Here is a 72,089-nt window from a genome sequence, read left to right as displayed (position 1 = left end):
GTGGTCATGTCTTGGTGGTGTTGCCAGTGTCAGGTAGTTGGCTGGGCAGCAGGTGGTGGTGGTTGTGTCGGGTTGGGCATGGTGTCATGAGGTTAAAGCGTGCTTGGGGAGTCTTGCACGGTTCTTTTATGTGGGGTAACAGCTCGTAGTGGTTGCGGTTGTCTTACTTGTATGGGTAGTGTAATACCTGATCTATATTGGTAATTGAATGGGCAATGTAGTGATACTTTGTTTAATACTCTGTATGCACAAATCCTAGTATTATAGTAGTACTAATTAATACCCCATATAGTAGGTTACGTACCGTCAGAGTATATGATTATTTTATCGTCATCGTACTATGAATTACCAGTTTAATAAATGACTAATTTTAGCGTAATACAATTAAATTAATAAAAGCGATACTTGGGGGATTTAGACTATATTCGCTATTGTATACTCATCGTAGGAATTATAAGATGTTAAATAATTATTGTAGGCTCAAAGTTCGTTGAGGAGCGATTTTAGTTGATTGCTTACCTCTTTGTTGCGGAGTTATTGCTGCAAATGTAGGAATTACCTACTCAACTCGTATTTTATTATTATGTGAATGTATGTTAAATTATGATGGATGACGAGGTTAATGTTAATATTATGAATGAGTATTGGAGACGGAGTATATCTATATGCTAAGTTGTTTACGGAGCCGTATGACTGGACTGTTATTGTTCATAATTGTTGATTATATACGGTGTGGTGCGATGGTTGTTCAGTTGAGCATAACACGGAGTGTATTACTGCAAGTTGTGCATAACAAGTGATTGTTACTGCCAGTTGCGCATAGCAAGTGATTGCTACTGCCAAATAGTTGTGCATAGTAAGTGATTACTACTGCCAGATGTGCATAGTATGGAGGGTACTACTGCCAGTTGAGCATGGTATGAGAGTACCACTGCCAGTTGAGTTGAGCATGGCATGGTGTTAAGGGGGTTGTGCTACTGCCAGTGAAATCTTTGAGTTAGTTACGGTATGGTTGGATGAGTTGGAAATGACTGGATATTGGCTGGTTGTGTTTTACATTAAATAATTATTGTTGTTTAGTTTATTCCTACTCAACCTCGTGGTTGACAGTGTATTCATGAACACCTGTGATGAACCGTAACTGGGGACCAGACTTGGCAGGTACTTGAGACTAGCTGGCTAGGAGCTTGGGAGGCGTGTGAGGATATGGACTGGACGACTTAGTTTTAGCTCACTATTTAGTTATTTATCACCACTAGTTGTCTTTTAATTCCGCTGCAACATTGTATTGTTCTTATTTTGAGAAGGAAAGAATATGTAAAAGACATTTGAGTTTAATTTATTTAATTTGCCTTGGTTTGCTAAACTCTTTTATTCACTACTTCGGTCGTTCCGAGATGGTAACAGTCTCACTTATCTAGGAATACCTAGTTAAAGCTCTTAGATAAATGGGGGTGTTACAAAGTGGTATTAGAGCGAACGATCCTCAGGCCTAAACCAATGAAAAATAGTGAACATAGGTTGTGTCTAATAAAATGAACCCCGTGATAGGAACTGATAGGAGCCCCATCTTAGGCTTGGGATGAGTAGGGTCCCTCACTCCCAACCATTGGCCCTCTCAGTTTCGAACCGGGAACCCTGAGAGAAAATTTGAGAATATGGGGTTGGTAAAAGGAAGTATATCCGATTTAGGGAGATGTTTGTATGCTTGATATGAATTGTACTAACTCTGTTGGAGGATGGGAGTAAGTTAAGTATAAAGATTGATTGATGGCTTGGCCATATGGTGTTTATAATAAGAATTGGTATTGTGTATTGGGTGAAAGGAGGATTGATAATAAATGTATGTTGAATTGATTGTGAGCATGAAAGTGGTTGTAAATTAATATTGTTCGATGATTGGATGTTGTGTGATAGTTGTATCATGTCTAGTGATATACGGCTATCTGAATCCCGAAGCCATGCTATTTATAATATTATGAAATGATTTAACGTGTGATAGGAATGCTTTAGAGTAGATACTAGTCTTGTGTGAAGTATAATGACCACGTTGCCCTAATACAAGTATAGGAGAGTGTTAATGAAGCTTATGACCTAGTAAAAAGGAACCTAGGACTGGACCTTATTTTGTCAGATTTTTACCCCTATTTGATCTAGTTGCCGTTTGATCTCTCTTTATCGTCTAAGGTCGAAATTTTTATGACTGATAACCTAGTGCGTTATATTTCCAATGTCGTTGGTCTCATGTTTAAAAGGTTCATGGTTTGGGAGAAATAAATATTTTAGTGGACAGTGGTCAGAATGTTCCTGTACAATTAAGTATTCGACAAACGATTTTGTAAAATTCTCATTTAATTTGCACGTAATATTTTTGACTAATTCCAACTCCACTGTTTAAAAGATTCAGATATGTTTTCAAATTGATAAGCCACCTTGCAAGATAATTTTTTAGACAATTATAGTGATTTTTACAAGTTGACCCAAGTTTTTGACAAATTGCTGATCAATTTCTGTTTCGAACCACTGAATTGTAAAAATCTTTATAAAATGATTATTTTAGATTTGGGCTTAATCTTTGTTCTCATGTTTTTAAAACTTTTTATATTTTCTATAAAGTATAAAATCTCAAAGAGGAATGTAACGGTTATTTAATGGTGATTTTGGAAAGATACAGCTTGACTTTGACTTCTGAAAACGCGAGTTTTACAAAAGTTCCAATATAATTGCTTTATCATTTCCTAAGACATGATAGTTCTGAGATAGAAATGACGATAGAAGACCAAAGGGAGATTAATTAGTATTTAATAGATGGATTGGAGTTTATCATTTATAAGCATTTACTTTATTAATAGTTTTAGTAGGTAGTAGTTCCGAAACTTCGGGACGAAGTTTATTTTTAGGAGGGTAGAATGTGACACCTCATATTTTGACTTTATTTTAAGATACATTTTCGTGTTTTCACTTTATTTTGTGATGCATTAAGATAAGTTGAAATAGCTTGACAATAATAGATGGTTAATCATGTTACAATGATCAGAAGCTGAAATGGTTAATTGTTTATAGAAGATTTTGTAGTATTCCTGGGTGAACTTTGGGACGAAGTTCATTTTAAGGGGGGAAGATTGTAATACCCCGTAATTTGATAAGTATTTATAGGAATAATTTATGTAATTCGAATAATTAATTAATAGACATTTATATTAATAAAATGTGAATAAGACGGAATAATATAATAAAATAATAATTTAAGTCGGGAATGTGTTATGGGCCATGTGGACCTAGGGACGTGTGCTCGGAATTTCCGAGTAGTGCTAATAATAGTGCTAATAAAAACAATAGTAATAATAATATGATAATTATATAGTTTCCTAATTGTTTCCTTATACCTTATGACCTAACTATATAAATAGACCTTATTCATCATAAAACACAAATAATTCACATTCACCTAAGAGAAAAGAGAACAAGAAATAATTCACATAAAGAGAAAAGAGAAAGAGAACTAGCTAAGAGATTGTCACAAGGTAATTTTCTAATCGTCTCATAACATACTCACCATAAGTCTAATATAACTCGTTAAATAGACAACCATTAACTGACCCGAGACCATGACCTTGACTGTGGGACACCAGAGGCTGACCAGACCAACCGTTGACCACTTATGAGCGACTGTAAGGGGGTGTTTGAAGAGGTTTTTATCGGGTGGTTAGGATATAGGATTTACTTGTTTTACTCGGCTTTTGAACCCTTAAACGGACTCAACTTGACCTGGGTATGGTGGGTTTGAGACCTGGTGGTTGGGTCAACCTTGGTGGTTAAGTTGGGGTGGTCCAAGGTGGTGTTTGGTACGGTGGTGGCCGGATTTCGCGAGAAATAGAGGAAAACAGGGGAGTCATTGGTTGTTGTTGATGTTGTAGGTGTTGTCGAGGGTTGTGCTTGCTAGGGCGTGGTCTGGTGGCTAGGATGTGGTTCTGTCGTGGGTTGTGAGGGGTGATCAGTGGTGGTGCGTGGTGGCGTGTGTTGGCTGTCTTGTGTAGGGACTTGTTTACAGTTTATTGTTAATTGAAAGGTGTTGGCTCGTTGTTGTGGGTCGTAGGTAGGGCAAGGGTGGGTGGTCGTGTCTTGGTCGTGTTACCAGTGTCAGGTGGTTGGCTGGGCAGCAGGTGGTAGTGGCAGACGATAGGGATGGTGGTGGTTGTGTCGGGTTGGGCATGGTGTCATGAGGTTAAAGGGTGCTTAGGGAGTCTTACACGGTTCTTTTATGTGGGGTAGCAGCTCGTAGTGGCTGCGGTTGTATTACTTGTATGGGTAGTTTAATGCCTGATCTATATGGGTAATTGAATTGGAATGTAGTGATACTTTGTTTAATACTCCAGATGCACTAATCCTAGTATTATAGTAGTACTAATTAATACTCCATATTTTAGGGTACGTACCATCGGACTATATGATTATTTTATCGTCATCGTACTATGAATTACCAGTTTAATAGTTGACTAATTTTAGCGTAATACAATTAAATTAATCAAAGCGATACATGGGGGATTTAGACTATATTCGTTATTGTATGCTCATCGTAGTAATTATAAGATGTTAAATAATTATTGTAGGGTCAAAGTTCGTTGAGGAGCGATTTTAGCTGATTGCTTACCTCGTTGATGCGGAGTTATTTCTAAAAAGGTAGGAATTACCTACTCAACTCGTATTTTATTATTATGTGAATGTATGTTAAATTATGATGGATGACGAGGTTAATGTTAATGTTACGATTGAGTATTGGAGACAGAGTATATGTACATGCTAAGTTGTTGACGGAGCCGTATGACTGGACTGTTATTGTTCATTATTGTATTGGTTATATATGGTGTGGTGCGATGGTTGTTCAGTTGAGCATAGCACGGAGTGTGTTACTGCTAGTTGTGCATAACAAGTGATTGTTACTGCCAGTTGCGCATAGCAAGTGATTGCTACTGCCAAATAGTTGTGCATAGTAAGTAATTACTACTTCCAGATGTGTAAAGTACATAGGGTACTACTACCAGTTGAGCATGGTATGAGAGTACCACTGCCAGTTGAGTTGAGCATGGCACGGTGTTAAGGGGGTTGTGCTACTGTCAGTGACATCGTTGAGTTAGTTACGGTATGGTTGGATGAGTTGGAAATGACTGGATATTGGCTGGTTGTGTTTTACATTAAATAATTATTGTTGTTTAGTTTATTCCTACTCAACCTCGTGGTTGACAGTGTCTTCATGAACACCTGTGATGAACCGTAACTGGGGAGCAGACTTGGCATGTACTTGAGACTAGCTGGCTAGGAGTTTGGGAGGCGTGTGAGGATATGGACTGGACGACTTAGCTTTAGCTCACTATTTAGTTATTTATCACAACTAGTTGTCTTTTAATTACGCTGCAATATTGTATTGTTCTTATTTTGAGAAGGAAAGAATATGTAAAAGACATTTGAGTTTAATTTATTTAATTTGCCTTAGTTTGCTAAAATCTTTTATTGACTACCTTGGTCATTCCGAGATGGTAACAGTCTCACTTATCTAGGAAGACCTAGTTAAGGCTCTTAGATAAATGGGGGTGTTACATCCTACTATGCCTAGATCTTTTGTGAATGTGTCTCGGGAAGACCATCTCGCTAAATCTAAGAGATCCTTATCTTTGGAAGAAAGGGATGCCTAAACTAGTGGGAGTCCTAGCAAGCAAGCTCATGCAACTTAAGGAAAGTGGTTCAAAAGGAAGGGAAAGAAAGGTAGAAGATTCAACAATGGAAACAAGATGGCTAGTGGGACTACCAAAGGAGCCAAAGTTGATGATGAATGCCATTTGTAGATACCCAGTATCTGCACCTTCCGAAAACCATTCGATGATGATCGGACTATAACGTGTTTTTGATATATGTGCATGGATTGGCTCTACATGAGACGGTTTAATGCTCTACTCGAATATGAAAAATGCTTTCAAAAGTTTTCTAACTTCATTTGCATTAAAATAACACTATTTAGAGTCAAAACCGACACCGAGCCAAAAACCGACTCGAAATTCAAATCCCAGCTCACATGGGTCAAACCCGAGTCAAAGACACAAAATACCTACCCTAAATATCACCCAAGAGGAAGCTTACATGGCAAAGCAACTATCAAAGACCATAAATCACAACCAACAAAGCATTGGTTAGAACAAATGCAAAATCCAAATTTGCGAAAGGGACAATACATCCACTTGTATCACAAGGTAGCTCGCGCCTCTTTAGGTTATTTGCTTAGCCTCTAAGCAAACACAACCGACATACCACCCCACGATTCTCTATAAATACCAACCTTCACACCCCATAATCTACACGCGAGCGTCCCCCCCCCCTTCCACATCTCCTTTAAACTTCTAGACTCGACTTCGTAAGTCAAAAAATCGACACGTGTTTACGACCTACCGATCGTAAACACTAGCCTTACACATTTTGTTTGGTACCGTCGCCGTGCATTCGACCGACCCATTTGACCAACTCAATTCATCAATCAATATGTTTTAATTAACATATTTTCAACTCATTTTCAAAACTAAATCATTTTTAAAGGCACCTTTTTAAACTTCTTTGATCGCGATTAGTCACAACGAGAAAACCGTCTCTAAAGTCATCTACTTCGCAAACATCAATACACGTAAGTTTGAGGGTGTAAATATCTCATTTATTTCAGGTCTCTATTGTTTTTACGAGTTTATGTGCATGAACAATGCATAACACAATTCAAATATAGGTTAGACGAGCCAAAACCGAGTTTTGGCTTGAGACAAGAGCTCCTTGCTATGCAGGGAGCCTCGCGCCTCTTGTAGGTGTCCAGGTCAGACTCATCCATGTTTGTTCTCGTCTTTCCTCTTTATTTCATCTTTTATTTGTAATCAGTTTTTACCATTTCAAATGTTTCAAATCGTTTTTATGACAAAGTTTTTAGCCATAAATTATAATCACCCTTGGTTCCATGTACCATGACGGTTTAATCCGTGACTCAGTGATATTAATTGGTTAATTACATTTTAAAAGAGATTCTTTTCTTTTATTTACCATTTTAATTCATTTTATGATAAACATATTTTGACCATTACAAAAATCATCCTTGGTTCTTTATACCATGACGGTTTATTCCGTGACTCGATGATATTATTGGTTAATTACATTTTAAAGGGTATTTTAAACACCTTTTATTTTATTTACCATTTTTCTCATTTGCTTACATTTGTAAATATATTAGTGATAATTCATAATCATCCTTGGTTCTTCATACCATGTCGGTTTAAACCGAGTACGATGATTAACTTGACTAATTACAAAGAAATGAACTTAACATGATTAGTTCAAATCAAATATTTTACATTTTTGTTTGTAAACTATACTTTTGAAACATGCAAATCCGACAACGAATGTTACTAACACAATAGTAATTATTCTGAGTCATGCAAACAACATTTACAAATCTTTCATCATAAATACGGTTTTAAACAACCTTTTCAAGAACCAGGAGACGACCCCTTAGGTCGGCCCATGGCTCGCGCCCCAAGCAGCCGTCTGTTTCCATCTTTCAAAACTAGGGCAGAGCCCTTTATCTCGCCGATAGGCTCGCGCCTTAACAGGGCTGCCTGGCACTGTTCTATCCCATTTTGGTACTTGTCAAGGACGATACCGATTAAGGTTTATCCGAATACGTGACGGATCAGATTGACAAGTTTACGTTTTTCACACTTTGTCATTTGACACGCTTTTTCAATAAATGGATCGTGTTAAGCATCATAATCCGAATTTGGTAAATGGATGTTTAATTTCCGTTTTCACATGCAAATCAATCTAAATCCAACTTTGACACCAATTTCTTGGTACATGCATAAACAAACCGACTTAGCAAACTTTCACATGTTAGGTTAAACTTTTGGATGTGAATTCATGCATTTACACCGTTTTATCAACTTTTGCACTTAAACAACCACGATCGATCAGTAGAGGCCGCTAACGCGAGCGGGATTGAGTGTCCGATTAAAGGGCTTCCCAATACGTTCCCTCACCCCTTACTCAGAATCTTTGGATAGTGGATGGCCTTAACCAGGGCACACGAGAGTCATTTTAGGCATAGAATGCTAAAAGGGGGACGAGTCCTTATCTCTAGTACCTATGTCAAGCACCGCCTTTTGCCTTGATTGACCTAGGTATAAAGTGGATTCGAACGGGTTCCAGGCATCCCACAAATGCTTGGTGACGACTCCGAACATCTCTAATCGTTTCGAGACCTTTGACGAGATGAAACCGACCGATCTAAAACGATCCGGTCGAAAGCATTTTTACGCCGCCGAGCGTGGCTTTCAAAAAGACCGCTGCATGTCCACCGATTGACTTGACATGCAGGTGGCCCGTGACCGCAGATTGGTAGGTGGCCCTAATCCACAGACCGGCCGTGGTTAAAGTGCATTAATTGATATTACGGTCATAAGTCGGGTTCCTTGTTCGGGCCCACAACCTAACCCTTTTCGACCAATTGGCTCCTCTCGTCGGCGTGAGTTTTCTCATCCCCGCGTTTTGAATCCTGATTGACTCAAGCTTACCGTTGACGTTACACATTTCTGTTTCGTCAAAGAGCTTTCATCACCTTTGAGCACGAGGCTAGGGCACCCTCCTTACACATTTTGTTTGGATTAGTATCCCTCTCGCAAATCGGGGTTTGATCGCTTGGTGTGTAACCACCCTTATTAAGCCAAAACCCGTTTGAGCATTATGCATAATATAATGAACTGTGAGTGCTTATGTGTTTTGTGATCATAAGTCCTTCCGTGTCATTTCAAACTTTCAAAAACACCCATTCTGCGCCGTTATAATGGCCGTTTCAAACCTTGGTCTTTCCCCGACCGTTGGAACCTTTTTATGCCGTCGTAATGACGAATTTCAAAGCCGGTTTTTCACAACCGTTTCAAACCTCGGTCCTTCGCCGACCGTTGCATTTCAAACAACACGCCTTTCTAGGCCGTCATAATGACGATTTTAAAACCCGGTTTTCTACAACCATTTCAACACGCCTTTCCAGGCCGTCGTAATGATGATTTTCAAATCCGGTTTTCTATAACCATTTCAACACGCCTTTCTAGGCCGTCTTAATGAGGACTTTCAAAACCGGGTTTCACAACCGTTTCAAGAAACACCTTTTTAGGCCGTCGTAATGACGATTTTCAAACTCGTTTTTTCACAACCGTTTCAAACCTCGGTCTTTCGCCGACCGTTGCGCCTTTTTGTGCCATTGTAATGACGACTTCGAACCTTGGTTTTCACAAGCCAATTCGAAATACCCTTTTGCGTCGTCAAAATGGCCATTTCAAACCTCGGTCTGTCGCGGACCGTTGTATTCTCAAACCGCCATTTTACACCGTCGTAATGACGAATTCTACCATCGAATTTTCAAAATTCGAAATCAATATTCAAACAAAAATGTTTTTTTAAAACCGTCGTAATAACGATTTCAACCCGTGCAACTTTCAAATTTCAAATCTCATTTTCGAAATCAAATTTGGCATTTCTAAGCGTCGTAATGACGATTTCAATTCCCACACTTTTCGATTTGCATACCGTCTTTCAAAGGTTAAAACGGTTTTCTAACCCGTCGTAATGACGAATTCAATCCTCACAATTTCCAATTTCAAATCATTTGAAAACAAATTTAACCGTTTTCAAATCCTCCAATTTCAAAATCGAATCATTTGAAAACAAATTTAATCGTTTTCAAATTTCAAATTCAAAATCAACCATTTGAAAACAACTTTAACCGTTTTCAAAATTCAAATTCCAAATCAAATCTTTGAAAACAAACTTAACCGTTTTCAAATTTCAAATCATTTAAAAACAATTCAAATTTCAAACCCAATTTCAAATCTTTGAAAAAAAATTTAACCGTTTTCAAATTTCAAATTCAAAATCAAATCTTTGAAAACAAATTTAACCGTTTTCAAATTTCAATTTAAAATCAAATATTTGAAAACGAATTTAACCGTTTTCAAATTTCAATTCAAAATCAAATATTTGAAAACAAATTTAACCGTTTTCAAATTTCAATTCAAAATCAAATATTTGAAAACAAATTTAACCGTTTTCAGATTTCAAATCAAAACTCAATCTTTGAAAACAAATTTAACTGTTTTCAAATTTGAAATCCAATTTTAAATCATTTGAAAACTAATTTAACCGTTTTCAAATTTCAATTCAAAATCAAATCTTTGAAAACAAATTTAACGGTTTTCAAATTTCAAATCCAATTCCAAATCATTTGAAAACAAATTTAACAGTTTTCAAATTTCAATTCAAAATCAAATCTTTGAAAACCAATTTAACCGTTTTCAAATTTCAAATCCAATTTCAAATCCTTGAAAACCAATTTAATCGTTTTCAATTTTCAATTCAAAATCAAATCTTTGAAAACAAACTTAACCGTTTTCAAATTTCAAATCCAATTTCAAATCTTTGAAAACAAATTTAACCGTTTTCAAATTTCAATTCGAAATCAAATCTGTTGAAAACAAATTTAACCGTTTTAATGGCCATTGTGATGACGATTCCAAATTATTCGATTCTCGATTTTCAAATCCGTGATTCGGAATTTCAAAAACCGTCTTCGGAAATAACACATTGTTTTCAGTGCCGCCGCAATCTTAAACCGTCTTTTGAAAACAAACCTAAGACAACCCTTTCAGCAGGCCGACGTTTTGAAGATCCATACTCTTTGGAAGCCATCCATAAAACGACAAATGAATCTTTTTGAAAATTTCTATTTTTCGAAAACTTCAGTCCATCTTTTTGATTCAGCCTCGAGTCAATTAGAGTCCAGTCGATTTCAAGTCAAGTCGTTTAGATAACGTTGGGTCTCCGCCGAAGTTAGTACCTACCCTCTGGTCTAGGTCATGTCGCTTAATTGTCGAGACGTCTTCAATGGCATTAGCAGAGTCAAAACCTCTTGGTTATTAAACCTGTCTTTCCCCTACATTACGGGTCAAAGGTTAAGTTGTGTAAATGTCTTGTGCAACAGCGTCACGCCACCAACAAACCTCCAAATATCGTCAGAAGTCGTCTATCTAGGCATCACTATGCCAAAGTCGACCCTCGAGTCTAAGTTCAACGTCCTACACCCGTAGTTCAAACACAAGAGGTCATTCACGATCTGTAATGAACTCATAAACTAGTCACAATGTCGCGTCTTCATGACAACACTGCCTTTTGTACATATGTGTCGTACTTTCCTTTGTTTGTGCAATCCCTTGCCAAGACAAGTTATAACGTCTATCGTTATGTCAAATAGGAATCCCTTGGGTGCCATCGATCGTCAACCAGAAGCTCAAGAAGCTGATCAACCTGCACCCGCTATGACTTCTGCTGAAACCAACAATATGGTCCTTCAACTCATAGCTACCATGGAAAACTTGAGCACTCGTCTCTCCCAAGTTGAGGACAAAATGATAACCGGGAATTTTCCCTCTTCTGATATTTAGCAAAGGGTTAAGCTTCTTGAAAGCCGGCTACTGGCCAACGACCAAACTAAAACAAGAGGACCTCATAGGTCCTTCCCTGATTTGGGTATGCCTTATGCCACAGCCTTGGAAAGGCTAATCTCCAAAGGGAAGCTCAAACCAATTGGTCCAACTCCAGACCCTCTACCAAACAAGCGAGGACATAGATGGGATAGAAAACTGTTTTGTCAATATCACCAAGGTCGCGGACATGACATCGAGATGTGTCTCCCTCTAAAAGGCGCCATCCTTGATATGATCGAAAATGTTGAATTACCACTACCTCCCTCAACAAACAACAAGAAAACCCCTCCAGAAAATCCCATTGAACACAGTCAGGAGTCTTCCCTAGACTACTCTCACCTCATCTCTCCTGATGATGAGAAAATTCATGCAATTGACGAAGATGGTGATGTGAACATTATTTGCACACATTTAGTCCCCTAATTGAGCCTATTTTACATACTATTATAACATTTTATGGCCATTTTATCCGTCAAAACCTTCCTATTTGCTTTTCTAGCGCATTTCATATGTTTTGTAGAAAAGGAGATAAATGAGGCGAAATTTCCCCCTCTTGCATGCATATTTGGAAGATTTTTGATGATATTGGATGGACTAGTATGAATAGGAGGCAAGAATAATGACCAAGGATGTAGGAATAAAGAGTATATAGAAGGATCATAGGGTTAAAAGTAAGAATGACGAGAAGGAAGACATTGCAAGAAGAAATTTATCGAAAACCTAACCAATGATTGCTTCTTTGGCTCTGAAAGTATTCTAGATGGAACGGCGTCAAAAACACAAGTTATCTAGGCTTTTGAATCACTCCAATAGGAGTCCGGATGAGAAAATGTCGTCTGTTTTACAATCTGAGGTCAAACAAAGAAGCTGTCCGCCAATCCGCTCGTCCCCGAGACCCAATCCGCTCGTCTGCTACAGGAATCCGCTCGTCCACCCACCAAATCCGCTCGTCTTCCCGTCTTTTTATCCGAGCGTCCCGTGCTTGAATCCGCTCGTCCTCTACTCCAACAATCCGAGCGTCCCGACCCCTTGGCCGCTCGGATTCCCTTACAGCAACTTTCGTTTTCTTCTTTCTCCATGAAAGATGCGCATATTTTTGAAAGACTAGCAAAAAGGAGACTAGCATCTTTCTTTGAGAGGAGCATTTCCCTACTCAACAATTAGCATTATTAATTACTATTTTACCATTGCTTAACCTAATGAATCCCTACTATATATACCCCATTTGTAATAATCAAAGGATCAAGTTTTCATTAGGTTAAATCAATCCTTCTTTAGATTAGATTAGGAGTAGATTAGAATAGATTACTCTTTAATATTTCCACAAATTACACATTAATCTTTCCTTAATTATTGTTCAAGTTTATTATTCAAGTTTATTATTGGGTAATTGAAGAATATTGGGTTATTATTGGAGAATTGACAACTCTTCATCAATCAATCAAGCTTCTTCTATTATTCTTTGCTTTATTATTTGGATCATCTTAAAATGGTATAATTCTTTTACCCTTTACTCTTTATTGATTATTTCCTCATTCTCTTATCATATTTACACTTGTTCTGATGATTGACACCATTAATGACATGTTTACCATGATAATAAGTGAGTAGTCTCTTAACTAGGATTAGTGAGTAATTAGGGGAAACCAACATGGGATTAATCATGCTTAATCTAATATATTTTAATAATTAAATTGCTTGCTTGTTGTGATGTCAACTTTATGCACATGTTATGTTTGATGAAATGCTAAGCCTATGAATCCTTGCATTTTACCCATCTCTTACCTTTTTAACATGACTTGTAAGACATAAACCAACTCGAGTCTTGTTAGACCATGCATAGAAGTTGAATAGGAGGAAATTAAGTCGACTTGTAGGTGTTGTACAATCTAATCGATTCGGCTCCGGGACCCAACTCTTCCTATGAACCGTAAGACATAAACCAACTCGGTTCCTTTACAACAATAATTGCTTGCAACATTGTAAACATGTTTGTATGATCAATACCATGAATCCCCTATGACCCCATGACATCCTAGTGCTTTTAGTCATTTGTTTACATTTCTTAGTTCATTGTTTGCTTTACTTTATTGCTTGCATTAGTCTATGACACAACTACAAACCCGAACAAATTGTGACACTAGCATAAATTGAGATAGATAGACTTAGAACCCAAAGCACACAGTCCCATGGATCGACCTCGACTTACCATTAACTAGTTGTTTGTTGAGTTTTATAAATGTGTTTGATTGGGAGACCCGACGACATCACCCACATCAAAATGGCGCCGTTGTCGGGGATGGTGCTATATGATTAAGTTCTTACTTGTTTGTCTATTTTGATTTTGTTTTCACCTGAGGAACTTGTTCCTCAAGGATTGTTCTTACCGTTTTTGTGTAGTTTTCATGCTTGTAGTTGTTTTCTTGTCTTAGCTATGATGGCTCAAGACTTGACATATGGAGTATGTAGTAGATTCTTTGAGTATGACTATGGGTATGGGGAGTTTGAGGAGCAAGTCAACACAAACCTACCTTATTATTCATACAATGAAAATCCTAACTACTACCCCAATTTTTCCCACCATAATCACCACATCCAATATCCACAACAACCACCCACCCAATACCCACTTTACAATGAATTTCAATTACCACAATACAACCATTTTCACACCCACCCACAACAAGAAGATGAACCCATTCAAAATGTGATTCTCCAAATGATGGGAGATCAACAAAACTTCTTCAAACAAATGATGGAGGAGAGCCAAAAGAGGGACAATGTTCTTCAAGGCATTGTTACCCAAGGTGAGTAATTGGAGATTCAAATTGCCCAAATGAATGAATCCCAAGCAATCACTCCCACCATTCTTTGGACATTGATCATGAATGTGAATTTGAAGTAGCGGCCTTTGACAAGGAAAATGAAGAGTGGGAAGAACCGACCTCCTTGAGCTCTTGTGAGTATGAAAGTGTGATGTTTGATGAGGAAGATATGAGGTTGAGTAAGCCAAATACTCTTAGACTTTGTGAGTATGTGGGTGTGTCTTTTGATGTGAACATTGGGATGTTGGAGAGAGGATTGCATGAAGCGCCCACTTATGATTCATATGAAGATAGCGATGATGACAAGACCATAAAAGAGGCCAACGAAGAATACGTGTCTTACAAGGACCTTTGGAATAGGGGAGAGGAATGGACTTGTGATATCACCTTGCTTAAGGAGCCTATCCTTGAGGTATTTGAGATATCTTATCATGAAGATGAATGTCTTTTCCCTATCCCCCATGAAGATTACTCGGCACCTACCATGGAGCCAATGATTGTTGGAGAGGATATGGTGGACCTTCTTCAAAAGGTCAAAGCATTATACAAAGGGTACTTGGTGGAAAAGCTCAAAGAGAAACTTGCATGTGAAGCTTCTTATGGAAATTTGGCACCCACAATGTCAACTTCTAAGGAACTCGGTCATCAATGTTATGAGAATTCTCCTTCTACTCTTGAAGGATTGACAAATTCAAACGATATCATCATCACCGAAATTGAAGGAGAAGTTGGTGAGTGGAAGTCTTCGGGCGAATATGAACCATACTTCATACCTAGTGTTGACGAGAATCATGAGCTTATTGGTTTGAAGCATTGGGAAAGCTCTAATGCCAAGGACAAGGTAAAAGAAAGGATATATGACAAACTTCCTTGGCCAAATTTCATGTTCAAATCGAGCAACCCATACTTATGCTTATTTGGAGCTTATTCACAAGCTTTTGATCTTCTTCTAAGAGCCTTGAGCTCTATGGACAAAGCAAAAGAACTTTAACAATTAAAACTAGTTTGGTGGAGTCCTATCTCAAACCACCATCTGTAAGATACCCTGTGCTTTAACTTTGCATTTACACTTGCATTTAGTTATATACATATACATTTAGCTTGCATTTGTATTATATTTCATATTACATTTACATTAGTTAGTTCATATAGTATGGTTGCATTGTAATATATCTCACATGATTCATGTAGTTAGTTGCATATAGACTAGAATTCATGGATAGTCACTAATGACCAATCCTATTCTTTTCTACACTAGAAATAGTGTTTAAATCGGTTTGGGAAGTTTGATCATAAGTGACCATAGCATTAACACTACTACAGATACAGGCTATAACAACGGTTAAAAACCGTTGTTATATAAAAAAGCGGACGTTGTTAAAGCGTCCGTTGTAAAAGGTTTTAACAACGGTTGGTTTTCTTAAAGCAACCGTTGTTAAAAATATTAACAACGGTTTTAAGTATAAAAACCCGTTGTGGAAAGTGTGACTCAATTTTGGGGGGAAAGTTATAACAACGGGTTGTAATATACAAAACCGTTGTTATAACTAAAGACAACGGGTTGTTTGTAAATAACCGTTGTTGTTTGTTCTTAAAAAATAAAAAAAAAATTAAATTAAATATTACTAGATGCATGTATAATTACGGCCCGTTAGAATTCGATGCATGCGAGAATATCCCTTAAATTAATTACCAACGGTTTTGAAAAAACTTATAAATGTGACTAGCTATAAATATTAAAGCATCCTTTAGTATCTAACATTCATTAATTGAAACAACATGGCAATGAACCCTAATTTTATCAACAACGAAGAATGGCTTACACAAACGATTGAAGATGATGGGAAGGTTCTCGCCAAGCTTCCCGCGATCAACACCCATTAATCAAAGCATCCCTTGAACATCAACGGAATTATTGGATTAAGAGGCGTGAAGCGATCCGACTTGTCAACAAAGCCTCATCATCATCATCATCTTCATACCCTCGTCGGCACTGTTACTCAAACTTCGCTGCAGACCAGAGATATGTTGAGTTGTACTCTTCCAACCTTATCTCCACATGCAAGTCGTGTCCTTGCATATATTCAATCTGTTATTGCAAAATATGAAGCCAATGACCCGGAAGTTAGCGGTATACCCGAGTGGCGTGATTGGTGGCAGGTTGAGAAGCGCTTTTTACGCTTAACCGGGGTTGTTCCGGCTTATTATACATCTTTTGATTTCTGATAATTGCTGTAATGTATTTGGTTTAAAATTAAATGAAATGATCATTTTGAAAGTGTTGAGTTATGCTTGTTTGATTTGCTTCCATTTTTTCAACTCCATAGATCAGTCATCATCAAGATCCAGATTATTACGCCCATTACTTGTCCAATAAGATTTGAAGCAAAGATTGAGAGATATGATGATGCTGATTATGGCACAACTTACTAACATATATATTAATTAAAAAACAACTCAACCCACACATTGCTTAGTATAAATACATTGCATTATCTCAACTAACATGCATTTCCATTATTTCAATATATTCTCCAAACCCTAATCAAGTAAAACAAACTCCAAATAAATTAACCATCTCCTTAATCTTTCAAAATAAACTCCAAACTCCAACAAAATGAATGATATCATCCTTAAGACTATTACTATGCTCGATCCGTCATCAAGGACGCCAAAGAAGATGGAAATGAAATAATTAGCAGATGCTGAACGGAACCTAATGGTCGATAAAAACACATACATGGAAATGAAATAATTAGAAAAATAAAATAATGACGATGAAACAAACCTGATAATTACAGAACGTACGTAAAGAGACGATGAAATCAACAGTGACGGCGAGAAGATAAAGCGACGATGAGAAAGAGAGAAAGAGACGATGAGAAAGTGTGTGTTTTGTGTTTGTGTTTGGTCTTCTTTGGGTTTGTGTTTGTGTATGTATTAAGGTTTGTGTTTTGTGGCTGCAGCAGACTTGTGTTTGTGTGGTTTAGAGTATGGAAGGTATTGACAACGGTTATTAAACAACAATCGTTGTGAAATATGTTTTAACAACGGTTGTAAAAAACACCCGTTGTTAAATAAGTTTTAACAACGGGTTTCAAAAATAACCGTTGTGATTACTTTTCACTAACTTTGCGCCAATTTTGCGCCAAATTATTAACAACGGTTGTTCATGTGTGACCCGTTGTTAAAACGAATAACAACGGTTTTTATAACCATACCCGTTGTAATTGATTTTAGTAAAATTCGCGCCATACATTCTACAACGTCTATTGTGATTTTCGTGAATAATCGTTGTTAAAGGGGCGTTGTAGTTGCCTGGATTTGTAGTAGTGTAAGCATGCATCCTATAAAATAGTTTAGATTATATTCATTTGTTATATATGTCATATAGAATTGCATTTAGTTAGAGCATGCATTCATTCATATCATATTGCATTTGTACTTTATTTCAAAAAATCAAAAAAATTCAAAAACAAGTATTTACTATTTATTCCTACTCCTACATGTACATTGAGGACAATGTCCAAAATAAAGTGGGGGATGGGAATTTATAATCCAAAAATGATAAAAATTAAAAAAATTTTGAAAAATACAAAAACATGTCTTTTTATTTCATAAATCATAAAAACCATAAAAATTTGAAAAATTCAAAAATCAAAAACATGTTCATTTCCTTTTTAGTGTAGTCTTGTATATATTGTGTTTGTTCATCCTTGTTCACAATGATTGACTACGCCACATCCGAGACATGAGGATATTGAAGACCGCATGGTATGATCTTCCCAATCTCCTTTTTCCTCTTTATGTTAATGACTATGTGGCTTTATTTTAATTGATGCGGTATAAACAATGTGAATTTAGGATTGCATTTAGTTTATATGACATACTAGTTGGTAGAAGCATATACATTAGGATGTATAAATATTAGTTGCATCATGGCATGTAGTTTGCATGGTTAGAAAAATTTTGCGAAACCGTCTACTTGGGAAGCTTGACAAGTGTATATAGGCCCTAGTAGATGCTTTCTATTCTTAAGACTTTGCTTGTTAGAATACTTGTAAAACACCCTAGGATGTGTCATGCTAGTATCCTTTGACCCATGGATTAAGGCCTAGTAAAGAGTACATTGTGGTGTGATGACTCTTTGGCTACCGTTTATTCCAAGGTGACCCTTGAAACCATGCAACCATCATTCATCCATGTTCTACCATACATTTTGTCATCAAAGGGAATGGGCACGAAAAGAAATTGATTTGAGTTCAAGAAACGAAATGAAAAGTGAAAGAAAGTTTGCAAAATGCATCAAATGAAAAGTGGAACAAAAATAGACTCCTATGCTTCAAATATAAGGCACCCTCACTACATATTGGGTGACTTTGAAAATGTTCAAAAGAAATTGCAAAAATTTGAAAAGTTGTCAAGTATTGAAATGCCAAACATCAAAAAGAAATGGCAAAAGAAAGTGTTCTCAAATGTCAAATGCCACAAATTGGGGGGAAAAACAACAACAAAGCAAACTCCCAAATGAAACTCAAATACTATCGATCCCTTTATCCATCGTATCCATTTTTGTGCATGGTAGAGAGGGGACGACCCTTCTTCTTGTCTAGGCAAGAGGGGGAATTCCGCGATCCTCCAGTGTTTCTAACACCATAGGGAGTCTATTCTTGACAAAAGCATTAAACGATTGAGGACAAAGGTACCCTAGCTTGACACAACTTGGAGGTGATTTATTGGTATCCTTCTAGGCTTAGTAGTTTGAAGAAATTGTATCTATGAAGGAGTGTGTACCCTTGAATTGCTTCCCCTTTAGATAATTTTCGCCACTTAGATGAGGAAAGTGGCTATTCTTTTGTAGATGCATCCATTACTTGTTTTGTGTGCTTTAATGATTGGATGTGTCGCCATTTTGGCATGACCCACCTTGCCTTGCAAGAAGGCATCCTACCTCATGGTTGTCTTGTTGTGTGTTGAAGGGGCGGAGTGAGACCCGCTAATTATCTCATATCGGTTATATTAGTAGGTTAGTTTAAATAAAGGTCTAGTTTTTGTCACCTCTTTACTCGGGACGAGTAAAGGTTCGGTTTGGGGATATTTGTTGTGAACATTATTTGCACACATTTAGTCCCGTAATTGAGCCTATTTTACATACTATTATAACATTTTATGGCCATTTTATCCGTCAAAACCTTCCTATTTGCTTTTCTAGCGCATTTCATATGTTTTGTAGAAAAGGAGATAAATGAGGCGGAATTTCCCCCTCTTGCATGCATATTTGGAAGATTTTTGATGATATTGGATGGACTAGTATGAAGAGGAGGCAAGAATGATGACCAAGGATGTAGGAATAAAGAGTGTATAGAAGGATCATAGGGTTAAAAGTAAGAATGACGAGAAGGAAGACATTATAAGAAGAAATTGCACGAAAACCAAACCAAGGATTGCTCCTTTGGCTCTGAAAGTATGCTAGATGGAAAGGCGTCGAAAAAACAAGTGATCTAGGCTTTTAAATCACTAAAATAGGAGTCCGGATGAGAAAATGACGTCCGTTTTACAATCCGAGGTCAAACAAAGAAGCTGTCCGCCAATCCGCTCGTCCCGAGACCCAATCCGCTCGTCTGCTATAGGAATCCGCTCGTCCACCAACCAAATCCGCTCGTCTTCCCTTCCTTTTATCCGAGCGTCCTGTGCTTGAAACCGCTCGTCCTCTGCTCCAACAATCCAAGCGTCCCGACCCCTTGGCCGCTCGGATTCCTTTACAGCAACTTTCGTTTTCTTCTTTCTCCATGAAAGATGCGCATATTTTTGAAAGACTAGCAAAAAGGAGACTAGCATCTTTCTTTGAGAGGAGCATTTCCCTAATCAACAATTAGCATTGTTAATTACTATTTTACCCTTGGTTAACCTAATGAATCCCTACTATAAATACCCCATTTGTAATAATCAAAGGATCAAGTTTTCATTAGGTTAAATCAATCCTTCTTTAGATCAGATTAGGAGTAGATTAGAATAGATTACTCTTTAATATTTCCACAAATTACACATTAATCTTTCCTTAATTATTGTTCAAGTTTATTATTCAAGTTTATTATTGGGTAATTGAAGATTATTGGGTTATTATTGGAGAATTGACAACTCTTCATCAATCAATCAAGTTTCTTCTATTATTCTTTGCTTTATTATTTGGATCATCTTAAGTTGGTATAATTCTTTTACCCTTTACTCTTTATTGTTTATTTCCTCATTCTCTTATCATGTTTAAACTTGTTGTGATGATTGACACCATTAATGACATATTTACCATGATAATAAGTGAGTAGTCTCTTAACTAGGATTAGTGGGTAATTAGGGGAAACCAACATGGGATTAATCATGCTTAATCTAATATGTTTTCATAATTAAATTGCTTGCTTGTTGTGATGTCAACTTTATGCACATGTTATGTTTGATGAAATGCTAAGCCTATGAATCCTTGCATTTTACCCATCTCTTACCTTTTCAACAAGACTTGTAAGACATAAACCAACTCGAGTCTTGTTAGACCATGCATAGAAGTTGAATATGAGGAAATTAAGTCGACTTGTAGGTATTGTACAATCTAATCGATTCGACTTCGGGACCCAACTCTTCTTATGAACCGTAAGACATAAACCAACTCGGTTCCTTTACAACAATAATTGCTTGCAACTTTGTAAACATGTTTGTATGATCAATACCATGAATCCCCTATGACCCCATGACATCCTAGTGCTTTAGTCATTTGTTTACATTTCTTAGTTCATTGTTTGCTTTACTTTATTGCTTGCATTAGTCTAGGACACAACTACAAACCTGAACAAATTGTGACACTAGCATAAATTGAGATAGATAGACTTACAACCCAAAGCACACCGTCCCATGGATCGACCTCGACTTACCACTAACTAGTTGTTTGTTAAGTTTTATAAATGTGTTTGATTGGGAGACCCGACGACATCACCCACCTCAGATGGCATAAAAAGCGCTATAATGATGCTCTCCGTCTTTATCAACAACATATTCACAAAGCTGCAAGTGGCTCAATGATTTGAACACCCGGGTAGCTAATTTTGAGAAAAGGTTGGGTAATACCGAAAATGAACCTGGCCATCGACAAGAAGACCATCCCTCCATTCACCAACCAACATCTGTTGAAAATGAGGAGCCATCCGATGGTTCCCACATCCACGAACCTACTAACAAAGAACATGAAATTGCCTCGCCAAAATCCCCTTCAAAATATCAAGCAACATCCCCAAAACTTCCCATTGACAACAACCAAATCCTTTTTTCGCCCAAGATTGACAAAAACAAAACTCACAAAAACATCCCCAAAAACACCAATGTTGGAACCATGGGAAAACATCAAAGGGTATTCACTGATTTTGGAATAACATATGACACCGCTCTGGAGATACTTGCTTCAGAAGGAATGTTCCAACCCATTGGTCCGACTTCGGACGAACCTGAACACAAAAGAGCCCAATCGTGGGATGGTAATGCCTATTTCCAATATCACCAAGGCAAGGTCCATGGTACTGAGCCTGCTTCAAACTCGAGCATGCCATTCAAGATATGATCGAGGCAGGCAAAATCATAATTACACCTCTCAGTGAAGACAATCCTCCTGGATGTCTCAAGTCAAACAGCAAGGTTGAACGTTCTCAAACGACATTCACCAACCTCAACACAACCTATGCCGCAGCTCTTCAAAAGCTTGTGATTGAAGGGAAGCTACGACCAAACGGGCCCACTCCGGACCCGTCTGAATGCAGGAAAACCCGTTTTTGGGACGGTAGTGCCTATTGCCAATATCATCATCGAAAAAGGTCATGATACTAAAACATACTTCAAACTGAAACATGTTATTCAATATATGATTGACAACCATGAACTGATGGCTTCATCCCTATTGATACCGTCGTTTAGTACCAAAATTAAATTTATAATTCCAAACTAAAACTATAGCTAGCGATAGTTTTAGTTTGGAATTATAAATTTAATTTTGGTACTAAACGACGGTATCAAATTTTGCGCCGTTGTCGGGAGACGGTGTAATTCTGTTTGCTTTATTTTAGTTTATTTTTCTTGTCTCAAGGAACTTTTGTTCCTTGAGGCCGTTGCTTACCTTTGCTTCTAGTTTTGCTTTCGCACGCTTAGAAGACAGTTTTTGAGAGGAAGACTTGAGTACTCTCACTTTGGAAATTATGGCTACGATATATGATAATTTTCAGCCAAAGGAGCACCACCTTCCAAAGGGGCGCCAGTTACCTACCCCTACTACCGGTAAATTCGAGTTTCGTTCCTCTTATATTGATTTAGTGGAACGGAATCGGTTCAGCGGTCCACGGATGAAGACCCCTTGAAGCATATGGAAATTTTCACGGACTATTGTTGTTCAATACCTATACCGGATGGGGTAACTCAAGATGAAGTGAAGGGGTTTATGTTCTTGTACTCCTTGAAGGATTCGGCGCGAGATTGGTATCGCTACCACGATAGGGTAGCAGCTGGAGTCACTGATTGGACATCTTTAGCATTAGCCTTCTACAAGAAGTAATTCCCACTTTCAAAGACTGATGCCTTGAAGGGTAAAATCACGAGTTTTCAGCAAGGAGCCGACGAAGATTTTTGTAAAGCATGGGGACGTTTCAAAAGATTGGTCCGAGCTGTCCCTCATCATGGTTTCCAACAATGGTATCTTTGCAATCTGTTTTACAATGCTTTATATGATGATTACAAGGTCATCTTGGATGCAGCTGCTAATGGCAGGTTTCAAAACAATACCGGTCAAAGTAAAGGTTGGAACACTATTGAGGAGATGGCAGTCCACAAAGCTGAGTTTGGAAGTTCACGTGGAAAGTCACGAAAGCAAAGTGAAGAAATGACTGCTGTTGTGACACTTATAACTTCCATTTCTACCCGTCTCGAGAAGCTCGAGATTTCAAGCCTCCAAGGAGAAAGTCGAGACTCATTGCTCAAAACTCGGAGGAGGTCGAGAAGTTGAGAGAGATGGTCCAACTCCTTTTGGTTTAAGTGCCAAATATGGAAGCAGCGGGGATTGAGTCCTCGAAGAATTTTGTGAAACAATTGGAGAATATGGAGGCCAAGCAAGCTACTAACTCTTCAAGCAAATGTGAAGGGCCGATTGAGACGATCAATGCCATCAATCTCAGGAGTGGCCTTTCTTATGAAAGTCCCGACAAGCCAAAGGAAGACTCGGGAAATGATGAAGAAGCTCGTTTAAATTCTGATGCAAAAACGAGTCTGAATGCCAGTATTGTTGGTCGATCGACCAACATTCCCGATCGATCGATCAATTGTCGAGCAAAATAGTTTCGGTCGAAACTATTCACACCAACACATCCAATCGATCGACCAACATTCTCGACGATCGATCGAGATACCCGACGGTTAAGTCATTTCGACAGAACTGTTCACGCCAGCTTACCCGGTCGATCGACCACCCATATCGCCGATCGATCGAACTCCAGAGCAGGATGCAAATCCGTCAACTAGTCCGCATGATTCTTCACTCATTGATGATTTGATTCGGGGTTTTAAACCTACGGAAGCCGAAGGTTACTGATCTTATGGCCTGTGTTGCGCCCCGTATCCGAGCGTCAAGGCTACTAAGCCGGAGCGTAAGTTTGGTAAGTTTCGGAGATGGTCCGAATCTCGAGGTAACGGTTCCTTTCACTCGATTTAATTACCCGTACCCTCTTACGCTAAATTTATGAAAGATATTTTGAATCGTAAGCGAAATTTTCGTGATGATGGTAATGTTGCGTTTGTGGAGGAATGTAATGCTCTTTCACAAGTTAATGTGCCACCTAAATTAAAGGACCCGGGTAGTTTTTCAATTCCTTGCACTATAGGTAACCACGTAATTGGAAAGGCCCTTTGTGACTTAGGGGCCAGTGTTAGTGTCATGCCATATTCTGTTTGTGAAAGGTTAAACATTGGTAGACTTAAGGTGACCGATATTACCGTTCAAATGGCAAATAGATCGACTCAGAGACCTATAGGTGTTCTAGAGGATGTACCCGTTCAAGTGGGTAAGTTTTTTATTCTGTCGATTTCGTTGTTTTGGACATTGCAGAGGACAAATCGGATACCTATTATTTTAGGCAGACTGTTCTTACATACAAATGGGCCGTGATAGATGTCAAACGCGGAACCATCACCTTAGAGGTAGGGGATGACACCATTGAGTTCGATCTTGCTCACAAGGCAACCAAACTGCGATGAGGATACGTGTTATTCCATTGATATTGTTGATGTGGTTGTTACTTGTAATTGGAGGGAATCCTTAGCCAAGGATCCCTTAGCTGATCTAACCCATTTAGATGAGTGTGCAGGTGATACAGTGGAGAATGCTGAGGAGCCAGATGCTTTGGTTGCCTCAATGGAGAGCTACGAGCTCAATGAAGAAGAAGATGAGATACTTTTGAGCCTGGCCAACGATAATTTGGTGAACACTTGCTACACCATTGAAGCTGATTCTGTCTATGCTGTAGAGGTAAAGGTGCCAGAGCGTAAGCCACTTCCTCCTAACCTTAAGTATGTTTTTCTAGATGATACGGAGCAGTATCCAGCTATTGTTAGCTCTAAGCTTAACGATGACCAGCTGTCTGCTTTGATGTGTGTACTTAAGAAAAATAGGAAGGCTTTGGGTTACTCTTTGGATGACATTAAGGGCATCAGCCCTGATGTCTGTATGCACAGGACAGAGTTGGAAGAAGGCCACAAGCCTTATAGACAGGGTCAACGCAAGTTGAACCCGAAGATGTAGGAAGTTGTTATGGCTGAGGTGATGAAACTACTTGATGCAGGTATTATTTATACAGTTGGCAACTCCAAGTGGGTTAGCCCAGTTCAGGTAGTCCCGAAGAAAGGAGGGACTACCGTGGTTAAAAATGATAAAAATGAATTAATACCAACTCGATTAGTGACAGGGTGGCGGATGTGCATTGATTATAGACAGTTGAATGCCGCCACCAAGAAAGACCATTTCCCCCTCCCTTTTGTTGACCAAATGACTGAAAGACTTGCTTCTAACAAATTTTTCTGTTTTCTAGACGGATATTCAGGGTTCTTTCGTATCCCTATTTATCCTGGACGATCGAGTAAGACTACTTTTACCCGTCCACAGGGTGTGTTTTTGCATATCGTAGAATGCCTTTCGACTGTGTAACGCCCCCGCTACCTTTCGTAGGTGCATGATGGGGATTTTTTCTGATTATATAGAAAATATTATGGAAGTGTTCATGGATGATTTCTCAGTTTATGGTAGTGATTTTGATCGTTGTTTAGCTAACCTTTATAAAGTCATGCAGCGTTGTATAGATGTTAATCTTGTTTTAAACTGGGAAAAGTGTCAGTCTATGGTCAATGAGGGAGGTTTGTTAGGGCATCTGATTTCTGATAAAGGTATACATGTTGACAAAGCAAAGGTGCAGGTGATTGAGCAATTACCTCCTCCCGTGAATGTTAAAGGAGTGAGGAGTTTCCTTGGTCACGCTGGTTTCTATCGGCGTTTCATTAAGGATTTTTCAAAAATTGCTAAACCACTTACACAATTGCTCCTTAAGGATGCTTTGTCTTTGAATTTACTTGATGAGTGCCATGTCGCTTTTAACAAAGTTAAAGGAGGCCCTAGTTTCTCGCGCCAATCATTCAGCCGCCCGATTGGGACCTCCCATTTGAGATCATGTGTGATGCCAGCGATTATGCAATCGGTGCGGTTAAGGGACAAATAAAGAATAAAGCTTTGAATGCCATATATACTATGCGAGCCGAACTCTGGATGAGGCTCAAGTCAACTATTTTACCACCGAGAAAGAGTATCTAGTCGTTGTTTTTGCCTTAGACAAATTTCGATCTTATTTGTTAGGTTCTAAGGTTATTGTTTATACTGACCATGCAGCGTTGAAGACTCTCTTTATTAAGAAAGATGCGAAGCCGAGGCTTTTGAGGTGGATACTCCTTTTACAGGAGTTTGATTTGGAGATTAGAGATAAGAAAGGAGCAGAGAATGTGGTAGCTGACCACCTATCTCGTCTGCAGCTGATAGAAAGGGAGGATTTGTTACCTATTAATGATTCTTTTCCTGATGAGAGTCTGTTAGCTATTACTACTTCAGGGTCTTATCCACCTCCGTGGTTTGCTGATTTTGCTAACTTTGCTGTGACGGGTAGGATACCACCTGAGCTTTCATGGCAGCAGAAGAAGCGGTTTGCCTACGATGCTAGACAATATTTTTGGGATGATCCTTATGTTTTCAAGGAATGCGCAGACGGTCTCATCCGGAGATGCGTACCTCAGTGGGAGGTGAAGGATATCCTAGAGGCTTGCCACTCTTCTGCTTATGGTGGTCATCACGGTCCGTCCAGGACCGTAGCTAAGGTACTCCAATCTGGTTTCTATTGGCCTACTTTACATGCAGATTGTCGCAGTTTTGTTGCTGAGTGCGATGCTTGTCAAAGATCGGGGAATATTTCCAAGAGACATGAGATGCCACAGGTAGGCATTCTTGAGGTTGAGATTTTCGATGTCTGGGGCATTGATTATCAAGGACCTTTTCCGAGCAAATAAGGTAATAAATATATCCTCGTAGTCAGTAGATTATGTATCCAAATGGGTAGAAGCTATTGCTACTCCCCATTGCGATGCATAGGCCGTGATTAAATTGTTTAAAAAGATTATTTTCCCTCGTTTGGGTGTCCCTCGGGTTGTCATTAGCGATGGGGGAATGCATTTTAAAGAGAAACAACTTAGTGCTTTATTGACTAAATTCGGTGTCCAACATCGTAGAGGTTTGGGGTATCATCCCCAAACTAGTGGTCGCCGAGGTTTCTAACAGAGAATTGAAGGAAGTCTTAGCTAAAGTTGTTTCTAAATCACGGAAAGATTGGAGTCTTAAGTTAGCTGATGTCTTATGGGCTTATAGAACTGCGTTTAAAACGCCAATCGGGATGTCACCGTACCGATTGATTTATGGTAAGACATGTCATTTACCTGTTGAGTTAGAGCATAAGTCTTGGTGGGCTATTTGTGATTTAAATTTGGATCCTAACCTCTCTCGTGAGAAACGCATGACAAAGCTGAATGAGCTAGAGGAATTTAGGCTGCTGGCCTATGACAATGCAAGGATCTACAAGGAGAAATCAAAGCGCTGGCACGACAAGAGAATCATCAAGCGCGAATTTCATATTGGCGATAAGGTACTTCTTTTTAACGCTCGTATCCGTTTATTTCCTGGTAAGCTGAAATCCGGTGGACCGGCCCTATACGGTCACAGTAGTCACAAAAGTTCGGATCGGTTGAATTGGAGACCTCTGCTTGAGAAAGGTTCAAGGTTAATGGCCAATATGTGAAGCACTATCATGGATCAGATGCATATGTTGGGAAAGTCGAGGTATTGTACTTCGACCCGCTATCAGATGATGGAATGTGAGGTAAAAAGGTCGTGCGGGACCTCTAAACCAGCGCTAACTGGGAGGCAACCCAGGTTGTAATTATTTTGTAATTTAGGAATTTTATTTTGCTTTTTTCATTTATTTTATTCGCCTTTCTTTTGAGTTTTTGTTTAATTTCATGCATTTTGCAATTTGTTGGTTTGGGGAAAACTGTACGCCTTTGATAATTTCTACAAGAATCTATTTTATGCAAAGTGCGTAAGTAGTTCACTGGATGTTGTGAGAAAGACGGAGATTAAGTCGGGAAACAATTTTTGACGAATTAAAGCCTAAACGCCAAATGTTTTTGTCGATCGACCAGTCCATTCAACATCGATCGACGAGGAGAGTCCGAAGCTACATGTGGGTATTTTGGTCGATCGACCGAGTAAAGTGGTCGATCGACCACTCTGCGGGATCAGATTACAACTGAAAAAGGGGAGTTTTGCTCATTCACTTGTTCATTCACATAAACACCAACTTTTAAGCAAACCCTATTTCTCTCCCTATTTTCGCGATTTCTCTGCATTTTCCACCTTAATCTCTTCCTTTCTTGCTTTAATCTTCAAGGTTTCTTCAAGGTAAGTCTTAATCTCATTCCCATGCTCCATTCTCGATTTTATTGTGGATTGTTATGCGAAATTTTCTGAGTTTTGTGCTTGTGAGATGAAAAATCGATTTGGGGAAATCGAATTTTGGGATGATTTCTTGCCTTCTTTATACTTTAATTGCCTAATCTGTCCTTTTCCCTTTAATTTTCAAGCAAATGAGCAGCTAGGATGAGTTTTAAGCCGTTTTCCCCAATTTTTTCGAAACCCTAATTTGCCTTACGTATGCGTTTTTTTGATTCGGGTTTCCTGAATTGACATTGCTAGATGATTTCTTGTTGCTAATGTGTCAATTGCAGGTACTAATAATGACAAAAGGAAAGGAGCCAATGCAAGAGGGGCAATCGAGCCAAAGGCACGCTAAGCGGCCACGCGGACCGCCTCGATGATAGAAGCCACTACGGATAGTCTACCCGACTATCCGCAGTTATCTTTGCTAAACCTATTCAGCGCAAAAAATTTTCCTTCTTTGTTTTGAGTAGGAAGGTCACAGCTACCCGGTTTCTCCATAAAGACACTTTGGAGAAACTAGGTCACATTTAGCCGGTCGTGTCCCCGCTAAATGGGACGGGTATGATGGGTCTTGTGGACATGGGCCGAGTTCACATATTATGTTATGACCCTTGAATTCTTTTCCTCTTACGCTTTTGATTCCACAGCCTTTGAGGCTGATGCGACCAAACCCCGCATTTCTTTTCGACTTTTTAATGTCAATTATTCTCGACACTTGCTGATTTTGCGGGTTTTCCGGGTCTTTACTTCGAGGGCGAGAACCTCGGACCCCTCCGACACCGATCGGGTCATGTGGTCTTGTATCGGTGACACTTACGGGTCAAGGAGGACGGGCACTTCCGTCCACTTGCCCCCTCTTCGTTATTTTCTACGGCTAATGGGTAATACAATTTTTGGCCGTAAAGAGTCTAATAATGTGAATAATATTGAGCTTTCAATTTTGGCGGGCTATCTGAACGTCGAGCGTCGGACAGCCCGTATTTATAACATTGCCTACTTGACGCCGCTCACTTTCGATCCGTAAGTGAGGGCACCTTGACAACCATTGCTGTGGCGGTTTGGTGACACGTACGCCAACCGCCTTGTTCTACTTTTCCCTCGACAGAGGAACCCATTGACCCGACTGCGTTTTATGGACCTCTCCTACGCGAGGGGTGTCTATTGGGTCGATAGACGATGCGGTGGAAGATTGATTCTTTCATCTCGTGACCGCATCCCATCACATCGGCTACCCTCCCGTCCCGCCGCTCACTCTCGTTCGGGGGCGCTCGGCCGCCCCGCCTAGTTACAGCTTCCTCCGGTGGCGGCCACTCCTGCTGCTAGCACTTCGAGGAGGGCTCGTGCCTCCTCTTCACAGCACCCCTACCTCCACTACCACCCCTCCCGCCGGTACATCCACTTTTCTACCACCTACCCCTTTAGTTGTCCCTCCGGTCATGGACCGAGGGCAATGTCACGTGTTTTGGGTGACCCGTGCGGGAGTTTCAACCAAAGACAAAGGTTGGATACGGCCATAGCCCCTGCACGTACCCGGTCTACGAGGAGCTAGCTCGTGGGGGATGCTTCCACAGGGTGATCGGGCTCACCCTTCTTACTTTGTCCCTCCAAATGGCTTATCCTCGCCTGCCAGAGACCGCCTCCCACTACTATCGCTGGTGCCTCCGGTTCCGGAGGGCCACTCCCTACTGCTGCCGAGGAGGAGGAGAGTGACTCGGGGTCCGGAGAGGACAATGACTCTGACTACGAGGGTGGAGATTAGATGCTGGCGACCTCCCCGTTTTTGGCTGGTTTGGGGAGGTCGTATTTTGTGAGTTATTTTCCTTTCTCTTTTCGTTTCCTTTTTTTTTTTTTTATGCTTTTATTCTCCCGTTTTTCTGCTGGTGATTTGCTGGTGAGCACAATGGGGACATTGTGCGTTTTGGTTTGGGGAGGGTATTTCCATATGCCTTTTGTTTTGCATCTGCATTTGTCTTTATTGCATTTCAGTCACATGTTTAGTGCATTTCTGTTTGCATTTGTTTTTATTTTTCATCCATTCAAAAAAAAAACAAAGAAAAAATTGAAAAAAATTCATAAAAACCAAAAATATCACGTTTACTTTTGCATATAGTTGAGTCGGATTGGAGTTATTAATGATGATTTTGCTCTATTAGTCAAATATGCCATTCCTTGCCTTTTCATAGCTGCTTAGCAAGAATTAAAAGTGATCTTTCAAATTTTGTTATGGAATTCCATTTCGGGAAATTAGACTTGACTCATTATATTTGGCAAACTACTTATACTTTCTGAGATATAGAGCCTACAACTGGTGACATTTATGACCGGTTAATTTAGGATTGAGAGTAGTTACTCCCTTCATTTCATGTTTTGCACGTGTATGAGTTTTGATTGCTTATTGCCTATACGCATTGGTTTGTGGTCGGTATTGCATGTTTAGAGAACTATTGCATCCTCCCCTTTCTCATTTTACCCCATTAACTCCACTATAAGCCAAAATTGCCAGTTGCCCTCAACTACATCCCATACTCAGCCTACCATTGTGCGAAGCTAGGAAGTAGTAGAGGAATTTGTTGATTTAAGCTGTTTTGGTTCGCTCTTGTAATGTTGGAGCGGGTATTTTTGAGAAGTGAAGGAATCAATTCAGCCTGAAAACAGAAAAAAAAAGGGATTCAGAAAATGAAAAAAAAAAAAAGGATGAGTTGTTTACCTGGGCAGAATGCTCTGGAGTGTGCAGGGTGGTCGATCGACTGCCATCAGTGGTCGATCGACCACCAGTTCAGAATTTGAGAAAAAAAAAATGAAAATGAAAGAAGAAAAAAAAGGGAAGTCTTGAAAATAATAAGGTCTTGGCTGAAATAAAAGCACGCCTCATGTGCTTACCTCATGATTTGGAGGCGTTTGTTTGGATTTTTGTGTTGCCTAGTCAATAAAGGCATGGTCTTTTTGTTAAGTTGGAAGAACGGGATACGGGTTCTAATGGTTCATTAGGTACTAGCTTGGCTCTTACCTTCACTCTTCCATAATTGTTCTGCCCCTTCTTTCCCACTTAGCCTCACATATCCAAATTTTGCAATAGTTCGGCATGTGATAGTCCTTGACGGTGGTTATGCGTATGTACGGTAAATAGAATCATTATTCATGCTAGTCAAGCATGCATGTTTTGTCGGTCGTAGTCTAGGTGAGAGACTGTATTTTTTCTTCTCTCTCTTTTACATATAATCTTACCATTTGCTTTGCTGAGAGAAGAGTGATCCGGGAGAGTCCGATTTTATGAGTCTTGCAAGGTCGAACGCCCGACTTAATTCTATAATATGCACAAATTTGTTCACTTGATTTAAGCTTTGCAGCAGTTGACTATGTGCATTAAACGGTTTGGCATTGACTTGTAGTTGGCTCTGAGATGTACTCCTTTCCATTTAGTTTTTTTTATACGGGTCATAGTGCTTGCTTGGGGACAAGCAAGGTTTGGTTTGGGGAGATTTGATACGTGCATATTCTATACACTTTATCTGTGGTTTTGGCATGTATTTCTATGCATAATTGGTAACTTAAGGCTGCTATTTCTCCCGAAACGGTTTACTTTGCATTTTCTATGATTTATTGTAGGAATGCGTGGAAGTAGGCTAAATCAAGCCAAATTCGTCCTCCGGAAGCAAGTTCAAGGAAGCCAAGAAGAAAGAGAGTCGCATTCACTCACCTTGGGATGCGTGCAAGGGGTGAAGAGTTGATTGGAAGCAATAAGGAGCCACTTCACAGCATTTTCAGTCGATCGACAAAGCTTTTCAGTCGATCGACCACTGGAGCTCATCAGATGCTACTGTTCCGCGTTTTCAGTCGATCGACCGTGCTGACAAGTCAATCGACCTGATTTCGAGCTGATAATTATTTCTCCGTGTTAGACTTTTAAAAGCCCAACTTGTAATTAACTTTGGGTATCTTTTTATCGAGAAACGCAAAGAACTTTTAGGTTATGCTTTTCATTCGAAAAACCGAGTTTTCAGATCTAGCTTGAGACGGAAACCTTTGATTCGAATACTTGGTCCTTGAAATTTGATTAGTAAGCTTTTTATGCAATTCTTCCTCTTTCTTATTTTTCCTTGTTATTTTGATTTTTGTTTCATCAATTAATTTCAGCAATTGAATTCCTCTCCTTTGTTCTAGTTAGATTCCATCATGTCAAATTTGTTCTTTATTATTAATTTCGCAATTAGTGTAGTTATGATTATGCGTAGGTAATTCCTTTGATTGGGAATAAGGTGAGCCATGGTATTAAATTAGGATTGTTGTGTAGCATGAGTTCTTCCGTATTGGTCTTGTTATCTTTTGATAGATTTCTTTGCTAGATTGAAAGATTGGTAATTTGATTTATCGTTGGATTTAGAATTTCTCTTGAGTGAAAGCTTTGATAAATTCTAGGGAATTATTAGACTGTGAGGTTATTTGAGCTTTGATCGAAAGACTAGCTTATCTTCCCCGAGACCGTATTATGAGACCTCTGGGCCGCTTGATTGACCCGTTATTTGCCATGGTGAACCGAAGTTCCCGATCCTCTTTTTATCTTGTTAAGAATATTCATTTTAGCAATTAGCCAGTTAATCAACCAATTTCAAAACCCCCAATTAATTGTTACTTTTATAGGCTGAAAAATAGCAAACAAAATCAACCTTGTCTCTCTGTGGTTCGACCCTTACTATCGCTAGCTATAGTTTTAGTTTGGAATTATAAATTTAATTTTGGTACTAAACGACGGTATCAAATTTTCCTTGAACTTGCTTCCGGAGGACGAATTTGGCTTGATTTAGCCTACTTCCACGCATTCCTACAATAAATCATAGAAAATGCAAAGTAAACTGTTTCGGGAGAAATAGCAGCCTTAAGCTGCCAATTATGCATAGAAATACATGCCAAAACCACAGATAAAGTGTATAGAATATGCACGTATCACCTATGCCAACTAAGTGATGAAGACAACCCTCAGGAACATCTCTTTCTACGAGGAGATGAGAGCCTTATGGACTATTATCCTCATATCATTCCCAACAACGAGAGTGAAGTGCTCAAGTGGGTCAATGCTCAAGATCAAACATTCAAGCCGTTGGATACTGCGAAAGAGACCTTCGAGGAGAAAAGTGATGATTAGGAGTTCGTATCTGAGAGCGAGTCAAAGTCCGAGTCCCAGTCGTAGGCTTTCTCATATCTATCCTAGTGTCTGTCCTTTTATTCCTAAGTGACAAATTGGGGGCTGTCTCCATGAGTCATTTATCCATCGAGTCTGTGCTAACATCTTATTTATCTAAATAAAAGCACAATTTTAAACTATCATATATTCTCCCCTTTACCATTTCCCGTTGACAACGGGAATTGATTTGAGAATTGATTTAAAACAAACAATATGTTCCAATTCATCGTGAGTACGCTCAAGTGACGTTCCGTACTGAGTAAGCAGAGGACTCGAAACTCCGTGTCCATTCTCCTTACCTATTCCATGTCTGGCAATAGAAACCTTTCATTAGCACCCGATCTAGAACGAGCTCTCAATCAAAGGGATCCTACGATGAACCTGGATAACAAACCAGAACATCTCCTTGTTCATGATCAATGACGGAAGGCAAGCCCATTCCCCACAAAAACTTCCCATCACCAAATATCAACCTCTCACCAACGGGTACATCCCTGTCTACACCTCTACCTTCCTCGAACGAAGGACGGCAAAAACCAATATATCCAAGACAAAAGCAAAGCGAAAGGCTAAAGTCAAAGGCCCAAGCCAATAGTCATTCACCCAAAGCCAAAGCGAAAGGCCAAAACCAAAGGCCCAAGCCAATAGTCATTCACCCAAAGCCAAAGCGAAAGGCCAAAATCAAAGGCCCAAGCCAAAAGCCAAAGTCAAAGTCAAAGCAAAAACCAAAGTCAATTCACTCAAAGTAAAAGCCAAAGCCAAAGGCTACTCACCCAACATCAAGGCCAAGACCCAAGCCAAAATCAAAACAAAACAAGATTGAAACCCTTTTCTCAAAAATGCCAAAATCCAAAGAAAGCACCCACCACATAAAATCCTGGACAAGTGAGTAAAAAATACCAAGTCTAGGACCAACAAGTTCAAAGCCCAGGACTAACATGTCAAAAATACAAAGTCTAGGACCAACAAGTCCAAAGCCCAGGACCAACGAGTCCAACACACCATATGCCGGACCGACAAGTCCAAAACACCAAACACCAAAACCTCAACCAACACTGCTTCACCCTTAAGTCCTTCTAGAGACTGTTATAGGGAGAACTATCTAGGCTTCTGAGGATTCCCCTCAAGCTTAAAATATCACACCTTAACCTTTAAGGTCCCGACATGGGATTCTGATCCCATGTTGTTTACCAACCATTTCGTGCTCAGGTCACATTAAGCCGGAGACCCCATTCCGCACCACATTACAAGCTGTAACCCACCGGCCTAAACACCACAAAATACAAACTCCAGATTTTTATCTGTCAAACAATCCTCTTATTACCGGGTTCCACATTCCATGATGTCGAAGCCACTTTCACCCTGACTCAAATACAGAGTCTTCAAAAAACATTGCTCCCCAGAACGGGACATGCCCATTTCATTTTTGGAGTCTACTTTTTAGTGTGCTCACATAACAAGAAACATTTTCACAAACTATTCCTCTTCGATTCATGATCAAGAGAAAATTCTCTCCAATCAACTTTCGAGTCACCAAACGGAATTTACCGTCGTGGCCCTCAACTCCAGATTTTTATTTTTCAAAAAAACCTTTTACTACCAAGATTCATATTCCAAAATGTCGAAGCCATTTCCACCCCGACCCAAATACGGAGTCTTCAAAAATACATCGCTCCTTGGAACGGGACATGCACATTTCATTCTTAGAGACCACATTTTAGTGTGCTCACGTAACAAGAAACCTTTTCACAAACTATGCCTCTTCGATTCATGATCAAGAGGAAATTCCCTCCAATTAACTTTCGAGTCACCAAATGGAATTCACCGTCGTGACCCTCAACTCCAGATTTTTATCTGTCTAACAAACCTTTTATTACCAAGCTCCACATTCCATAATGTCGAAGCCTTTTTCACCCTGACCCAGATATGGAATCCTCGGATGCTTTGCTACCGAGAACGGGACATAACCAATCTACCCTTAGGGTCCACTTTTCAGTGCGCGCACATGATAAGGAACATTTTCACAAATTACATCTCTTCGATTCATGATCAAGGAGGAATTATCTCAAATCATGTTTTTGAGTCATCAAACGGCATTTACCGATGTGACCTTCACACTTTGAGGTCCTAACATCTCGTTTAGGCACACACACATTCAGAACTACGATCTGGTTTGATTTCACTTCACGTGAATACGTAGGCAGTCCTTCAAGGACACAACCATACGACTCAAAATCAATTATCAACACACATTCAGAACTACGATCTGGTTTGATTTCACACCATGTGAATACGTAGGCAGTCCTTCAAGGACACAAACATACCCCTCAAAATCACTTTAAGGTCCTAACAACTCGCTTAGGCACACACATGCAGAACTACGATCTGGTTTGATTTTGCAAACACGCGAAGACGTAGGCAGTCCTATTACGAGGGAACAACCACACCCCCACAAACATTCAATAATTCAAACCTTCAATTTTCAATCCTGAAAAACCAGCTCAGAACTACGAACTAGTTTGATTTCGCAAACACGAGAATACGTATGCAGTCCTCCAACAAGGACACAACTGTTAGGATTCAATAATCTCATTAGATTACATATTCATATATGAATTAATTTATTTAGTCATAAAATAAATATAAGATCTTATGCATGCAAACATAAAACAAAATAGAGAAGAAACTGTCACTTCTTACATTAAGGTTTCAGATTTTTGGGCACCAACAAGATCTCCTTCTTGTTAGTTCTTGAGCTTTCCAACAATTGATGAACAAGGTTGAAATTAGAACCTCTCTCAAAAGCATATACCCAAGGAATACTTTTAATAACTAATATTATTATGAACTAGTAATGATATTAGTCTTACTTAAAATTTGACACAAAATAAAATTTTGTTCTCTTGTGTTTTTCGGCCAAGAGAGGAATGATTTGTGAGGTTTTTTATTTCTCTAAATTTTCACAATTGTAGAGAGAATAATATTTTCTTACACTAGAAAATATAGGTTGAAGTAGTGAATAATGATAGAAAAACCATTGGCATTTCTAGCTTGAAAAACCGATGGAGAGGGGAAGAAAGGGGCCAATGCATGAGCTTGTTTTTCTACCCAAGAAATAATAGGTATGCATGGCTAGATAATAGGTTTAATCATCATGTTTTCAATTAAAATAAAAACACAACATAAACCTTATACTCCCTCCTCTTTTCGGCACATATATAAAATGGGAGGTCCATTTTATTTTGTCATTTGTCAATTGTAACGTATGTGACATGTTACTTGACATGTGAAATTGTAATGTATTTTTAACATATTAAAAATCAACATACTCATAAAATATGTCATATACAAAATCGACTAGTAATTCGTAATTACTTCTACCAAAACGGTTTATCAAATTATAAATTACAACGTCTTGTATTTATCATAAATTATTCATTCAATTTCAATTTCAATTGTTTTGTAAACAATAATTTTATCCAAGTAATAAAACAATTCGATTACTTAGACCATATCTAATTTAATCGAATTACAATAAGACACGTTAACTTTACTCACAAAATCATCCGTCAATTTTAAGCAATTTAATTAACTCGTATTGGCATACGATTAATTAAATAATCAATTAAGAGTATTTCCCTACAGGTATGACCTAAGGGGATCAACTGATCACCACCGTCGCACGACAGTAACGTCAAACTCTAGTCAGCCAATCATTACCGATATGTGTGGACCAGTTGACTGTAAAATATTAGATGCCACATGTATTCATAAAAATGAGATTTAAACATGTGATCATTATGCTCGACAGTTGTGATCGCATTATTTTTGGAGGACACATATTCCAACAATCTCCCACTTGTCCTCGACAAGTGTGCATCACCAATTCTCTTGTCCTATTACTATCTCCCACTCAATGCAAGGTGTCTTTCAGGTCGTACTTGCAAGTGATCATATCGAGAGTGGTTTCCTTGATCTGGAGAATAACTGATTGACCGGAATTATCTACCATAGATACCTTCCGAGCGTGGCCACGCTTTTCCAGTTCATTACTCCTCGAGTGGCCCTGAGATATTGTTTTAACCCTGACAAGGGGTGGACAATTCCTATCGCACTATTCCCTTCGATTAGCCACAGTCATCATAACCCAAAATATGCCCATATGACCCCATTTACGAAGGTCGCAGTAACATAAATCAAATTAAAGTTAATCTGAAACGGTGCCACCTTAGGCGAACAGTCTTTAGTCAAAGAATTGACTCCTTAGAATACTATAGTAGCTCTCGCCACGACCAGGCTATATAAATTTGCCAGAACTCTATAAGCGGTCATAAGGCCCGACAAAGTGTTCCTAATAGTCTTCCTATATGATCGACTAGTCATCTCACATGACTCCATGGCACTTGAACTTGCCATCAATCACATCACACTCTAGTCACTTCGAGACATCACCTCATGTTAGTGACTATGGGCGTATATAATGCTAATCCATGTTCACTTTAACGGGGTTCAATTGTCTTTACAATCCGTTTGGATGTAACAAAGTATAAGGTGAGTTAATAATAACTCAAACGACAAATGTGGACATCACATTCAGGTAGTCAATACCATATTACCACCTTGTGATGTATATTGTAAGTGTGTAAACACTAATTGTTTGCAACATGAGTTTAACACACCATGTGTCCATGTGTTCAAACTCTTGAATTGCATTTTCCTTTATTTTCATGTTTGTCTTACATAGCATGAATCTCACCAAGTACATATCTAGTTTCCCAAACTAGGTTTAGGTTCTTTACTTTGAGAGAACTTTCTTGTTGTTTATCACATAACAAACGAATTATGGTGGACGACATAACTCACACTAGTCAAGTGTTCTTCCAACTCATAATGTACCAGGTATGTGTTTTGTAGGATCTTGTAACGATTGTCAAGATGATTAGCCTCGCACTTCTCACAAGTCCTAGCAAATTTGAAAATACTAGTTTTGAGTAACTTCTTACTATAACCAAGTATGGTCTCAAACTTCTTATTTCTCCTTTTAGCTTAAATAGCTTAGGATTTTCATAAATCCCTACGCGTTTTCGAACTTCACTATGTGCAACTTCTTGTCACATAAAAGAGTGTTCTATCAAACACTAGAATAGCTCATTAGTTCTCCTCGAGAATTCGTGACGATTCTTATATGGCTTACGAATGAGTCATCATGCTCTTAATCATTTGATTCATTATAGGACATGTTCATGATTATTCTAATGGCATAAACATTAGTAATCTTTAATCATGTGATCAACCATTCTTAGGTTCAATGAATGACCATGACTGCTTATGGTAATTCCATTTTCATCGATATGAATAACCTACGTTTCTTGTTGATTTGATGTGCATATCTCAATGCCTATCCAACATCTCATGATGTGATTGGATTCATCTTAGTCCATTTTCATCCAGAATTGAAAACTCAAATACTTCTTTATGAAAGATAGTACTAGCTCGTCATTCTCAATGAGTAATGAGTTATAAATTTTACAAGATGATTGCTCCCACTAAATTTCATGACTTCACATGATAATTTCAAACTTCCAATCAATTCCACATGTTTCGTATTTGACAACTCAATCGAAACATTTCAAGAATTGAAATCAATTTTGCTTTGCCAAGTTATTAAGATAAAACCATATATGTTTCCAACATATCTTTTCAAAATACCAATTTTGAAAAGGTTTCAATCTTAAACTTATGGTAAGAGATTATAATCTCTAACTCATTCATTTTTATAATGATGCGTAGCAATGTCATTACTTAAATGTGAAATCCCATTTAATACACTCCCTTCTCAAAATTGTGGGAAATATCGGTATACTTCCATAAACATAATAAGGATTATAACGAAATTATGATTGTGAAACTAGTCATAAAAGAAATTTCCATAAACAAAATAGAGAGATTATGAAATCAACCTTCGGTCCTAGCAAAGTCGGCCTAAGAACAATATCGCAATGATATTCGCCTATCAGTTGCACCCAAGATGATATGAGATATGCCTTTGTTCTTGCTAGAATAGATCCCCAATTAACTGATTAATTTTTAGGGTTTTGTGTTTTTTTTCTTTGATGAGAGTAAATGCTAGGTCAAAAGAGAGTTAGAAAAATGATCTCCCCTTTGCCCTAATATAACCGAAATATTAGAGAAAAAATGGAGATTTTTTTCTTTATTTTTTTTTTTGATGACCACCGAAATAATAAGGAGTATTCTCTCCTTATTTTCGGTTTTCCTACCTACCAGGATAAGATGATTAAATCTTCTTATTTTTGGTAGCTTAGAAAATGTATATAAATTGTATAATTTATAAATTGTCATTTATTTTATTCCGTATTAATAAGTCTACATACAACAGCTTGCAGTCTATTTATTAATGCCGGTCTGTAATAATTTATTATGACAATATCGTATAATATATACTTTAACTATAAATATCGCATATTTATAATTTGCTAATTAAATATAACAAATTATATTTAATTACGAATTAACATCTTAATTCATTTAAGCTAACATTATATACATTAATTAAATATAATATATTATATTCAATTTACGAATTGACAGTTAATTCGTCTCAGCTAATATTATTTAATCGGCATTAAATAATCGTCTCATCAACACATTGACTAACTGTTTAGTCAAATATATGGACTAACCTTTTAGTCAGGCATCACTGTGATTATATTTTCATACAATCACATCTCTCAAACACATCCTTTAGGTGTGACTTTTAGGGACCAGTTGATCACCGCCATCAGTATGATAATAACGTCAAACTTTCTAGCAAGCCAACTGTTATTAGGTAATCGTTAATCAACTGCTAAAATACGAAGTATACCCTTGTGAACCTTTAAGAGATTTATAAATGTTATCACACTAATTGTGGAGGACACAAGCTTCAACAAAAATACCCTTTTCGGAAGGAGGTTTAGCCATTTTATTTTCATAATGAGGTTAAGTAATGACATTAGCGTGGTTAACAATTAACTTAGCTCTTGTAGATATCGGCATATCTTTCTTTGCAACTTTTAATCATAAATCTCATTTATATTCAAGGATGAAACTTCGTTTCATTTAGGCTCTTAAGTAAATATCAATATTGAAACTCTATTTATATCTAGGTCATACACTAGCAAAATCTCTTGTTGAGACTTTTCTTTAGTCATTTTCTTTCAAAAACTTTTTTTTGGTCTCCTCGTGTAGTTATCTTAGAACATATTCTTTTGATTACTTCACATGGTCTCTTTTGTCATGTAGATCTCATCTATTCGAGACCATAGATCTCATCTATTCAACTATACTATCTAATTTGGTATACAAATCATTCTTCCTTTCGTAGATCTCATTTACTCAAGCATACAAATTATTCTTTGTATTCTTTGTGTCTTCATTTTTCTCCCACTCTATCTTTAGAATAAATACACTAGATATTCAAAGATAGCTTATGAGACACAAAAATGATTTTGAAGTAGAAGGGGGATTATCTCATAGATTGACTAATAGATTTTAGATTCGATGAGTGTACTTGGTAATTGACATTCCTTTAGGAGAGTTTATCAACTCAACATCACATTATAAGTGATCATACACAAGCCTCAAAGTTGTGGACATATAATGAATCCTATCATTATAATTGTCTATTGGATCACTATAAGTAGATGATCATATGTTTCTATGTGCAAGCAAATAAAGACGAATTTTTAGAACAAACAAATACGATAAAAGGGGTGACTTGGGTTGAAAGTCAAGCCACCAAAATCCAAAACACAACCATTGTTTAAAAGGATCAACCATTTCCATGTCGAACATAGAAATCAAAATAGTTCTAAAATTCATAACATTAAATAAAAGACAATAATAAAAGTTAAGTTTCATTGGTAGCTACTCCTAGCTCCTTCATGATTTCTCAAGCTTGCTTCTCTTTTCCCTTGTCTTTGCTTGGAGGAGGCCCTACTGGAGTGATCTTTCCAGCTTTGATGTCACCAAGATACTTGGAAAATTTCCTCTTCCAAAGTCCAACACCATTACAATAATGGCATTTATCAAAAGGACCCTTCTTGGTTTTGGAAGTGCTAGCTTCAAAAGTCTTAGCCTTAGTGGACATGGGAGCTTGCCTCTTACCCTTTTCCCATTCTTCTTGAACTTCCCCTTGCTTTTAGTGCTTATATTAAGCACATCCTTAGGTGGGTTAACATTTAGCCTCATGTCTCTTTTGGCTTGCAAAAGTAACTTGTGCAACTCTTCAAGAGACACGTCCTTGTCTTGCATATTGAAATTCACCCGGAATTGTACATATGCTTTGACTTTGGATAACGATTGAAGAATCCTATCAACAATGAGCTCCTTGGGGATTTCAACCTTTTGAATTTTAAATGTCTCGACTAGCTCCAACAACTTGAGCACATGAGGGCTAACCTTTTGGCCCTCCATGAAATCGAGATCAAATAATGCCGAGGCCACCTCATATTGGACGATCCTCGGTGCTTGTAAGTGTTAGTAAAGAGATCTAGATTTATAACAAGCGGTATCAAGAGCCTTGGTTGTTTGCATGCAGATCGGTTATAGTTTTTCCGAGTTATACGAATAACATATAAAACTTGTAAATTTGTGTTATTATGATATATCACGAAAATAATTTATGCATGTTAAACTTTCTGGTCCTAAAATGTTTTTAGGATATTTTGGTTATTTTATGGATTTTTATTGTTCATATTATATAATAATGACATTAAAATGTGATTTTATGATTAAAATGTCATTTTCGGACTAAAATTAGCTAAACTTCGAATTTTCCAGTGATTTTTGGATATGTTATCACATGTATTATTTTGAGATGACCTGTATATTTTCATAATTTTTTGAGTTCATATGCTCGAAAAATGGATTTTTCATGTTTAAAATCGGATTTAGATGAAAAATAGGTTAATATGAGATAAATTTCGAATCGGGTCATAGAAATTTAGTATGTTGTCACATGAAATTTTACAAGATGTGTGTAACATAATAGGCTATATTGAAGTCTTTTTTCATGATTTATGATTTTTTGAAGAAAAATAGCATAAATAGTGACTTAATTAGTGAATAATTCCTAAAACATACTCAATGACTAAGGAAAAATGTCACATATTGCATTTTATTATCTTTTTCAGATCTAAAATTGAAAGGTTGATGAATATAATTTTTCTCATGTTTTTATGATTTTTATTGATAAATCCGTTAAACCGCAACATAGTTTTTCCGATAATTTTGCGAAATTTTAATCTAAGTTTTTGAACATTATAAGTGTCATGGTATTTTTCCAGAATGTTCACAAGTTTTAAATTTAAAAATTTTGAATTTATTTGGATTTTTTGTGATTTATTTGAAGATTATAGCTTATTATTGTAATTTTAGGTCCATTAATGAACAATTTTAGAAATATGAGTTAATTATGGTCAAATAGTTAGTGGAGACTAATTTTGAGTTCTAAGAGGTTAGGGTAATTAACTTATGCATAAATATGAATTTATGTATTTTATTGTGATTTTAAAACGTTGAATCACGCAAATCCGTAAAAACCGTGTAATATACGATATTGGCTACTTACAGGCGATTTAGCATAAAATTGGGCATTTTCATACATATTATAATGCTGCATTTTCTTTATGATTGTCATAATTTTATTTTATGTAATTTTTGAATTATGTAACTTTACTTAGTATGGCCTTAGTTTTTAATTGATATTACCCGATATGTATGGGAATATCGATTCGGTTGTAATTTATTGTGATCTCGTATCACCGTTTTGTAATTTAATAGATTTATTTTATTTTAATTACAAATGTATAATAGGAAATTATGTAATTTTGTTATGTAATTTATTTATTCCGGAGTTCCTTGTAGACGGTGTCATTCAAGAAGGCAATTCATAAAGACGGTGTTACCTGGAGATGTGTGTCTCAACCGAAGTTCAAGGGACCAATGGAGTTGGTTTCCGAATATGTAATAGTTAAATAGTTTTTCTATTTTAGGAAGGCCATACTAGGATTTATTTTATGTTTTGCATTTTATTATATGTCGCATGCATTGCTAAATCGCCATAACTAAAACATGCATAATCTTTTATCGAGTTTATCGACCGTGTCAATTACAATTATCGTAGTTCACCGCTTTAGTTCACTTAAAACGTGATAGATAATAAATTGACATGACCTCTCGCTAAAATAAACAATTGAGACATAGCCTTACCAAAAAGTAGAAACCATGAAAACCTATTTCGTGAGGGAGTGCACTCGGCCATCCCGGGGTACAAACCTTGTTACGTAGGGGAAGTGGGTGATAAATGTCTATCCACCGAATTCGTGTTGATGAGGGTTTCATCGACCATCCCGTGCCCAAGTTACTGTGAATTTGGATCATGGACTTTATTCGAAATTTGGATTGACCTCAACGGAAGTATTCGTGACCGTAGTCGCATGTGTTCCGGGCTATAGATAAACATTATAATAATTTTATCGACCAATAATTCTAAAAGTAGAATCGATTAAGCGTTAATCCACCGAGTTATATTGATAAGGGTTTCATCGGCTATCCCGTGGAATAAAACTTGTTTAAATTATTTTTACGAGTATTATTATTAAAACGACATATGTTTTGTTCCTTCTATATTTTGTTTTGTAGACCGATCTTATTTCTCATAACAAATGGCAAATCCAAACACCAACGCCGCGCCTCTCACTTATACTTCATGGCTCCGATCCTTTATGGATCGATGTAAACTTGAAAATAATGGGTCAAATTTCTCCGATTGGGATGCCTAACTCAAACTAGCCGCCCAAGGTGACGACAAGCTTCGTTACCTTACCGAGGCCTCTCCACCGGAACCTAACACTAGGTCGACCGCCGCCACAAGGGAAGCATATGAGGCTTACCATAAGGAGTCCGCCGCAATGAAAAACGTGTTGATCTTTGCGATGGAGGCGGATCTCCAATGGAGAGCCTTTAAGATGGGCACCGCTAATGAGATTTACTCCAAGCTTGTGACAATGTTTTCACAAACTCCGCGGATCGTCCAATATGAGGCGGCCGCGGCATTCTTTGATCTGGACTTCAAAGTGGGCCAAAAGGTTAGTCCTCATGTGGTCAAACTTATGGAGGTAGTCGAGACCTTGAAGATTCAAAAGGTTGAAATCCCCAAAGAACTTGTTGTAGATAGGATTATACACTCCTTATCCAAGGTCAAAGCATATGTTCAATTCCGGGTGAATTTTAACATGCAAGACAAGGATGTGTCTCTTGAAGAATTGCACTAGTTACTTGTGCAAGCCGAAAGGAACATGGGGTTAAATGTGAACCCACCCAAGGATGTGCTTAACATTAGCACCAAAAGCAAGGGGAAGTTCAAGAAGAATGGGAGGAAGGGTAAAAAACAAGCTCCCACTTTCACCAAAGCTAAGACTTATGAAGCTAGCACTTCAAAAATCAAGAAGGGTCCTCTTGATAAATGCCATTATTGTAATGGTGTTGGACATTGGAAAAGAAATTGTTCCAAATACCTTGGTGATATTAAGGCTGGAAAGATTACTCCAGTAGGTAAATGACTATCCTTTCTTTTATGTTTCTAATTCAACTATGGTATTGTGATACAAAGTTGTGATAATGTATCTCCCTTTTATTGTAAATAGGGCCTCCACCAAGCAAAGACAAGGGAAAAGAAAAGCAAGCTTGAGAAACCATCAAGAAGCTAGGAATAGCTTTCATGATGCTTCACTTTTTATTGTCTTATTTTAATTATGTTTCGTATTTTAGAACCTTTTAAGTTTCCGTGTTCGACATGGAAAGGTATTTTGGATAATTGGTTGTATTTGGGATAATGGTGGCTTGGTTTGCAACCCAAGTCACCCGTTTTATCATTTTATCCTTGTACTAAAACTCGTATTTACATGCTTGCTCTTAGAAACATATGATTATTCACTTAAAGTGATCTAATAGACAAGTATAATGATGGGATTCATCATTTGTCCACATGCTTAAGGCTTGTGTATGATCATAAAGTGATATTGAGTTAATGAACTCTCTTAAAGGAATGTCAATCACCAAACACTTACAAATCCAAAACTATTAGTCAACCTATGAGATAGTTCTCCTTTTACTTCAAAATCATTATTTGTGTCTCATATGCTATCTTTGAATCTATAATGTATTTATTCAAAAGATAGAGTGGGAGAAAAATGAGGACACAACACACACCAAGATAAATTTGTGTACTTTTGTATACGAGATCTACGCAAGGAAGAATGATTTGAATAAAGGTATATCTATTTATATAGTATACCCAATAGATGAGATCTATGGTCTCGAATAAAACTACATGACAAAAGAGACCAAGTGAAGTAATCAAAGGAATATTTTCTCAAGATAACTATACGAGGAGACCAAAAGAAAGTTTTGGTAGAAAAATGACTAATGTAAACTCTTAACAAGAGTTTTGACTGGTTTATGATACACTTTGACCAATAGTTTCAACCTTGATATTTACTTAAGAGCCTAAAATGAATCAAAGTAACATCCTAGATAGAAAATAAACAAGATTTATGACTAGAGGTTGCAAGGATTGATATACCGATATCATCAATAGCTAAGTTTTAACCACGCTAATGTCATTACTTAACCTCATTGTGAAAATGAAATGGTTAAACCTCCTTCCAAAAGGGTATTTCGAAGGACGTGTTTTAGATATTATTTATATTTGAATAATGACATTGCTACACATCATTATGATATGAATAAGTTAGAGATTAAAATATCTTTCCATAAGGTTAAGAAGAGTCCACTTCAAAATAAGTATTTTGAAAGGATATGATGGGAACATATATGGTTTTATCTTAATAACTTGGTAATGCAATATATATTCCAATTCTTGAAATGTTTCGATTGAGTAGTCAATTTCGAAACACGTGGAATTGAGTGGGAGTTGGAAATTATCATGTGAAGACATGGGATTTAGTGGGAGCAATCATCTTGTAAAAGTTTATAACTCATCACTCATTGAAGAATGACGAGCTAATACCTTCCTTCACAAAGGAGCATTTGAGTTTTCATTTCTGGATGAAAATGGACTATGATGAATCCAATCACATCATGAGATGTTGGATAAGTATTGAGACATGCACATCGAATCAACGAGTAACGTAGGTTATTCATGTAAATGAAAACGGAACCGCCATTAGCAGTCATGGTCGTTCCTTAAACCTAAGAATGGTTGATCTCATGATTATTAGTTACTAATGTTTCCGCCATTGGAATAATCATGCACATGTTCAAAATGAATCATATGCATAAGAACATGATGATTCATTGGTAAGCCATAGAAGAAACGTCATGAATTCTCGAGGAGAATCCGATGAGCGTTTTTAGTGTTGGACGAAAGACTCTGTTATGTGTCAAGAGGTTGCACATAATAAAGGAATCCAAACACGCTTAAGGATTTATGAAAATCCTAAACTTTTCAAGCTAAAAGGAGAAATAAGAAGTTTGGAAAGATACTTAATTGAATAAGAAGTTACTCAAAACTAATCTTTCCTAAAATGCTAGGACTTGTGAGAAGTGCTAGGCAAATCATCTTGACAAATTGTTACAAGACTCTACAAAACATATACCTAGTGCATTGTGTGTGGATGGAGTACTTGACCAGTACAAGTTATATCATTCACCACAAATTCGTTTGTTATGTGATAATCGACAAGGAAGTTCTTTCAAGGTAAAGAACTGAAACCGAGGTTGTGAACCTAGATTTGTACTTGGTAAGGTTCATGCTATGATAGAAAACATGAACGTAAAGGAAAATGCGAAAAAAAGAAGTTTGAACACATGGACACTTGATATGTTAAAATTCTATTGCAATTAACAAGTGTTTACACACTTACGATATGCATCACAAGGTTGTAATATAGTATTGACCACCCGAGTGTGATGTCGACATTTGTCGTTTGAGTTATTATTAACTCACCTTATACTTTGTTATATCCAAACGGGTTGTAGAGACAATTGAACCCCGTTAAAGTGAACACGGATTAGTATTTTATTTGCCCATAGTTACTTACATGAGGTGACGTCTCGAAGTGACTAGAGTGTGATGCGATTGATGGCAAGTCCAAGTGCCATAGAGTCATATGAGAATGACTAGTCGATCACATAGGGAGACTGTTAGGAACATTATGTCGGGCCTTATGACCGCTTATAGAGTTCTGGCAAATTTATATAGTCTGGTCGTGGCGAGAGCTACTATAGTATTCAAATGAGTCGATTCTTTTGACTAATGACTATTCGCCTAAGATGGCACAATTTCAGATTAACTTTGATTTGTGTTACTACGACCTTCGTAAATGGGGTCAAATGGGCACATTTTGGGTTATGATGGATGTGGCTAGTCGAAGGGAATGAGTGCGATATGAATTGTCCACCCCTAGTCAGGGTTATAACAATATCTCAGGGCCACTCGAGGAGTAATGAACTGGAAATGCGTGGCCACGCTCGGAAAGTATCTATGATAGATAAGTCCGGTCAATCAGTTATTCTCCAGATCGAGGAAACCACTCTCGATATGATCACTTGCAAGTACGACCTGAAAGGCACCTTGCATTGAGTGGGAGATAGTAATAGGACAAGAGAATTGGTGACGCACACGTGTCGAGGACAAGTGGGATATTGTTGGAATATGTGTCCTCCGACAATAATGCGATCACAACTGTTGATCATGATGATCACATGTTTCAGTCTCATTTTAAAAAATACAATTGGGAAGTAATATTTTACTGTCAACTGGTCCACACATATCGGTAATGATTGGTTGACTAGAGTTTGACATTACTGTCGGGAGACGGCGGTGACCAGTTGATCCCCTTAGATCATACCTAAAGGGTAACACTCTTAATTGATCATTTAATTGATCGTATAATGTTACGGGTTAATTAAATTTCTTAAAATATTGATGGACGATTTTGGAAGTAAAATTTACGTATCTCATTATAATCTGATTAAATAAGATACGGTCTAAGTAATCGAATTGTTTCATTACTTAGATGAAATTATTGTTTAAGGAAACAATTGAAATTGAATGAATTATTATAAATACAAGTTATTGTGATTTATAAATTGGTAAAACATTTTGGTACAAGCAATTATGAATTGCTAAGTCGATTTTGTATATGACGTATTTTTATTAATACGTTGATTTTTAATATGTTAAAAATACATAACAAATTTATGTGACATATGACATGTGACATATGACAAATTGGCATTTTGACAAAGATAAAATGGATTCCATTTTATCCATATATACCGAAATTAAGGGGAGTATTAGGATGATATTGTGTTGATTATGTTAGTGGTAAACATAATCATTTCCCTAATAAACTAGCCATGTAACCTAGTGGTCATTGTGAAGACAAACTCATGCATGCATTGGCTCCCCTCTCTTCCCCTCTTACCCGATTTTTCATAAGGCAAAGCCAAGGGGTTTTGCCTTATGATTTTATCATATACACTAGATAACATTTTAGTGTATTAGTTCATTCATCATCCATCTAAAATAAGAATTTTTAGAAAGATAAAAACCTTCCTCTTCCTTGTCTCTTAACCGGTTTTAAGATACCAAAATCAAATAATTTTTGGGTCAATTTTTACACTAAATTAATATTATTCTAGTAATCATAATATTAATTAGATTAAGAGTTTGCCTTGGGTATTTTACTTTGGGATGGATTCTACACTTGGAACCTAGTTCATCCATTAAGGAGAGTACAAGAACAAGAGAGAAGGTGAACTCTCTTGTGCCCATATAAACCGAAATACCAATGTAAGATGAAGATTTCTTCTTTAATTAATTATTGTTTGCATGCATAAGATCACCATTTAATTTAATGACTAAATTAACAAAAACATATATGAATATGTTAGTAAAGAGATCTAGATTTCTAACAGTAAGAACATTGTCACAAGTTTGGAATATATTTCATAAGCGGTGCCCATTTCAATGGCTCTCCTTTGGAGATCCGCCTCCATAGCAAAAATCAACACATTTTTCATAGCGGCGGATTCTTCGTGGTAAGCCTCATATGCTTCCCTAGTGGCGGCACTAGCATTAGGTTCGGGTGAAGAGGCCTCAATGAGGTAACGAAGATTGTCGTCACCTTGAGCGGCTAATTTGAGTTGGGCATCCCAATCGGAGAAATGTGACCCATTCTTTTCAAGTTTACAACGATCCATGAAGGATCGGAGCCATGAAACATTAGTGAGAGTGGTGGCGTTGGTGTTTGGTGCGGCCATTTGTTATGAGAAATAAAAGTGGTCTACAAAACAAAAATAGAAGGAATAAAACACTTGTCGTTTTAAAATAATAATAATACTCGTAAATATTAACAAGTTTTATTGCATTTATCTAGTGACCTCTACCCAACTTGATAAATGATTCCAAGACCCAAATTCATATCAACTTGGGCACGCTTTGGCGATACAACCCTCATCAATATAACTCGGTGGATTAACTCTTTAATCGGTTCTACTTTTAGAACTCTTGGTCGATAAAATTACATTAATATTTATCTTTAGCCCAAAACACATCCGGCTATGGTCAAGAATACTTCTTTTGAGTTCAACCCAAATTTCGAATAAATGTGTCCATGATCCAAATCCACATTAACTTGGGCACGCTTTGGCGATACAACCCTCATCAACACGAATTCGGTGGATAGACATTTATCACCCACTTCCCCTACGTAACACGGTTTGTACCCCGGTTTGGCCGAGCGCACTCCCTCACGAAATAGGTTTTCATGGTTTCTACTTTTTGGTAAGGCTAAGTCTCAATTGTTTATTTAGCGAGAGGTCATGTCAATTTATCATCTATCACGTTTTAAGTGAACTAAAGCGGTGAACTACGATAATTGTAATTGACACGGTTGATAAAGTCGATTTAAAATGCATGTTTAGTTATGGCGATTTAGCGATGCATGCAACATATAAATAAAATGCAAAGCATAAAGAAAATAAAATCCTAGTATGGCCTTCCTAAAATAGTAAATCTAATAAACTATTACAAATTCGGAATCCAACTCCTTTGGTCCCTTGAACTTCGATCTTGGCACGCATCTCAAGGCTACACTTTCTTTGATGGACCGCCTTCTCGAATGACACCGTCTTCAAGGAACTCCGGAATAATTAAATTACAAAACGAATTACATAATTCCCTATTATACATTTGTAATAAAAAAAATAAATCTATTAAATTACAAAACGATGATACGAGATCACAATAATTACAACCGAATCGATATTCCCATATATTTCGGGTAATACCAATTAAAACTAAGGTCATACTAAGTAAATTTCATAATTCAAAAATTACATAAAATTAAAATATGACAATCATAAATAAAATGCAGCATTATAATATGTATGAACATGCTAAATTTTATGCTAAATCGCCTTATAAGAGCCAATATCGTATATTTATCGGTTTTCATGGATTTGCGGGATTTAACTTATTAAAATCACAATAATTACATAAATTCATATTTATGTACAAGTTAATTACCCTAACCATCTTAGGACTCAAAACTTAGTCTCCACTAATATTTTGACAATAACTAATCTTGATTTCTTAGTATTGTTCATAAATGGACCCAAAAATACAAAATTATACTATAAACTTCAAATAAAACTATAAAAATTTCAAATAATTTCGAAATTTGAAATTTAAACTCATGAACATTCTGGAAAAATACCATGACACTCATAATATTCAAAACTTAGGTTAAAAATTTCGAAAATTTATCGAGAAAAAGAATGTTGCGGTTTATCGGTTTTAACAAATATGACCATAAAAATATGAGAAAAATTATTTTCATCAACTTTTCACTTTTATATCTGAAATATATGATAAAATGCAACATGTGACATTTTTTCCTTTGTCATGAAGTATGTTTCAGCATTATTACTAATTATAGTCACTATTTATGCGATTTTTCATCAAAAATTCATAAATCATGCAAAAAGACTTCATTATAGCCGAATATTTTACACACATCTTTTAAAATTGCATGTGACAACATACTAAATTTCCATGACCAGATTCGAAATATAACTCATATTAACCTATTTACCCATTTAAATACGATTTTAACTTATAAAATTAATATTTTGAGCAAAACAACTTATTTTAATATGAAAATTTACAGGCCATTAGTATGTATTACATGTGAAAACATATCCAAAAACCACTGGAAAATTCGAAGATTAGCTATTTTTCGTCCAAAAATGACATTTTTATCATAAAAATCACATTTTAATGCCAATAATATATAAAATGAACAATAAAATCCATAAATAAACCAAAATATCCTAAAAATCACTTAGGACAAGAAATTTTTAACATGAAAAGTTATTTATAGGTTTATATTCATAAATCCAAATTAATTAGTTTTGTATGTTAATCTTATAACTCAGAAAAACTATAAACCGATTTGCATGCAAACAACCTAAGGCTCTTGATACCGCTTGTAAGGATTCAATAATCTCATTAGATTACATTTTCATATATGAATTAATTTATTTAGTCATAAAATAAATATAAGATCTTATGCATGCAAACATAAAAAAAAATAGAGAAGAAACAGTCACTTCTTACATTGAGGTTTCGGATTTTTGGGCACCAACAAGATCTCCTTCTTGTTAGTTCTTGAGCTTTCCAACAATGGATGAACAAGGTTCAAATTAGAACGTCTCCCAAAAGCATATACCCAAGGAATACTTTTAATAACTAATATTATTATGAACTAGTAATGATATTAGTGTAACACCCCCATACTCCAAGTGCCTTACCAGGACCACTCAGGTATAAAGATGCTACCATCTCGGTTGCCCGAGGCAATGATAATCATAAGATAATAACAAAACAGTATTTAAATAGTATAAAATTAAGTGAAAGGTTACAATCCAAAACCAAATACCAAAATACGGTTACATGTTCTCAAAACCAACTATCTACTCAACTAATGAAATGTTTGACAACTACTCAGGCTACAGCGGAAGACTCTATCATCTGAAAGTGGCACATCCCAGCTATCCCATGTAACTCGACTCATACCTGCTCAACAACTGCTCACCATCCCCGAATGGATCACCACAATTTTTAAAACAATAAACGGGGTCAGTACTAATCACACAATTTATATAATCCAACAATACAACAAACAACACAGCTCAATCGTCACAGATATACTCCAAACTCCATTCCCAACTCCACAATACTGACTACACACTAAAGTGTGTAGCCCTGCCAGAGTGCCCATCGCAACAGGTCACTCCACGCCGCCAGTGGGGGACCGCAGCCGTTCCCATCTAATCCCCGCTCATCTGCGTTGAGCGATAAACCCAAATTCCTTAATGCGCACATCCCTTCTGTGGTGGGTTCCACAGAAGGCGAATAATGGGCGTGAAGCCACTCCCGCAAGTGACTCCACTCAGCCAGGGACGCACCCCGAAGAACACAAACAGATACAAACAATCACAACTACTAAACAGCAATCAACACCAACCACCGTCACAATACTTGTATGATAACAATAAACAAACACGAATAACCACCAACACATTATGGGACTAATACTGAGTAGGGAAACCCTACCTGGAAAGCAACACAAAATCGACGATCTCAACAAATTTATCAAAAGGCCTCTTCTACGAATCCTCCTCCTAACATACAATCATACAATTACTACCAAACTAGAAATACAACAAAACCCCCAAATCCCCAAATTAGGGTTTAACTAACTTTAACGGAATACTATAAAAACAGTACGTAGATCTTACCCTCGACGCAAGGATTACAAAGGTATAAAGAAAGACGAATTCCGACCTTCCAAGCTCCGGGATTTGCCAACAATGCGATTGATGCGAAGAACGTAGATTGTTTACTCATTTAAAAGTAATTAGGGTTTTAAAATTATATTAAGAAAGTGACGGAAGTGATTATATATTAAATCGCATTATTAACAAAACCCGACAAATCATCCCCCCGTAAACCGGCTACTCGATCGAGTAGCTGACATACTCGATCGAGTGCCGCCTACTCGATCGAGTATCGAGGTTACTCGATCGAGTACCCAACAGGTCAGAAACAGTTTTAAATCGTTAAACACCCTTACTCGACAGAGTAAGTCCCACTCGATAGAGTACCCAAAGTCTCATAAAACCGTAGTATTACAGTCTTCCCTCCTTAAAAAGAACTTCGTCCCCGAAGTTAAAACCACAACAAAACAAAGACACACACTACTACACTCCCGACTCAACAACCGAAACAAAACTCAACATAAAACATGTTACTAACCCAAACTCAACCCGACTCAACCATAACAAACATACCGACACAACATGAAAAAGGTATAAAAACTCTTCGCGATCATCTCCTACCCCCCTAAAAGAAACAAGGTTACGTCCCCACAACCATACATACCTGATCAAAAAGGAAAGGATAACGCTCTCTCATAGCCTCCTCTGCCTCCCATGTAGCTTCCTCAGTCTCGTGATTAGACCAAAGGATCTTAAGCAAAACTGTCTCACCTCTCCTAGTCTTCCTAACCTTCCGGTTAAGAATCTGCTTAGGCACCTCAAGGTATGACAAAGACTCATCTAGCTCTAAGATCTCTGCCTCTAACACATGTGACGGATCACTCACATACTTCCGCAGCTGAGATACATGAAACACATTATGCACCCTCTCTAACGCAGCTGGTAAAGCCAAACGATATGCAACCTCTCCAACACGCTCTAAGATCTCATAAGGCCCTATGAACTTCTGACTCAGCTTGCCTTTCTTCCCAAATCTCATAACCCCACGCATAGGAGACACTTTCAGAAGAACCTTATCCCCAACCTGAAACTCTATATCCCGGCGATGTAGATCTGCATAACTCTTTTGCTTATCCTGAGCCGCTCTCATCCTTTCCCCGATCATCTTAATATGCTCAACCATCTCATGTACCATCTCTGGTCCTAGAACCACTGCCTCAGCACTGTCGTCCCAACAAATCGAACTCCTACATCTCCTCCCGTATAAAGCCTCGAATGGTGCCATACCAATACTAGTGTGATAGCTGTTGTTGTAAGAAAACTCTATCAAATCCAACCTCTCTTCCCAGCTACCACCAAAGTCCATCACACAAGCTCGCAACATATCTTCAAGAGTCTTGATCGTTCTCTCAGTCTGACCGTCTGTCGCAGGATGAAATGCTGTACTCGTCTTCAAATTTGTTCCCAAAGATTCCTGCAACTCTTTCCAAAACCTTGAGATAAATCTCGCATCTCTGTCAGATACTATGTCCTTAGGGACTCCATGTAGCTTTAGCACATTTTTCCGATAAGCCATAGCTAGTTGTGCCTTAGTCCAGGTATCTTTCATTGGCACAAAGTGAGCTGACTTGGTCAGTCGATCCACTATTACCCATATCATATTGTTACCCTTTTGACTCTTTGGCAAACCCACGATAAAATCCATGGAAATGGTTCCCACTTCCACTCAGGTACCTCTAAAGACTGAATCTTACCTTGTGGTCATCGCTGTTCCCCTTTAACTCTCTGACATGTCAAACAACGGGCCACAAACTCAGCTGTTTCTTTGTTCATCCCAGGCCATCAGAACGTGTTCTTTAAATCCTTGTACAGCTTGTCACCACCTGGATGTACTGAATACGGTGTATAATGTGCCTCTGTCATGATTGTCTTTTTCAGCTACTCATCATTAGGGACACACCACCTACCATCAAACCTCAAACTACCATCTGTATGAATAGAGAATCGAGACACTGTCCCTTTCTCTACTCCAGCTCTCCACTCAACTATCTTAGGATCCAACGCCATTTTACCTCGAATATCGTCATAAAGATCAGGCTGCACTGTCAAATCTCCCATGGCATCCCCTCTCTGCATCATATGTATACCAAACCTCCCCACCTCATCTCTCGAACTCATCAACGATAGAGCTGTACACAAAGAATGTACACTCTTCCTACTCAAAGCATCTACAACAACATTGGCTTTCCCTTCATGGTAGATAATATCCATTTCATAATCGCCAATCAGCTCCATCCACCTCCTCTGTCTCATGTTCAACTCCTTTTGAGTGAAGATGTACTTGAGACTCTTGTGATCCGAAAATACCTTAAAGGTCGCGCCATAAAGGTAATGTCTCCATATCTTGAAAGCGAACACCATCGCACCCAACTCTAGATCATGTGTAGGGTAGTTCTCCTCATAAGGTTTCAATTGCCTATAAGCATATGCAATTACTTTACCGTTATGCATCAATACACATCCCAACCCATTCTTTGAGGCATCTGTATAAACCTCAAAGTTCTCGATCCCTTCAGGCAATGCTAAGATAGGAGCTGTGGTCAAACGCTCCTTTAATGTTAGGAACGCCGTCTCACAACTCTCATCCCAATGAAACCTGTTCTCTTTCCTCATTAAAGCTGTCATAGGTCTAGCAATCTTGGAGAAATATTTCACGAACTATCTGTAGTAACCAACTAAACCCAAAAACTCCTGCTCTCAGCAACATTCTTTGGTGCTTCCCACTTTGTCACTGCCTCAATCTTTGGCGGATCCACAGCTACCCCATCCTTAAAGATCACATGCCCCAGAAAAACAACTTTCTCTAACCAGAACTCACACTTGGTCAGCTTAGTATATAACTCATGCTCCCTTAAGGTCTGCAACACAATCCTAAGATGCTCCTCACGCTCCTCCTTAGTCTTGGAATAGACTAAGATGTCATCGATAAACACCACCACAAACTTGTGCAAAAACTGTCTGAAGATTTTGTTCATCAAATCTATAAACACAAATTTAGGTGCATTAGATAACCCAAACGGCATCACCACATACTCATAATGACCATACCTTGACGTGAAAGTCGTCTTTGGTATGTCCACCTCTCTAATCTTCACCGATGGTACCCCGACCTCAAATCAATCTTGGAAAAGACTGATGCACCACTCAACTGATCAAACAGGTCATCTATCCTTGGCAAAGGATACTTGTTCTTCACCGTCACCCAGTTCAGCTCCCTGTATTCTATGCACTACCTCAAACTCCCATCTCTCTTTTTCACAAAAAGAACTGGTGCTCTCCACGTTGATACACTAGGTCTAATGTATCCCTTTTCTATCAGGTCATCTAACTGCTTCCTGAGCTCCTCCATCTCTTTAGGACCCATCCGGTACAGTGCCTTAGAGATTGGCCCCGTCCCCGGTTTCAACTCAACCGTGAAATCTATCTCCCTCCTCGGTGGCAACCCCGGAATCTCCTCTCGAAAAACATCTGCAAACACCTCCACCACTGGTATCTGATCAACCGTCGGACTCTATATCCGGTCATCTCTCACATGGCATAAGTTCAAAGGGCATCCCTTCCTCAGATAAGACTTCAAGGTCACAGCTTCAATCAACTTAACTTTGGGTTTGACCACAAACCCACGATAAGATACACTAACACCCTTAGGACCTCTCAAAGACACTTTCTTTTGATGACAGTCTATCTTAGCTTTGTACTTTCCCAAACAATCCATCCCGACTATCATCTCAAAACCATCAAAAGGAAACTCTAGCAAGTCTACAGGTAGATCAACTTGCCCAACTATCATAGATACATCCCTATACAACCTCCCACATGATACAGACTCACCCGAAGGTATACAAACTTTCTCACTTACAGACTCATATACCCTCATACCCAACCGTTTAACATGACTCGAAGATACAAATGACTGAGATGCCCCCGAATGAAACAAACCAAAGGTATGAATACCGTTAACAAGAAAAGTACCAGTGATAACATGTGCATTGTCCTTAGCTGCTTTCTTGTCCATCATGAACAACTTTCCACTGGTCTTCTGTCAACCTCCCTGGACAGTACTGGCTGATGTGGTCGGCTTAGCACCCGACCCCTGATTGTTGTTGTTGTTCGTAGCTTGTTTCTAATACGAATTACCGCCATTGCGGTTACCTCCACCCTGGTAGCTCTGACCTCCCCGGTTAGACCTTAACCGAGACGGTCTATTGCTCGCATAACTCTGTGTCGGCCCCTGAGAATAGCTCCCCTAAGCTGATCTCTGAAAAGGTCCAATTACACTCGTGCACTCATGTCTCTTGTGGCCTACACCGCTACAGCCATAGCAGGTCATCCCCCAACTACGACTACCACTCATACGACCACGCCCAAAGGAAGCCCTAGCGTTGATCCCTGACCCAGAAGAAAACGCTCTAGCCTGATTGTGGTTGCCTTTCTTGTGGCTAGATTGGCCACCACCTTCACTCCCAGCCTTTCTTTTCTCAACTACTCTCTCATGAGCCATCTCCACCAACCTCTCAGCTCTCCCAGCCCTCTCATACGCTTCCTTAACATCAGTAAGGACTCTCATGGGTAACTTGTCCATGATCTTGGGGGTGAACCCCCTCTCAAATCTCAGCGCTAGGTTCTCCTCACTCAAACCCATGTCCTCAGCATACCTTGACTTCTCATTAAACTGCTTGTAGTACTCAAAGAATCGACATATCGATGTCATCCTAAACCCATCAAACTCCTCTCTCAGCTTACTCCTCACATGCTCAGGTACAAACTCTTTCCTCAAAACCCTCCGAAACTCTTCCCAAGGTATAGCAGGAAAGCCCTGCTTTGTATACATCTCTCTAGCACTCACTTTCACCTTGTCCCACAACTCACCAGCCGCTTCCCTCAGGTAGAACCCAGCTTGTTCCAATCTCATCTCATTAGGACAGTGTACCAGGTCTAGTATGTTCTCCATCTCACGATGCCAGTTGTCAAGAAGGTTTGGCTACCCAGTCCCCTTGTACTCTTTTGGGTTAAACCTCGCTATATAAAGGCTGATCTTAGAGTGATCAACCTCTTTGTCCTTTCCCACTCTCTTTAGGGCCTCCGTAAGAGCATCGTGATGCTCCAACATCTTAACGACATCATCGATGTTCATGCTCTCAGCTCTCGCATACAAAGCGTTTCTCTTGGGCGGCATCTTGAAACTATATAAGAAAGGGTAGATATAAACATACGCACTATAACCCCAAAACACGAAAACAGAAGGCCCAGAACCCACTCGATCGAGTGCCTAAACCTACTCGATCTAGTAGAGGCTACTCGATCGAGTGCCCACCATGCTCGATCAAGTGCCCTGACATCAGACCCAAAACAGACCTTTTGATCTCTAACATACTCAATCGAGTAGCACAGCCACTCGATCGAGTGACCCCCTACTCGATCAAATGCCCTATGTACTCGATCGAGTACCCCAAAACACGATTCTGGTTATAAAAACGTCATATACCCACTCGATCGAGTTAGACCCACTCACCCAAGTACCTCACCTACTCGATCGAGTACCCCCTAGTCGATCGAGTCATGCTGACTCGTATATACTACCCGCGTGTTATCTCTCATATCCCAACATAGTGTACAACTTTATAAACTCAACATTATAATCTTGCTACGCATCCGATTCTACACAACTCCTCATTCAATCATCAAAACAACTATTTCATGTTATCAAATGCCGCGTAATTAAACAACCATCATGCTTCTTATACAAACAACATATATATAGATATATATATATATATACACTTCACTAACTTTTCAATCACCATATCAATCTTCTACTCCCAACATCCATCATTTCACAACATATATCGTCACATTCACATACAAGCTAACAAACACCACATATGACCTTGACATACCCCCCAAGGTGACCGGTTCAAAATTGTAGGGCGAGATCGCGACTTTAGGACTTCTCCTAAGTCTTTGCATTAGCTCCTACAACCTTTACCACAGGTTCATTTTAATTGACTCCCTATATTCATTATATTCATTGGTTACAGGTTTCAGGATCGTCGCTCTGATACCATTTTGTAACACCCCCATACTCCAAGTTCCTTACCAGGACCACTCAGATATAAAGATGCTACCATCTCGGTTGCCCGAGGCAATGATAATCATAAGACAAAAACGAAATTGTATTTAAATAGTATAAAATTAAGTGAAAGGTTACAATCCAAAACCAAATACCAAAATACGGTTACATGTTCTCAAAACCGTCTACTCAACTAATGAAATGTTTAACAACTACTCAGGCTACAGCGGAAGACTCTATCATCTGAAAGTGGCACATCCCAACTATCCCATGTAACTCGACTCATTCTTGCTCAACAACTGCTCACCATCCCCGAATGGATCACCACTGTTTTTAAAACAATAAACGGGGTCAGTACTAATCACACAATTTATATAATCCAATAATACAACAAACAACACAGCTCAATCGTCACAGATATACTCCGAACTCCATTCCCAACTCCACAATACTGACTACACACTAAAGTGTGTAGCCCTGCTAGAGCGCCCATCGCAACAGGTCACTCCACGCCTCCAGTGGGGGACCGCATCCGTTCCCACCTAATCCCCGCTCATCTCCGTTGAGCGATAAACCCAAATTCCTTAATGTGCACATCCCTTCTATGGCGGGTTCCACAGAAGGCGAATAATGGGCATGAAGCCACTCCCGCAAGTGACTCCACTCAGCCAGGGACGCGCCCCGAAAAACACAGACAGATACAAACAATCACAACTACTAAACAGCAATCAACACCAACCACCGTCACAATACTTGTATGATAACAATCAACAAACACGAATCACCACAACACATTATGGGACTAATACTGAGTAGGAAAACCCTACCTGGAAAGCAACACAGACAGACGATCTCAACAGCTTTTATCAAAAGGCTTCTTCTACGAATCCTCCTCCTAACATACAATCATACAATTACTACCAAACAAGAAATACAACAAAACCCTCAAATCCCCAAATTAGGGTTTAACTAACTTTAACGGAATACCATAAAAACAGTACGTAGATCTTACCCTCGACACAAGGATTACAAAGGTATAAATAAAGACGAATTCTGACCTTCCAAGCTCCGGGATTTGGCAACAATGCGATTGATGTGAAGAACGTAGATTGTTTTCTCTTTTGAAAGTAATTAGGTTTGTAAAAGTGTATTAAGAAAGTGACGAAAGTGATTATATATTAAATCGCATTATTAACAAAACCCGACAAATCATCCCCCCGTAAACCGGCTACTCGATCGAGTAGCTGACATACTCGATCGAGTGCCGCCTACTCGATCGAGTATCGAGGTTACTCGATCGAGTATCGAGGTTACTCGATCTAGTACCCAACAGGTCTGAAACTGTTTTAAATCGTAAAATACCCTTACTCGACAGAGTAAGGCCTACTCGATAGAGTACCCAAAGGCTCATAAAACCGTAGTATTACAATTAGTCTTACTTAAAATCTGACACAAAAATAAATTTTGTTCTCTTGTGTTTTTTGGCCAAGAGAGGAATGATTTGTGAGGTTTTTTATTTCTCTAAGTTTTCACAATTGTAGAGAGAATAATATTTTCTTATACTAGAAAATATAAGTTGAAGTAGTGAATAATGATGGAAAAACCATTGCCATTTCTAGCTTGAAAAACCGGTGGGGTGGGGAAGAAAGGGGCCATTGCATGAGCTTGTTTTTCTACCCAAGAAATAATAGGTATGCATGACTAGATAATAGGTTTAATGATCATGTTTTCAATTAAAATAAAAACACAATATAAACCTTATACTCCCTCCTCTTTTCGGCACATATATAAAATGGGAGGTCCATTTTATTTTGTCATTTGTTAATTGTGACATATGTGACATGTTACATGACATGTGAAATTGTAATGTATTTTTAACATATTAAAAATCAACATACTCATAAAATATGTCATATACAAAATCGACTAGTAATTCGTAATTACTTGTACCAAAACGGTTTATCAAATTATAAATTACAACGACAACGTCTTGTATTTATAATAAATGATTCATTCAATTTCAATTTCAATTGTTTGGTAAACAATAATTTTATCCAAGTAATAAAACAATTCGATTACTTAGACCGTATCTAATTTAATCGAATTACAATAAGACACGTTAACTTTACTCACAAAATCATCTGTCAATTTAAGCAATTTATTTAACTCGTATCGGCATACGATTAATTAAATAATCAATTAAGAGTATTTCCTTATATGTATGACCTAAGGGGATCAACTGATCACCACCGTTGCACGACAGTAATGTCAAACTCTAGTCAGCCAATCATTACCGATATTTGTGGACCAGTTGACTGTAAAATATTACATCCCACATGTATTCTTAAAAATGAGATTTAAACATGTGATCATTATGATCGACAGTTGTGATCGCATTACTGTCGGAGGACACATATTCCAACAACAACTACGCACCCATTTCAATCTTAACCATCAACATCAATCCTCAAAACCAGCCCACCCAGCTGCAGAAAATTAATCTCATACCTCTTTACTGGGGGCTTCTTCCTTAAGACGTCGCCGTTTACTTGTTTTGTCAAATCCCCACATTCTCACTCTGGGCAAGACGCCACCCATACTTTACCCTCAAACATCTTTCGAGTCTCAACTACAGTCCAAAAAAATGCCCATAGCCTAGTGCTTGGTTCGGACGATGACAAGGTCTTGGTTCCGCTCTCCGAATCATCATACCTTGAGAAGGGATCTCAAACAAGCAAACGGAGGCAAAGATGTCTGGAGAAGTTAATCAATTCATGTTCCCCAGCCAAACGAACCTTCTACTCCAGGGATTTGATATGCGTTGTCACCCTTTCTTAGCTAGGAGTTGCACTTACATATGCAAAGTCTGTCAGAGTCACCCCCGTGTCGTGTCGATACTGAGTTGGCATCACGTTCATGACTGCCCATTTGTCAGTCTCTCAGTATGCGTCTATGTGAGTCAGTGTCTCAACAGCCACGTATCTCCAATCTATTAAGTCACAGATCTAGGAGTAACAAGACTCGCCTTTAAGCTTCACAACATTCAAAACCTTTATCTCCCCTCGCGTGAGATATTATATGCTAGTTGCTTATATGTTAATTGCTTACATGCTTATGAGCTTATGTGCTTATGTGCCTATGTCCTTGCGTGCTACATGCTTGTCTATGCGACTGCGGATTTGTGTGGTCACTAACCATGCAGGTAATCTTGAGAAAACAAACTCACTCAGACTGGGTACTGGGTTCTTCCCAACAAACGGCGACCCATCAAGTCTAAAATCTTTAACCCCGCCAATTATATGGCATAAGCTACCTTCCAACGAGTAGCAACTCATATCCCCGGCGAGTCCTGAGAAATTTCTAGCTCCCCAGCGAGTGCCGATTTATTAAATGGATGTCACACATGCTATTTTCCACAGTCGATCATTCGATCATAGATGGCTGGCGAGCCTTACAACGCATATGGTTGGCGAGCATTTGTCCGCAAATAAGATACAACTCAAGGACGTATCCCAAAGATGCCTCGGGTACGACTCCTTTTCACAAGCTGGCGAGCCTTTGTCCGCAAACAAGGTACAACTCAAGGACGTATCCTGAAGATGCCTCCGGTATGACTCCTTATCACAGCTGGTGAGCCTTTGCACGTGCACAAGATATGACTCAAGGACATATCCCGAAGATGCCTCAGGTATGACTCCTTCCTATGACTGGCGAGCTTCAAAACGCACCGCCTTCAACACCGGCTGGTGAGCCTTTGCGTGCAAAAGATTCAAGGACGTATCCCAAAGATGCCTCAGGTATGACTCCTTCTTATGGCTGGCAAGCCTTTATACGTAGTCTAATGGGCTTTAAATTACCCGTATCGGAAGTCGACAGACTCTAAAATGTTTCCGACGGCAGGTCATTGACTCGAATCCCCGAGTCGCCTCGACGCCGCCCTTCCTGACGGCAGGTTCTTGGCTTAAACCCTTTTGAGTCACCTCGACGTCGCAACACCCCAAGCCTCAGTCAAAGTGGGGGCTTTGTGGATACCCAGTATCTGCACCTTCCGAAAACCACCCGATGATGATCGGACTATAACGTGTTTTTGATATACGTGCGTGAATTGGCTATACATGAGACGGTTTAATGCACTACTCGAATATGAAAAATGATTTCCAAAGTTTTCTAACTTCATTTGCATTAAAATAACACTATTTAGAGTCAAAACCAACACCGAGCCAAAAAGCGACTCGAAATTCAAATCCCGACTCACACAGGTCAAACCCAAGTCAAAGACATAAAATACCTACCCTAAATATCACCCAAGAGGAAGCTTACACGGCTAAGCAACCATCAAAGAGCACAAATCACAATAAACAAAACATTGGTTAGAACAAATGCAAAATCCAAATTTGCGAAAGGGATAATACACCCACTTGTATCACAACGTAGCTTGCGCCTCTTTAGGGTGTCTTCTTAGCCTCTAAGTAAACACAACCGACCTACCACCCTACTTTCTCTATAAATACTAACCTTCACACCCCATAATCTACACGCAAGCGTCCGCCCCCTCACATCTCCCTTAAACTTCTATACTCGGCTTCCTAAGTCACAAAATCGACACGTGTTTACGACCTACCGATCGTAAACACAAGCTTTACACATTTTGTTTGGTACCGTCGCCGTGCATTCGACCGACCCCTTTGACCAACTCAATTCATCAATCAACATGTTTAAATTAACATATTTTCAACTCATTTTCAAAACTAAATCCTTTTTTAAGGCACCTTTTTAAACTTCTTTGATCGCGATTAGTCACGACGAGAAATCCGTCTCTAAAGTCGTCTACTTCGCAAACATCTATACACGTTAGTTTGAGGGTGTAAATATCTCATTTATTTCATGTATCTACTGTTTTTAGGAGTTTATATGCATGAACAATGCATAACACGATTCAAATATAGGTTAGACGAGCCAAAACCGAGTTTTGGCCTGAGACAGGAGCTCCTTGCTATGCAGGGAGGCTCGTGCCTCTTGTAGTTGTCCAGGTCAGACTCATCCGTGTTTGTTCTCGTCTTTCCTCTTTATTTCATCTCTTATTTGCAATCGGTTTTTACCATTTCAAATGTTTCAAATCGTTTTTATGACAAACTTTTTAACCATAAATTATAATCACCCTTGGTTCCATGTACCATGACTGTTTAATCCGGGACTCGGTGATATTAATTGGTCAATTATATTTTAAAAGAAATTCTTTTCTTTTATTTACCATTTTAATTCATTTTATGATAAACATATTTTGACCATTACAAAAATCATCCTTGGTTCTTTATACCATGATGGTTTATTCCGTGACTCGATGATATTATTGGTTAATTAAATTTTAAAGGGTATTTTAAACACCTTTTATTTTATTTACCATTTTTCTCATTTCTTTACATTTGTAAATATATTAGTCATAATTCATAATCATCCTTGGTTCTTCATACCATGTCGGTTTAATCCGAGTACGATGATTAACTTGACTAATTACAAAGAAATGAACTTAACATTATTAGTTCAAATCAAATATTTTACATTTTTGTTTGTAAACTATACTTTTCAAACGTGGAAATCCGACAACGAATGTTACTAACACAATAGTAATTATTCCGAGTCATGCAAACAACATTTGCAAATATTTCATCTTAAATACGGTTTTAAATAACATTTTCATGAACCAGGAGACGCCCCCTTAGGTCGGCTCATGGCTCGTGCCCCAAACGGCCGTCTGTTTCCATCTTTCAAAACCAGGGCGGAGCCCTTTATCTCGCCGATAGGCTCGCGCCTTAATAGGGCTGCCTGACACTCTTCTGTCCCATTTTGGTACTTGTTTAGGACAATCCCGATTACAGTTTATCCGAATACGTGACGGATCAGATTGACAAGTTTACGTTTTTTACACTTTCTCATTTGACACCCTTTTTCATTAAATGGATCGTGTTAAGCATCATAATCCGAATTTGGTAAATGGATGTTTAATTTCCGTTTTCACATGCAAATCAATCTAAATCCAACTCTAACACCAATTTCTTTGTACATGCATAAACAAACCGACTTAGCAAACTTTCACATGTTAGGTTAAACTTTTGGATGTGCATTCATGCATTTACACCGTTTTATCAACTTTTGCACTTAAACAACCACGATCGATCAGTAGAGGCCGCTAATGCGGGCGGGATTGGGTGTTCGATTAGAGGGATTCCCAATACGTACCTTCACCCCTTACTGATAACCTTTGGATAGTGGATGGCCTTATCCAAGGCGCACGAGAGTCATTTTAGGCATAGAATGCTAAAAGGGGGACGAGTCCTTATCTTTAGTACCTATGTCAAGCACCGCTTTTTGCCTTGATTGACCTAGGTATAAAGTGGATTAGAACGGGTTCGAGGCATCCCACAAATGCTTGGTGGCGACTACGAACATCTCTAATCATTTCAAGACCTTTGCCGAGACGAAACTGACGGATCTAAAACGATCCGGTCGAAAGCATTTTTACACCACCGAGCGTGGCTTTCAAAAAGACCGCTGCATGTCCAGAGATTGACTTGGCGTGCAGGTGGCCCATGACCACAGATCGGTAGGTGGCCCAAATCCACATACTGGCCTATGGCCCATGTCCACACCATTATTGTCATGGCATGGGACATTGGAAGAGGAATTGCCCCATATATTTGGGAAATATTAGGGATGGACTTGTTATTCCACTCGGTAAAATTCCTTCTGAAATTTATGTTATTGTTGTAAATTTTACTTCCACCATAACGTGGGTATTAGATACCGGTTGCGGCTCTCACATTTGTAATCATTTACAGGGGCTAAGAAACGTGGAAAAGCTGAGCAAGGGCAATGTTTATCTCCGTCTTGGGAATGGAGCTAGGGTAGCGGCCACATCCAAGGGAACTTATGTGCTTGTTTTAAAAAATGGATTTGAGTTGTATTTGCATAATTGTTTTTATGTACCTTCTCTTTCTAAGAACATTATTTCAATTGCTATGTTAGACATAGAGGGTTATAATTTTGCCATTAAAAACAATTGTTGTATTATTTCAAAAAATGACTTGGTCATCGGCCGAGGCTCTTCTATTAATGGCATTTATGTTCTAGAAACTTCTAATCCAAGTAAAGACATCTATAATATACAATCGAAGAAACTCAAATCAAGTGATCTAAATGAATCGTACATTTGGCATTGTCGATTGGGTCATATCAACGAGAATCGCATCAAAAAATTAGTTTCCACTAATGTCATTTAACCATTTGATTTTCAATCATATGGTATATGTGAATCTTTCCTCCTAGCCAAAATTACTCGTAATCCTTTTAGTGGTAAAGGGACTCGAGCTAGTGAACTATTGGGACTTATACATACCGATGTATGTGGACCAATGACCATCACCCCTAGGGGAAATTATGACTACTTCATAACCTTCACCAATGATTTATGTAGATATGGGTATATCTACTTAATGAAGTACAAGAGTGAAGCTTTTGAGAAATTTAAAGAATTTCAAAATGAAGTAAAAAACCAATTGAACAAGAAGATAAAGGCACTACGATCCGATCGTGGTGGAGAGTATCTTAGTAATGAAATTGATTCACACTTGAAAGGTTGTGGCATCATGTCACAACTCACTCTGCCCGGTACACCACAACTTAATGGTGTTGCTGAAAGGAGATATTGAACCCTACTAGATATGGTTCGATCCATGATGAGTCAAACCGAGTTACCCGACTCGTTTTGGGAATTTGCAATCCAAATCGCAATCAAATCATTGAATAATAGTCCGACAAAGGCAACCGAAAAGACTCCATATGAGATGTGGAAAGGAAGGGTTCCTAATATATCCTATATGAAGATTTGGGGATGTAATGCTTACGTCAAGGCAAAGACCGACAACAAGCTAGCCCCACGATCCGAAAAATGCATCTTTGTAGGTTACCCCATTACCTCCCGAGGATATTACTTCTACAAACCTCATGAAAACAAAGTGTTTGTGTCTAGTGAGGATGTATTCTTACAAAGTGAGTTTATTTCTAAGAGACAAAGTGGGAGAAATTTTGAACTTGACGAAGTTCAAGAGCCACAAACTGAAGTAGAGATGCAAGAAGACGTTTCTTCGTCGTCTAATTCTGCTGTTGTTCCTCAACCGAGGAGGTCGGGTTGAGTTTCTCGCCATCCTGATAGATATGTTGGACTTATCCAAGAGGATGGGAGTCTTGATGTGTTGCTTCTATAAAGTGATGAACTTGCCACCTACAAAGCTGCAATCTCTAGTCCCAATTCAGCTTTATGTCTTGAAGCCATGAAATCTGAAATAAGTTCTATGAATGAAAATCAAGTCTGGAACTTGGTGGATTTGCCTGAAGGGGCAAGACCTCTTCAGTACAAATGGATCTTCAAAGTAAATAATGGCATAGAAGGACATGATGATGTATACAAAGCTAGGCTAGTGGCAAAAGGTTTTACTCAAGTTCATGGTCTTCACTATGACGAAACCTTTGCCCCCGTGGCTATGCTAAGATCAATTTGGTTACTGTTAACGATCGCCTCATTTCATGACTATGAAATATGGCAAATGGATATCAAGACCGCTTTTCTAAATGGGCATTTAGAAGAGGAGGTGTACATGATACAACCCGAAGGTTTTGTGGATCCTAAAAATCTAACAAAGTATGTAAGCTTAAGAGATCCATTTATGGTCTTAAGCAAGCATCAAGAAGTTGGAACCATCAATTTAATCATGCTATAAAAGAAAATGGCTTTACTCGAAGTGTTTAGAAACCATGTTTATACATGAAGTTCAGTGGGAGCAATGTTGTGTTCCTAATATTGTATATGGATGACATACTACTTATTGGAACTGATATTCCTATGTTGTCTTCCGTCAAGGAGTGGCTAGGAAATCATTTCCAAATGAAGGATTTAGGAGAAGCACAACGCATATTAGGTATCCGAATCTATAGAGATAGACCCAAAAGGATATTGGCATTAAGTCAAGAATCTTATATTGATAAGATTCTTCGACGCTTCAACATGGACCAGTCTAAGAGAGGCTTAATTCCTATGGGTAGTGGGATATTTTTGTGCAAGTCTCAATCATTCTCCGAACCCGAAGAAGTTGAATGCATGAAGTTGATTCCCTATGCTTCCGCTGTTGGATCAATCATGTATGCCATGATATGCACTCGTCCAGATGCCTTATATGCCTTGAGCATGACAAGTAGATATCAAGAGAATCCAGGTGAGAGTCACTGGATAGCTGTTAAAAACATCCTCAAGTACTTGTGAAGGACTAAGGATTCTATCTTAGTGTTTGTAGGAGATTCTGAGCTATGTGTTAAGAGTTACACAGACTCGAGCTTTCAAACAGATAGAGATGACATGAAATCACAAGGTGGATTTGTGTACATGCTCAATGGTAGTGTCGTCAGCTGGAGAAGCTTCAAGGAAGCTGTAATTACGGATTCTACTATGGAGGTTGAGTACGTTGCAGCATCAGAAGCTGCAAAGGAAGCTGTGTGGATTAGGCAATTCGTGGAAGGACAAAAAGTAGTTCGTACCGCCAAAGATCCCATTACCCTCTATTGTGACAACAATAGAACCATATTCCAAGCTAGAGAGCCAAAGTCTAGTAATAGATCTAGACATGTACTCAGAAAATTTAAAATTATTGGAGATTTTATTGAAAGAAAGGAAATTGCGATTTGTAAGGTTGGGACGGATGATAACTTAGCTTATCTTCTCACCAAACTTTTATTGCAGGCTAAACACGATGGACATGTTATATGCATGGGGCTTAAACGTATGCCCAGTTTGTACTAAACTATTTGATATGAAATAAAATGTTGTTTTATTTGTTCATATAGAATAATCACATTTGTCCTTTAAATTTTAATTTTTTTTATTACTTTGTCATATCCAAATGGGTTGTTAAGACAATTTTAAACCCCATTACAGTGAACTAGATTGATATAGTAATCGGCCATAGTTACTTACATGAGGTGACATCTCGAAGTAACTAGAGTGTGATGTGATTGATGGCAAGTTCAAGTGCCATAGAGTCATAAGATATGAATAGTCGATCACATAGGCAGACTGTATGGGACACTCTGTCGGGCTTATGACCGCTTATAGAGTTCTGGAAATTTTTATAGCCTGGTCGTGGCGAGAGCTACTATGGTATTCTTATGAGTCGATTCTTTGACTAATGATTGTTTGCCTAATATGGCACAGTATCAGAGTGACTTTGATTTATGTCCGACGACCTTCGTAACTGGGGTCTAATGGGCATGTTTTGGGTCATGATGAGCTGTGGCTAATCGAAGGGAAGAGTGTAACAGGAATTGTCCATTCCCGTCAGGGTTATCTTACATCTCAAAGCAACTCGAGGAGTAATGAACTGAAAATGCGTGGCCACGCTCAGAAGGTATCTACGGTAGATGGTTCCGGTCAGACAGTTATTCTCCACATTGAGGAAACCACTCATGATATGATCAAATGTAAGTACAACCTGCAAGACACCTTGCATTGAGTGGAAGATAGTAATAGGATAAGAGAATTGGTAACGCACACTTGTCTCAGACAAGTGGGAGATTGTTGTAGTATGTGTCCTCGACAATAATGCGATCACATGTTTAAATCTCATGATAAGAATATGATGCGTGTCTTTTATATGATGTTTTACATCCCATTTTACACGCATTTCAGAGTTCATTCATGTAGTTTATGCTACATTTCTCCCTATTTCCGTCTACTTCCGTATTTTTGTATATTATTGCAGAAATGTGAAGAACCCAGCGGAAATCGAGCTAAATCCGTCCCCGACTATCCTGCATTGCATATGAAATGAAGTATTCACCCAAGGAACGAGCTTGGTGCGCAAATCAAAACCCAAAAGACAAGTCCACGAGTTTTCGAAGTCAAATAGCGACTAGAGCGTGGATCGACCAATGCAATCGGTCGATCGACCAACCATCGGGTTCCGAAGCTATCATTTTCGAAGACCGGTCGATCGACCACCATGATCAGTCGATCGACCAAACTGCTATTCCGCATTTAAATTAAAAGACTGAGGAAGCATAAGCCCACTATGTTTTAGGTTTTGGAAATAAAAGTTACGTATGTTTGCTATATAACGTAACATAAACATTCAGTTTTCTAGTCAGTTTTTACATCTAGTTTCGGATTTAAATTTCACATTCAATATCAGAATTAGGGTTTGGATTATTGTTGAGCATTGGATTTTCAGTTCTTATTCCTAATCTTTCCTTTGCAATCTCGGTATTCTTCTGCCCTAATTTTAGTTCTTCTTTATTTTCATTAGTATAGAATTGCTAGTTAAGTTCCTAAAGCCAATTCATTTGTTTAAGTTAATTGTTTACTTTGTCGTTTCAAGCATGAATTCAGCGGTTAGTTTCATCGTTATTATTATTGTTTTTACCCTTAGCATGAGTAGTTAGATTATTTGTGCTAGGATGTAGGCGAATTTTAGCGTAGGCGGCAAAGTATTGAACACAGCCTGATTCGCGTGTCAGTCGATCGACTGACATTCTCGGTCGATCGACTGACCTCATAAGGTTACCCTTCGTTTTAATTGATTTTAATGTTGTATTTAACGAATCGAATGCATGCGACCAGTTAGATGCTTAATTTATGACTGACCCATTCGATCGAAAGATAGGGAAAGTTATTTGACCACCAATTAAGATGACTAAACTGTGCTGAGATCGAAAGATAGGTATAGTTTAGACCGTTAGTCACTCTTCAGGACGAGAGTCAGTATTAGTGATATTAGGGACCTATAGCGAGATCGAAAGATGTTATTTGTTAAGAGTGGACCGAGAGGACCTCTTGTTTCCCGCCTCACTTGTGTTCGATTTAAACTGTTTAGTATGTCACTTTGCCGAAGCTTTAATAAACCGACCATCCTAGTACTCCTTCTTTATCTGTTTAATCCGTCTTTCTAGTTTATTATTTACTCTTAGCTGTAGACCAATTCAACTCAACCCCCACACTTGTTACCTTAGACTGAATTTAGACAACTAGAATTTACATCTGCCTCTCTGTGGTTCGACCCGACTGCCGCTAGCTATAGTTGTAGTTGGAAATTATAAATCTTATTTTTGACACCTCACGACGGGTATCAAATTTTGGCGCCGTTGTCGGGGAGGCAATAGTTCTAATTTTAGTTGTTTTATTTTTTAGTCTTTCTCAGTTTAAGGGACTTCTGTTCCTTCAACTTTTCTTATATTCTTTTTGTAGTTTCTTCGTATGCGCAGGTCACAGGGTGGTGAACTAGTACCATTTGATCCTGAGATAGAGAAATCTTTGCGCGAGTTGAGACGAACACAAAGGGTATTACCGAAACGAGGAAGAGCCGAGTACTCATCAAGCTAT

The sequence above is a fragment of the Silene latifolia genome, chromosome Y (assembly GCF_048544455.1).
Source record: "Silene latifolia isolate original U9 population chromosome Y, ASM4854445v1, whole genome shotgun sequence".
Classification (NCBI taxonomy): domain Eukaryota; kingdom Viridiplantae; phylum Streptophyta; class Magnoliopsida; order Caryophyllales; family Caryophyllaceae; genus Silene; species Silene latifolia.
This window is presented reverse-complemented; position numbering follows the sequence as displayed.